The 57,901-nt window shown below is 37.6% G+C and overlaps 2 protein-coding genes and 1 long non-coding RNA gene across 10 annotated transcripts; 1 reads left to right on the forward strand and 2 right to left on the reverse strand.

Moving 5' to 3' along the window:
- The first annotated feature begins 352 nt into the window (after positions 1–352).
- On the forward strand, positions 353–43,230 carry LOC113965324 (neurabin-1-like). Of its 7 annotated transcripts, XR_003533515.1 has the most exons (20): positions 353–459; positions 980–2,828; positions 14,460–14,592; positions 14,982–15,102; positions 15,618–15,722; positions 15,901–16,021; positions 16,482–16,628; positions 18,392–18,445; positions 20,419–20,648; positions 22,299–22,395; positions 22,476–22,665; positions 23,473–23,624; positions 24,418–24,751; positions 27,363–27,450; positions 28,519–28,590; positions 29,101–29,296; positions 34,887–35,003; positions 39,799–39,987; positions 41,324–41,599; positions 42,948–43,230. XR_003533515.1 is itself a non-coding variant. In XM_027678545.1 (19 exons), exons 2-19 carry the CDS (start codon positions 1,224–1,226, stop codon positions 41,489–41,491), a joined length of 4,119 nt encoding a protein of 1,372 aa, XP_027534346.1. In that variant the 5' UTR covers positions 353–459; positions 980–1,223; the 3' UTR covers positions 41,492–42,867. The 7 variants fall into 7 exon arrangements, 5 of the variants coding, with proteins under 5 accessions (XP_027534346.1, XP_027534348.1, XP_027534349.1 ...); XM_027678545.1 differs by lacking the exon at positions 42,948–43,230 and having other exon boundaries at positions 41,324–42,867; XM_027678547.1 differs by lacking the exon at positions 42,948–43,230 and having other exon boundaries at positions 27,366–27,450; positions 41,324–41,709.
- Positions 8,787–14,586, reverse strand: LOC113965329. Of its 2 annotated transcripts, none has more exons than XR_003533520.1 (3): positions 14,475–14,586; positions 13,603–13,773; positions 8,787–9,568 (listed from the first exon to the last, which is right to left on the reverse strand). It is a non-coding gene; the product is annotated as an uncharacterized LOC113965329 (long non-coding RNA). The 2 variants fall into 2 exon arrangements; XR_003533519.1 differs by having other exon boundaries at positions 13,589–13,773.
- Positions 43,231–43,397: 167 nt separating the features above from the next.
- On the reverse strand, positions 43,398–56,496 carry PDK1 (pyruvate dehydrogenase kinase 1). Its single transcript, XM_027678555.1, has 11 exons — positions 56,255–56,496; positions 52,996–53,137; positions 51,447–51,518; positions 50,735–50,919; positions 50,352–50,441; positions 49,978–50,055; positions 49,273–49,349; positions 48,484–48,582; positions 47,437–47,547; positions 46,193–46,306; positions 43,398–46,067 (listed from the first exon to the last, which is right to left on the reverse strand). The coding sequence occupies exons 1-11, from the start codon at positions 56,385–56,387 to the stop codon at positions 45,927–45,929; spliced, it is 1,242 nt and encodes a 413-aa protein (XP_027534356.1). The 5' UTR covers positions 56,388–56,496; the 3' UTR covers positions 43,398–45,926.
- Between the last annotated feature and the right edge of the window lie 1,405 nt (positions 56,497–57,901).

The following is a 57,901-nucleotide window of genomic DNA, read 5'->3' on the forward strand; positions in this document are numbered from 1 at the left end:
CTCGCCTCGCCGACATGGTATCATCCGAAACCCGTAGCCCGCTACGGCGTGGTATATCCCGGCGCGGGAGGTGCTTCCCCTGGGCCGGACGCGCCCGCCGCCCCCCAGCCCCTCTTCCCTGGCGCTGCCAGAGGAACAAGGGCGCGCCCGCCGCTCCCTCTCTTTGTGTGCGAGCGAGGGAGCGCGCGCGCGGGCGGGCCCGAGACACGGCGCGGAGGAGGGCGCGGGGCAGCGCGGCCGGGGAGCGGCGCGGGCGGGCGGCGGAGCGGAGAGGAGCGCGCCGCGGGGGCGGGGGAAGGTGGAGTGAGGAGCGCGGGGTGGTGGCGGCGGTAGGGCGGGGGGGTGGGAGGGAGGAAAGGCGGGCGGCTGCTGGCGGCGGATAATGATGGCGTGGTGCGCGCGGCCGCTGGGCGGCCGGGAGCGCTGAGGGGAAGGAGGCGGCGGGACCCCCGCCCCCAGGTAGGCTGGCTCGGAAAGTTTGGGGCGAAGTACCGGGGCGGCTCCGCTGCGCGCCCCGCAGGCCCCGCGGCGCACAGGCGCCGCCACGGGGAAGCCCCAGCTTGGGGCCGAAACTTGCGGCTTTCCCGTTCCGGGCGGCACAGGGCGCCCGGGCCCCTCCGTCCCGCGGTGCGGGCAGCGGGGTCCGGCCGGGCCCGGCTTCCCCCGGGCGCCAGGAAGGGAAGGGAAGGGCCGGCGCTGCCCCCTCCCCCGCCGCCCGGCCCGGCCCGGCCTGGCCCAGGACGGCCCTTGGCGGAGGGGCGGCAGCCGGAGAGGGCGGGGGGGCCGCCTGCCGCCGCCGCATCCCCTGCCGGAGCTGCCAGGTCGGTGCCCGGGAGCAGCTGGGTCCGCGCGTCCCGGCGGACACAATGGGGTTTATCCCGCGGGGAGGTCTCGGGCGACGTTTCCCACCCCGAGTTTCGAATTCGTGTCACACGCCGGCGAGGCCCCGAGTTAATGGAAACTCTCTGTCTCTCTGCAGATGGCTCTCCGGATACCGCGATCCGCGCTAGGGATAACACCCGATGTAGCCATTCACGCGCTTTGATTTCTTTCTCTCCCCTGCACTCCATTTCACTGCAAGCGGGGAAGCTGGCTGAGTGAAAGGCTGCTTTTGGGATCTTCTGTAGGATCTGCTCTGCCTGCTGTTGGAGGGTGGAAGCTTTGTGCTAAGGAGCCGTTCTTCCCATTCTTCTTCAGGAGTCGAGGGAGCCTTCTCTTTGACAATGATGAAAACTGAAGGCAAGGGAGAAAGGACTTTAAGAAGTGCATCACCACACCGAAATGCCTATAAATCTGATTTCCATGCTATCAAATGCTCTTTTGATGGTGTGAACAATCCTGATAACACTTCCAGCAAAACAGGCTTGCAGAAGCTGAACACCTCTTCCAATGGAGGGGGAAATGACCCACACAGTAGAGGCAGAGCTGCCACTTATGGCAATAGAGTACACAAGATCAAAAATATGTTTCTGCAAATGGGAAGCTCTTCTTCCACAGCCTCTGAAAGCAGTCCACCTGCTGAGACCAAATTAATCAGCCGGGCCACGGCAGCAGAGTATGGACCTTCTCCAGGTAGCCCATCTTTTCTCATTGTCCAAAAAAATAATCTTCTTAATACAAGCACCAGCCCCTGCAGCAGTCCTGTGGATTCATTATCTGTGCCTTCTGCTGCCGACAAGGTTGTCCGTAGCAGTGATGAGGCAGACTTGGACAAAGTTGCCCTGGCAGAAAAATTTTCGGAGACTAGGAAGCTTTTTGAGAGGAATATAAAACAGCGGAGCTCAGTGGACAGATACTCCCCCAGCAAATGTGAAAGAAGTGAAGATAAGAGGAGACGTGGCTCAGCTTCTGATTGCAGCAATGTGGTGGACAGCTTCAGTTTTAATACAGAAGCGAGTCCTCCAGTTGCACTGGAGAAAGTTGAAAATCAAGGCAGTGAGGAGTTGAAACAGCAACATGCTAATAGTGGTTCTAAATCCTCCTTCCTGAATGCAGGGCCCATTTCTAGGAGGCTGGAAAGCTTTTTGGGTGACAGCGATACTGAAGAATCCAAAGAAATTTCCAAAAATTATAGTCCTCCGAATCAGGATCCTTTGAGAGGCCAGCAGAGTTTGAATTTGCCTGCTGTTGCTGAAGGATGTCCAGAGAAGGGTGTGTTCTCCAAAGTGCTTGGGATCCACAGAGATGAGCCAAGTGAGGCTCTTCGAAAAGACAAAAGGGAGCAACTGGTACTTGAGAGAAGCCTGTGGGATATGGGCAGTGTGCCCGGTCAGGAGGCTCAGCACAGATCAGATAGTGTTTCCTCCTCAGTTTCCCCCACAGAGGGGACTTGCACAGAGCTCGTTGGACAAAATGAAACCTCAGGGCATGAAAATGAAGGTTTGGAGAAAGATCACGTTGTTCAAGAGGATCAGATGCTCATATGTCAAGTACAGGAAGGGAAGAGGAGTGACTATGCCTTGGAAGTGATAGAAGAGTCTATGGATGACAGCAAGACCAGTTGGGAAGAAGAAAGAAATGGGTTGTCTGTAAGAGATGGTCCAGTTACACATGTTCAGGACGTTCTAGAGCAGGAAGAGGATACTGAAGAAGAGGAGCAAGTGTTGGAAAAGCAAAGTGAGGACTTCAGTGCTTTTGGAATAGAGAATGCAGCTTTTGATGGTGACAGGGATACAGAGACAGAAAACCAAGAACCTGAAGGCAAAGAAATTTTGGAGGGAGAGGATGTGTATATGTATGACAGTGAATATGAGGAGTTTCCTGGGCTTTCTGAAGAGGAGGATCCCGATCCAGACCGAAAAGTCAAGTTCTCGACAGCTCCTATCAAAGTAAGTACATTTGAATTGTCTTTATTTTTTAATTGTTTTGGAGTCAAAAATATCCAGGAAATACATTTTGTGGGGTTTTTTTCAAAGTTCTAGAAACCCTTTAAAAAGTGTTAAGTTTACAGCTTTTATTCAACACTAAATAAGAGAAAAGTTCCAAGTTCAGAAAATTTATAAATTAGTCACAAATTATATCTTAATTACAACAGCTTCATAAACATAACAAATGTTTTAGGCATAGATATGAACACATGACCTTTAATACTTGCCCTCATTTGTTTAAAATTGAGTCATTGCATTAGGAAGAATTTTTTCAGTTTTGCTTTTTGTAGAAAAGTTTTTAAAAAACCCAAACAAAATAACAAAAAACCCCATAGCAAACTTTCAGAGTCAACTTCGGACTTGGTTATAGAATTAACTATAAGAAAACATCAAATGCCTGATTTGTGTTATTTAAGATTCTAGAATTCTCTCTAATAATAACCATATATGTGTTATTTGGTTTTAATACTGGATTGGTGAATAAGCCATAGGAGTGTTAACATGAGTATTTTGGAATCACGAAGTTGAAGGAGTAGAAGTTACAAGACAGGCTGGGTAATGAGGAGTAGTGTAAGTTACAACTCTAACAAATGAAAAAGATTTGTATGTCTGATCTTCCCTCACTAAAATACCCACAAAATAAGTCATTCTACAACTTGAACTGTGTTTACCTGGAGTCTCTTGCAGATTTGAATTATTCTAGTCCCTCTTACACTTTGGGAGGAGAATTGGGAGATGCATACCAGGATGGAATGGGAAATAGTCTAGGCTTTCTTTAGCATACTTCAGTTCTACTGTTACATGTATGAAAAATGTCATCTTTAATAAACAGCTTTTACACCTTCTTCATGCAGTCAGGACTTGCTTTTACTGATCAGAGGGATGTAAAAATTTTATTGACTCTTGAATTTCCCGCAGCAGAGAGCTGTAATTTCCCAGTTTGCTAAACACACACCAGTGCTGTACCCCAGAAAATGTTCTGGGTGTGGCAAAATGTGAATTTTGTTGCACGTGGGGGTTTTTTGTAGTCTCTCCATGGACAGGCTGACTTTATATGGCTTTCTTGTAGATGATGCTGCTTTAGTGGTGACCTGGAGCAGTGAAGGGGAGAGTGCTGGTATTGAAAACTGCATAATGAATATGATGAGGGCTGGGAGAGAGCCGGAGGGGCATCAGTCCATTTCCCCTTGCATTCGTGCACTGAATGTCTGAGGAAAGTGCCGTATAGAGTCTGCTGTAAATGTGTGTTGAGTGACTCCCTGCTGTAGACAGGGTTTTACTGATCATTGCTGAAATCCTACTGAAGCAGGGGCTTTCTCTGCGATGTCTGTGCCAGACATAGTTGAAAGCATTAGTAGAAATCTCAGTGCCAGCCGTGATGGAAGGTCTCATGTAGACAAAACTCAGTTTTTGGTAACAAGCACAGTTCAAATATAGCTGCTTCTCTGAAAGCCACAGAAACCAACCTGCACCTGATTATCATTTACACAACCAAAAGATGAATGTTTAGTAGCAATTGTTAGCAGTTTTCCAGGAAAAATAACATAGTTCTTGCCATAATGCCCCACTTAGATTTGCAGAATGTAGTGTCCTTAATAGCAATATGATCATTGAAGATACTTTTTAGGGCCCTTAATATAAGCTTGTGATCCTTGCCTTCCTTTATCCCCTTTCCATGATACTTGGCTATGTCTTCCCTATTTTGGGTATAGGGATGTCTTTCTGTATGTCATTTTCAATAGGTTTTCCCCCTTTGTTCCTCATGCCTAAGCAATGATTTCTTTTCCTATGTCTGCCTTTTTGCTTCATGTTTTCTATGATACTTAGTGGGACTAAGTCCTGGTATATGGTTTTTGAGGTTTATACTCTGTAAAATAAAGAATTCCAACTTTTTTTTGCTTACCCAAAATTTTCTTTAGTTGTGTACCTTTAATATCTCATTAACCTTTTAGAAAATCCCAGTTTTACCTCACAGAAGGAAATTTCTCTGTCTGACTTTCTGTGTAGATTTTAGCGCATCTTAAATTGGAAGAGAAAAAAATCTGAGTGGTAGCTAGATTATTCCTGGTCCCCACCACAGCTTAGAGCATTGCCATAGTGAGAAATGCATCCTAGTAACTTCCTTTTTTCAACTTTATTTATACTAATAAGTTTGACTAAAATGTGAGTGCCATTTTCACACCTTCATAGCCACTAGAGGAGAAGGTCTGTGTTCCTCCTCATGGATGCTACTGAGAGAGGCCAGCCTGGCCTTGCATTCTTGCTGTTTTCCTTCTGCACCTCTCTAGTGTTTACAAAAAAAATCTATGTCTCTTGCAGTTGCTGTTTAGCAGATGTGTGATAGAGTTGAAGAATTCAAAACATTCAGAAGGTATTGGGCATAAAAAAGCACATTCTCAGATCTTCAAGGTTCTGCAGTGATGGAGCTCTGACCATTGTACTCGATATACACAAAAGAGAAGTTGGATATGTGTGTAGCTAATGCGTATAACTTAAACACAGGCACCTTAGAAACAATATTTATGCTGCAGGAACAAAGAGAACTTGATTAATATTTCTGCTTCAAAGTTGCTGGTCAGTTGTTAAAATTGGCAAGGCCTTTGAGTAAAAGGAGAAGACTATGCAGCTCCCAGGGGATGTGTTAAGGGAGCTAACACTGTTAGCACTGCATCTGACCCATGACAGAGATCCATGATTGTTGACATCTGTAGCAGGGCTTAAGAACATAATTTGATCTGATAATTTCAGGAAAGATGGAACATAATTACAGAAATACTCCCATTATTTTGTGTTGCCCTGTGCCTGTGAAAGCAAGCACAGATGAGACTTTTTAAAATAAATGTTTCAATTCCATAGAAACTGGTGATAAATGACGTGTGGGAAGATTTCTTATGTGCTGTGGGTGACCCAACTCTCTTTAGTCCTGCTGCTGTTTGATCTTTGCAGACCTTAAGGCACGTTATGTCCCGTTTGCTTATTTTATCTACAGTAGTTGAGAGAGTGATACTGTGCAGTTATTAGCAGAACTTTACAGAGTGGGTTTGTATTATGGTACCTGAGCAGTTTTTAGTCTCTTGTTGCCACATATGAAGCCAATAAGGAATGTAAAGCACACTCAACTGCCCAAGGTATTTGCAAGGGAACTGAATTTGTCTTTGTCTTGAAGTTTTCTGAATAAACTCTGTAAACAAACAGCATTGCACAGTGCAAATCAGGTAACTCTGCTGTCATCCCTTTATATTTCATTTTGCCTTTGTAATGTAGACTCTACCTTGAAAGGCTCTAATTAACATTAATGTAATGACTGAGTGCTCTTTGACATTTGTAATTTTGAAATATTTAGTTGGGAAAACAAATACCTGTTTTCAAATTGGCTTCTTGAGATGTTCTTACCTCTGACTATGTCAAACTTTGTCCTCAAAACCTTTAATAGTACAGTGACTAACTTCTGCAATGATTTATGATCCTTAGAAATTCTATAGCTCAGGTAAACTGAAAAGATAGTACAGCTACTGTTTGCTTCCGTAAGTCTGTTTAAATATCAGTGTTATCTAGTTCATGTTTCGTGGGAGTGGCTGTTCCCAGCTTTTTGTGAATAATAATATATTTTAAGATTTAGTCAAGGACACAGTTTAAAAAAACCCAAACCTTCATAAAGGCGTTACTTTTGTATTGTCACAGTTGAGCAGGAGCTTAAATTTATTTCTTAAGGAAACTGAAAGCAGTTTCATAGTTTGTGTGTTGTCCTGACCAGTCAAGTATCAGCTGCTTCTGAGAGAATATGGAAATCCTTTATAATATTGCCGTTTGTCTTGCACATCAGAAAAGATCTGTTTTATGTGTAGCTGGGCACAAATGATAAAATTGTTCAGGCTGGCCTACTCTTCAGTCTTTTTATTACAAAATTGCTTACTGTGGAAGTTAATGAAGCACTAAATGAAGATAACCTTGAATTAGATTTCCTGTATGACAGCATATTTGTAAATGCTTACCACTTTTAGGAGATGCACAAATTTTCTAGGTCAATGCGTAGATTCTTGAATACTCATTGAATAACAATTTTTTTGTAGAGTATTGCTTCAGCTTCATACAGCCTCTGATTTTTGAGCCGTTAACTTCTGTACTTATGATGTCATACACAGAAAGGGATACAAAATACACTAAGTAGTAGAAGATACCCAAACCCCGGAGTTTCTCCAGTAATTAGAGAATTGATGACTGGTCAATTGTTTGTCAGCCATTGCTCAAGTACTTCAGTAAAATACTTCAGTGGCATTAAGAAACAAATATGTGATGTGGATGTAGGTTGATGTAGAGATTTGATCTGAAAGTAGATTTAAACAGAATTGACTAATATGTGGGAAGTCATCTGCTCTTTTTTCTTGACACAAATAACGTGAGTGTATTTCCATTGTGCTTTGTTTGGGAGCTTTTGCAATGACAATTTTCTTGTTGTAACTCATAGATTTTATTTATTTTGAAGCTCTGTTTATCAACATTACAACATTAGTAACTTAACATTGTAACACCTTTTCTTCATGTTTTTATTACAAACTGTTCATGGTACTTTTCAGTGACATTTTGCAAAAAGTGACCCTGTTTTGTTCTGCCTGCATCTGACAGTGTGGCATTCCTGCTGGTGAACAGTATGGGATGTTAAAAACATAGATATTACCTGGAGGAAGAAGGTACATATTTTCATACTTGTGAAATTTTTTTGTGGGCAGGAGTTTTGAGAAAAGATAACTGAAATTTCAGTAAAAGTTTAAAGATTTTCTTGTAAGTTAAAAGTTTATTAGGCCTAAATGCATTTACTTCTGTGTATAGGTTTACCTGGATTAAAAAGTCCAGTATTTCTGATGCCTTTATGGTCCTTATGCTGTTTTGATTCCATGATGGTTGTTCAACTCTCCAGAAAGAAGCCCTTTCAACTCAAGCTGTTGTCTTTTTTTTTTTTTTAATATCATACATCCTCTGTTTAGATTTTTAGGAAATATTTGATATGTAAGTTTTACAATAGTAGATTGATTTGGCATTTCAAGAGTCTTTGGATGAGAGTCCAGAAAGTGCCAGGACATGGGACTGTAGAGCAGAAATCTAAACTGGAACAGAAAAAGTAAAGAATTTCTTTTTATGTCATGGCTCACTGCTGTAGCAGCTTGACTCTTTACATTAATATGTCGGTGTATTTCTAACTGAATTATTCCACAGATGCAGTTAGATAACATACTGGCTGACCTGTTTGATGTATTTGATTATGCTGTAAAACTATAGAAAAATGAGAGAATGCTGAGGTTATGGAGGTCAGGTGAGGTTATCACCTGCCCATCCTCACTCCTTTTTCAGTTCCTCCAGCTTCTAACTAGCAGTGCTAGCAGTTTCACTTGGATTTGATAGGGAGGAGAAAAGGGTTTTTAAAGGTATTTTTAAGGTACTTCTTGGTTTGCAGAAAATTAGCATTTGTATTAGAGTTGCAGATTCATGCCTTCGCTGAGGGCATGCAGCTTTAGTTTAAATTGCTTGTTCTTTTTGACTTAATGTTAGCTGATCACTATGTATGCCCAGCCTGTGCTGTGTTTTCCTCTGAATAGCTGTGGGGAACAGGAGGGAGGAAAGGTGGTGAATAGGAGGCACTTGAGGGTTTCATGGGTGATACAGTCAGGGGAAACACTGAGGAGGTGTTGAAGGTCAGCAAGGATAAGCAAATTTATGGGAGACAAGTTCATTAGCTCAACAGCTAAGCTACTGAAAGATTCAATGTCTTTTTGATGATGATTTCTGTTATTAGCATCTGAGAATACATGACCTAGGCTGGTAAAGAATGAACAGGCAGTAGCTGAAACTTGTTTCTAGTTTACCTTTGGAGAGATGGAAAACTTAATTATCCCTTTCCATATAATTCTAACATAGAAGGTGAACACTAAGAGGGACATCAGTAAAAAGATGTATGCCTCTATTATCTGAGTACACATTTTGTAACCTTTAGGTAAAGGTGCAGTGTTGCAGAATTTTTACAGGGTTCTTATATTTTTATTGAGCAGGAAAGTATTATGCAACATGGCAAATTCTTTAGATTTATTTCTCCATCGTTTTCTTCCATCACCCTCTGAAGTGACTTGGCATAGTGAGATGACCCTCCTTTTCGAATCTGGGGTATTGATCATTGCTAATGACAATATTAATGCAGATTAGTTAATTGAGTTGATTTGGTATAACAGGGTTATTTTGTTGTTGTTTCTTCTTATGGTCTTTAGAAAACAGTCAGACGGACTATTTTTGTGTTAGTTGTTATTCTTTTGAAGTTCCCCATACCAATTTGCTTGCTATTTAAATTTGGTCAGGTCAAGATTTCTGTTTTGGTGAATACTAGATAAATACACATATCTATGTGGATTACAAGTGTAAACTGGTGGGTACCAAGACACCTGTGAAGCTTATGGATGTTCGTAATTGAATCACTCTCTTTATATGCAAAGTCAAAGAGCCAAGATTTTTTTGGGGTGCCCCCTTTTATGTGGTATTGTGAGTAGTTTTTTGATTGTGAGTAGTATTTTGATCATATCCTATTTATTTTGGAGTCTTTCAGTCTCTTTGTCAGTCAGAGAGCAATGCCACCTCAACTGGTGGAGGAGATGGTGGAGGAGTATAACCAAGTCACAGATGGAGATCATGGATCTTCTCTCAGCTTCTTCTTTGAATGTCTGAAATGAAAGAAAATCAGTGCTCTGCATCTCAATGGATGCTGTTCTCTGGTTTCAATATTTCTTCCACTGGGATTTAAAAATTAAATACCTGAAAGTGAGAGAATTTCTCCTTCTCAAGTAGGTAGCATAACCTGACTGAAATAGATGCTATATTGTCTGTCTTATTCTCTAGCTGGCTCCAGTGATTTTGCTACTGCAATGAAATACAGAACTAGAGAATTAATTAGGCAGAGAATAATGAACCTGGCTGAAAACCTGTTTTTTTTATGATTAAATTGTCTATATGAAATTGTCTATACTGTAGATCCAAAGCAAGGTTTCACTTACGTCTTTTAGGTAAATTGACTTCGTTGGGGCTTTTAAGTATACAGAGCTGCAAGATCAAAGACATAAATGTGTCCAGCCTACCTGTATATCAACCTGTTCAACAGTTGCTAACCATTCTGAAAACTTTTTGAAGAAGAGTAAAGGTGTGCCAGATATTTCTCTGTACTGATTCTGTGATTTTATAGCATCAATTGACTTGAATTAAGTATAGACACTTTTCACTTAAAATATAAAAAGTAGCAGTAATAAAATACTAACCATGTAGCTTTTGGAAATAGAGGGAAGAATGGGTAGTGGTAACGAGATGTCTACTTGAACTGAAGAGGGAGATTGTAAGAGTAAACTGTAGAGTGTACATTATGCTTCAGGTCTACTTCAGTGCTACTATTTCAAATGATTATTCATGTTTGCCTGGGCACTTCACATTTTGCCAGGCATCACAAAGGCCATCAATTTGGAAAGCCGAAATTGTTCACTATTAAATAATTTTCCCTGAGCTGTAACTTGTGTTTCGAATGTTTGGCTTTATTGAGTGTCAGTAAACTTACCCGTTCAAAGTGAGCCCCATGTTTCAGAAGTGAGGTGAACCAAGGGGTGTGGAGTCCAGCCAGGTAACACTCCAGGGCCTCTCTCACCTGTCAGGTGTTACTGTAACTGCCTGTGCGGGTGCTGTGAGGCTTTACAGCAAATACTACAGTACATGAGAATTTTAAAGTGATGCTGATATTGCTTCTGTTCCAAATAGTTGAAAGCCCTTCTGGGCAGTTACTGATTTCTTAATCTTACTTTTGTAATGTTCTGCTCTTCATCGGGCACAAACAAATCTACATACTAGAAATGAATGTGGCAGTGGAAGTCTTTGGACAGTGGTTTATCACTCTGTAGCACTTTCATGCAAGCACATGGTAAGTTAGTGTTTGCCCTTTAACAAAATTATTATTCTTCTAAAACTAACATAATACTTAAGTCGCCCTTTTTATGGTCTGTCAAGAGTTTGAAGTAAGTGAGGTTGTCGTTTTTCTGTGATAATGCTGTTTTCTGTGGTAGCACTAACATGATAAAATGGAGATTTTTAGTTCTCTGTAGTTACAGGAACTCAACAGTAGGATCTCCTAGATAGTAGGCTGCACTGGTGTTCTTTGAGTGCTGACCTTGATGATGTTGATATTAACATCTTCACAGAAGGTGCAAAACTGAGTTGTTCGTGTTCAAAAATTTGTTCATTTTCCTGGTGCAAAGAATGCAGCTTGTTCTGTCTCCAAATAAATATGTATGTTCAAGCACTAAGTATATTTGAAAATTTACAGTTATGTATCTTAACAATTTAATTAAAGTAATTCTTAAAAATTCAGCCCTCTAACAGAACTTTTTTGATTTAAATTAATTTTATTTATTCTGAAGGAAAAAGGTCTTGAGTGTTAAAAGAAATTATTTTTTCAGATAGTTTGACAGGATTCAAAAGTTATTAATGTTAGGGCAACCTGGATATATAACAAGCTATGATAAAAGGCTTGTAAAATTCACATGGTTTCCACAGTAAAATTAATCTCTTTTCTCCTATGTTGTGACAATCACTTGTGTTTGCTAAATAATATCTTTTAAAAATACTACTTGCACACTAATAATTTTATGATCTCTGGCTAGCGGTGGCTTCTGAATAGTAAGATTAGAATTTCTTTTGTCTGTAATGCATTTGATTCAGTGACTAAACCCTGCCAGACACAGGGCAGGGATGAACATGTTTAGCTTTCTCATCAGTCTTCTAAACTGTGAACTTATATTACTTATTATCCACATTTTAACTGTGTATAAATGTTACTTTTGCTACTTTGCGAGGACAACTGCTGACCTACATTTTCTGTATTAGTAACAACATTTTTACCATTTCTGTCTTATAAAAGATGAATACCATGTTATGATTCCACATGTACACAATAAAAATTTCTGTCTTTTTCCCTTGACTCTTTGGTCATAGGTTTTGTAGTGTGCTTTTGCTTTTCTTTCTGTTATTGCAGTGTTTGGCTCCTGGTTATAAGTTTTGGTTTTCCTCTGTTCTTTGTAAACTGATGTTTTTCTTAAAAGTCTGAAGTTAGGAGGGGGCTATATTGTTCTTACCATTTTGAAATGGGGCTGCCTTTTTTTAGTTGTGAGGTTGTGGTTCACACACTTTCATCTGTTACTTAAAAGTATGAATTGTTTCTCTTAGTGAATTATTCAGAATTGATTTCAGCTAGGCTTTACTTAAAAAGCTGCAAAAAGTATGCATAAATATTAGTAGTCTTCATTTGCATATATATGTTTGTGCTATTATTTTATTAATAATAAACATCACTGGAACCTAAGAGACCACTAGTTTTAAATTCTATTATCCACTCGCAGTAGATGATCAATTCCTATGATCAATTTTGTATCAAAATTAGCAAATTCCATGAGACTCCCAAGTACAGTTCTATTACTTTTAAGTTGGAAAAATAATAAATAATTTTTAGAAGTTCCAGAAATGTTCTAGTGCTGGTAGCCCAAGACTTGCAGCATATGTAATGCTGTTGTTATGGTGCAACTTTGCTCTATAAATTGTTGTGCAAGGAATTAGTCATCCCTGTGGTAATGTAATTCTTCAGTAGATAGTGGCTACTTGCATCATCTTCTGCTTTGTGAGTTAGACCACTGAGTTATAAAGAATAAGGAAAATATAGTTGTCACTGTCTCCCGAATGAACTCCTGCCATTCTCCACATTTTACTCATTCAGCCATTTGACAGTTAGTGACCTTTGACATTTTAGTCATACTATTAAGACTAGGTTATATGTATAGTAATTTATAAGCAAACTTGATATTTTTCATGCCCTGGTATTTGATTTGTTCTCAAGAACTCAAATATTCTCACTAAGAAATTATCACTTGTCCACTCATGAACTTCCTTTTTATTATCAGTTTAAAATTCATCTTATTATAACTTGACTGTATTTTTAGAGAGATTGCTTTTTCTATTGGGATGGAAAGGAAGCAAACTAGACTGGTTTTGTTCCAAAGGGAGAATAATGCTTCATGAAATGTCCTATTTACTGATTTGGGGACTAAGAAGGGTGATTAAAGAACTTGGGAATTTGGCCACCTTTTTCTGATGATAATAATAGAGTAAGGGTACTTTAGACCATTTAGATGGTTTTCTTTGTCTGTTTTGCAGATTTATTCTGTAAAGTTCATGGAAGACATACTGTAAGTGTGTCCCTTGTTGTCCAGTTGTGTCTAGTTGTTTCCTACTGATGTCTGTAAATAGTCAAAAGGTGTTTATTAACCTTTATACAAGGTTTAGGAAGAACAACTTCTGTGTTAAAGTTCCTTTATTGGGGGAAACATAAGACTTCTGAAAGTGGGTTTCTTCCTTCCCTTTCAGCCAAGTGGATGTAATCTTGCTTACTTACTGGACCGACTATATGGCCATGCCACGTTTCTGGAGTAGATGTTTTGCAGGGTTTGGGAAGAGTCTGTGAAACTGATCTCCAGCTGGAGTCTGAAGGGAAAGCAGTAACTCCCCATGGGAAATACTGTAACTATTAGTTGCTTTTTGATAATCTGTTTCAATAACTGCTTTTCTGTGTCTGAGGCTACTGCCATGCAGAGCTAACACATATACCAGTGAATGTAAATTCACAGGGAAAATGTTAATTACAGTTAATGTTGTCTTACATGATTGCAGTTACCTGTCTAGGTAGGTCTTAGTGGCAAAATACAAAAATTGCAGAAATTTAGTAGGCTGGTGTAAATGAACTTTGTGTCAGCACTGCATGTTCTTGATTAGGGAGATGGCTGCTGCAGCTGCAATCCGTAACTGTTTTTTGTCTTACAGTGATGTTGAATAAAACACTCGGTGCCTGCAAAACATTTAGCAGAGAAACCTTGTTTTTAAAGATAAGCGGGGTGGTATATTATTTTTCCTTTTTTCCTCTAAGTTATTAATTTAAATACAGTCAATGAACATGCTGATGTTTAAAATTAACCCTGCTACATGTACCTCATTCTTCCTTTGTAGATTTCTGCCTTAATTTGTGTTGTTTGTTTCTCTCTTTATTTTTAACAATCCAGATATTCAGTTGGAGTGATTACTAAAAATAGTAATGTATGTAGCAAGGCATTTCCTTTTCCTGGGAAACTGCATGATTCCCTTGCAAAATCAGAAAACTACATCTGTTTGAAACACTGCAATTGGCAGATGGTGTGGGGGGAGGGAAGAAGAGAGGAAGGATTTGGTGGAATGTAGTCCTAAAAAAAAAGTCACACTGTATCAAAGAGGAGATAACTGATTTCTTTTAACTGTTTTTGTACATTTACAACACAAAATGTGTTTATGAAATTGTTTTGAAACTTTTAAAATGTTACTTCTGTGCAAGTTGAAAACTATCTGACAGCAGCAGTATTTACTAAACCAATAGTTGTTTAGAAAATGAGATCTCTGAAAGTACCACTTTAATTTCCTTACTGATTGTGATTGTCTTTCAATTATATGATGTTTGAAAGGAGGTGAGAAAACATTTAAAAAGTTTTCTGTTACCTTTCTTAGGTTTTCAGTACTTACTCGAATGAAGACTATGATAGACGTAATGAAGAAGTTGACCCTGTGGCAGCCTCAGCTGAGTATGAACTTGAGAAAAGGGTGGAAAAGATGGAAGTGTTTCCTGTGGAAATTGAAAAAGGTGCAAATCAAACCTTGAACATTTGCAATAGATACTATGTGAACAAAAGATAAAACCATTTATAACTATATTCCCAGAATTTAGCTCTTGAATTTTTGAATGTGTGTCTAGGCTTTAATTGTGTGACTAGTTCTGTTGAATTTGGTGAATGTTAACTGGACAGGCCTCTGCTAAGTGCAGATTGTTGTACTCAATTGAAGTTAGGAAGGCTACAGAACAAAATATATAAATATATTTTTATATATATCTAAATATAAAATATATTGTGTTTTTCAGATTTTTGGGGTTTTTTTTGTGTGGAAGGACTTGGAATGCTTTGAAACAACTCAGTACTGCTAATTGTTACATTATGTGTCATGAAACTAATGTTAGATTTTTGAATCCCTTAGGTGACAGGGGGCTGGGCATCAGTATCATTGGAATGGGAGTTGGTGCTGATCAGGGACTGGAAAAACTAGGTATTTTTGTAAAAACAATAACAGATGGTGGAGCTGCTCAGAGGGATGGACGGTGAGTTTGTTTTATTGAATTGATTATGGTTTTTACAAATTTGTAACTGATCCCAATTGCTTTTATTAGATATGCCGAATACTGTGAATAAAAGTACAAAAGCTGAATGCAGCTGATTGATTATTACATTCCTGCTTTATCTTAATTTTTAAAAAAATGGGGAATTATTTATTATAGGACATTTTTGATAAGTAAGTGTAGATCTGCTTACAGCATATATAAGAAAAGGTTGGCATGAGCCCTTGTGTAGAAGTACCACAAAATCATGTTAATACTCCAGGACACCAATCACTGTGTAAATAGTATAAAAGATATCAAGTCTAGTACTGTGTAAATTTTAATTTGTGATTTGCATAGTAACTGAGGATCAGGAGACTGTTTTTAAGCAACGAATTTCAATGGACTCAGAATTTGTCATTGTAAATACTAGTGAGTTTTAAGTGATATTTGTCAAAAATACTTCAAGCCAAAATATTATTATTTAACTGATAGCTAAGCATTTATTTATTTTGCAGAATTCAAGTAAATGATCAGATTGTTGAGGTTGATGGCATAAGTCTGGTGGGAGTTACTCAGTTCTTTGCAGCCACTGTATTAAAGAACACCAAAGGCACAGTGAGGTACGTACATTTTTTATGAAATAACACTTTGGTTTTGTCATTTTTCATTCATGGAAAATACAAAACCATAATATGAAGAATTTACAAGGATTCTGTGGAAGGCAACAGTATGGCAAACTCATTTCTTAAGCATATCTAATGATTTTTTGCTGGAAGATAATTTGTTTTTCTCCTATAGGTTTCTGATTGGGAGAGAGAAGCCAGGGGCTGAGAGTGAAGTAGCCCGTCTGATTAGTGAGACCTTAGAGCAGGAGAGATGTCTGTACGAGCAGCACTACGCTCATGATGATACAGAGCAGGTAAAACATCCTACAGACTTACATGTTTTTAAAAGTACGTGATTTCCACTACGCACAGTAACTTCTGCTAATGGAATAAATGTGTTTTTTAAATGACACTCAAGCAGAAAAGGGTAAAACAGACAACTTGTTAAAAACAGGAAAATACAAACTTAATATATTACTGTTCTTCAGGCACATGATTTTGACTTTATCAGTAATCCAAAATATATATTTTAACTATCAGCTGTGTGTAATTGTTTTGTGCATGTTTTACTTTACTCTCTTTTGTGGAACTTTAATGAAAATGTTTGCAATTCATCTTTAATATTATCATAGGTACAAGAAACTAAAAAGGAATAGTAATTAGTCAAGAAAAGTTTTGCAGCTGTTTGGATTCTTTGATTGTGTGCTTTGGTTGTTGCTGCCATAATGCAAAAGTGTGTGTGTGTTACAGAATGTCATTTTTTGATTTTGTCAGGATGATGACTATGATGATGATGAGGAGGATACATATGAGTCACATTTACATGGGAAATCTGTAGAAGTTTTTGATCTTCCTGAAAATGAAGACATTGGTTTACTACTGGATATGGATTCAGCAGAGTCTCTTCTTAAATTTAAAGAGGTGTTGTAGCAGTTTCTTGAATATTCTTTGCACTGGGGAGCATCTGAACCTTGTAGGACTTGGATATAATGTGCTTCATGTCCCTCTCATGGTTTTGGGTTTGTTTTTTCCCAACTTCACCAGCAAATCTTTCTGTTTTGTCCATTGAAATGTAGATCTTCTGTTATTTTTTTATCCCAATTTCCCTATGCATATGTATATTAAATCGTCTGTTGATTTAAATTAAATTTAAAAAAACCTTTGGAAACAGACATTAGAACCCAGCAGCGCTCTGTGCTTGTTATGTCTGAACATTGCATGAGACAGATAGGATGCTTCTCTTAGTTCTTCTTTGGCCCATTGGCCTTTGCATGTATTTGCTGCACAGCAGAATGGCTTTAGCTGCAGAGGAGAGCATGGGGGGCAATTATGCCCATTCTGAATGGTCTCAAGTGTTGTTGTGAGATGTCCTTCAGGAAGACAAGATATACATATCTCTCGTCTTAGTCCCTGCAGTCTTCTAGGAAATCTCTGTGTACGTGAAAGCACTTGATTCTGTAGGTAGGCACGTTTTTGGCTTGGAGGGTGTTTTTATGGTGTATTTTTTGGAAGTAATGGGTTTGCAAACCCAATAGGGCATTCCAGACTGTGAATTGCAACTTAATATAATTGGAAATAGTATAGTTCCCTTTTCCCAAGGTTTTTATAAAGGAGCATATTTGCTTTATTCAGGGCTGTGGGATTTAGTCAGGGATTTAAGTGGTACAGTCGTTTGGCATTTAGGGGTCCAGGCTTCTTGGCAGAATTAAGTGCCTGTCATTTTCACTCTGCAAGGAGAAAAATATACTGCAGAGAAACTGTTTTGTCAAATGCCTTTTGGTGCTTCATCAGCTTATTTTTGTGAAGGATTGGTGTTTTGCAGATCTCTTTAAGTTTGTTCTCTTGATAATGTTGATGATGTCATTGAGGAAGTAGAAATTGCAGGCTATTGATCTCTAGAGAACATCTACAATTTTTCTAGGTTAGGAAGCATAATAGTAGGCTGCAGTGTCTTTTCCTAAGTGCTATATTTACTTGGGATACAATTATATTCTCATCTAGAATCATTACTGTGTTGTTACTAACATAATCTAAATGAAGAATAGTCATGGATTCCCTAGTTTTAATTGTGTTTGGTACAATGTGCCTTGCCAAAAAAAAAACCCCACAGGGTTACAGATGGAAAGTGAGATTCAAGAAATAATTAATACTTGTTAAAAAAATCTTTACATTTGGCTTACATGTAGCTTTTCCATTTCTAATAATCCTATAAAGATTTGTGGTATAAAAATACATGGCTTAATTTTAAAACAAAACCAGCACATTTATTTATAAGTGCTGAATGTAAAAATATTTAGTACTGTTAAATTTTTACTTGAGTCTGTGTACCAGTTGTCATCATAAGTGCATTGCTGCCTTGTCATTTTCCTGGCACATTGAAACATTATTTTAATCTCCTCGGTTTTCTCAATATATAGACAACAATGTGGGATTTTTAACAATCGGAGGTTATGTATTGATTACCATGGAACTTTTTGGGGGTTTAATTTGAGCTAGTTTTAGTTTGGGTGTTTTTTTTAATAAAAGCTCATGATTACTTCTATAACTGACAAATAATTAAGTTGACTTGATACCACTATAAAAATGGTTTGTGGAAAAAGGGAATCATGGAGAAATTCTTAATACTAACTAGCATTTCAGATGTAATTTTTTTGTACTCATACAATTTCTTTCATTTGTTTCAGCTGCAATTAAAACATGCAGTAACAGTAGCTGAAGTGAATCAACTGAAGGAGAAAGTAAGTTTTCAAAGAATCTTATTATTTGGTGGTGGGTTTTTTTGTTGGGTGGCTTGCTTTGGGATTTTTCTTATTTCTGTGGCTACTGATTTTACCAGGAATAAGCTGAATGCAGAAGGCAGAATCCATTTAGGCTTCAGGAGCCTTCAGTGTTGTGCTAGACAGACTAAGCTGAAGAGCTATGCTCAAATTAAAAATAAAGAAAAAATACAACAAAACCTACACAAAACAGTAAAAAAATCCCAGCCCCCAAATCCCCTCTGTGCCTTTATAAAATGAATGATTCAGTATTACTACTTAGAGTAACTGAATATAGTGGAGTACTGCATGAAACAAGCTCCTAAACAAATATGAGAACATTATCACTGGATAAAACTTGGCTTATTTGAGTTTAGATTTGGTTCTTGCAGACAATGGTTTGTGGCTGTCTTTCTGTTACCATAAAGTTATTTCTCTTATCCTGTTTCCCCTCTTTCCCTCCTCAAATTTCTGACCTGCTCTGGGCAGAGAGTTTGTTCCAGCTTTTTTTTTGGTGAGGATTCATTCAATGCTTCTGCTTATTCTGAGAAAGGGTTTCTCGTTCTTTTTTGCCACTTTTTCCACTGATGCAGATTTGTGTGTGGCCTTTTTCTGGAAATATTACTTGTGGGAGAGCAGCTTCTTTTATTCCATTTTCCTTCTGTGTTGCCTTGCTCGGAAATGCGTACCTTAGGACAAGCTGCAGCACATTGCTGGGAGCAGGTAACAAGTGGGGAGGGGATAGTGCTTCAGATTGCAATAATTTCCAATAGCAGTATCTATCAATAGCAGGGTCTTTCGTGCACTCTGCAGTTGTTGAGAGCTCCAAGTGTAGAGAGGCAAGGCAGACAAAACTACTTGGTGATATGATAGTTCCAGTTTTAATTTCCAACAGTGCTCCTTGTCTTTGCAGTATTATTGATATTTGGCCCCACTGGGTTGCCAAAAAGCTATTAGAAATGTCAGTGTTAGTACAACTTACAGCCCCACTTTTAATTCAAGAAATTCTTGGTCCTTTCAACATCTCTGTTCCATCAGCAAGTGATCTTAGCTGGCTTCGAAAGCAGCAGATCAAGGAGGGCATCTTTCCGAGTCGGCTCCCTTAGGACTGTTCCATAAAGTTGTCATCCAGGTTTTTAGGAGTCTTCTGGCTCGGGTTGTACCAGTTGTGTGATGCTCCCAGTTAATTTCTGGCAAGCTGAAGTCCCCCATAAGGGCAAGGGCAGGTTGATTTGACAGTGTCCCTCAGTTCCTCAGAGAATAATTTGTTGGCATCATTGTCCTGGACAGGAGGTTTATAGCAGACTCCCACAATGACATCTGCATTTTTTGTTTGTCCCTTGATTCTTACCCAGAGGCTCCCAACTGTGCATTGCCAACTGTGAGCTCCATACCTTCTAACCCTTCATTACATACAGTGCCATGCCTCTGCCTCTTCTGCCCTGCCTATCCCTCCTGAAGAGCCTGTAACCATCCAACAGGGCACTCCAGTCACATATAAAATACCAGGTTAGATCATCTGGTCTCATTAGCTTTATTCAAAAAGTGGTTGGTAACAACGTAGTAGGACAGGGAGCTTGTCTTACACAGGTTATTATTCTTTATCTCCGGTTGCCTTTGAAGGTATTCAAAATAGGACTCTCCGGAGCTAAACATATAGTGAGATCTGGAACAACATAAACTAACAATAATGGTGCTGCTCATTTTATCTCTGTAGGAAAAAAGTGATACCAATGAGGAAGCAGTGAAAAGCTCTTGGGTTTCAGTGCTAAACTTGCTTGGCTTAGCAAGGGTTGGAAGAGTCGACATGATTACTTTAACAGTTGTGTCTTGTTTTAATATTACTGATAAGTATGTAATTTTTATTAGCTATTCTCTACTTAAACATGTATGAGCAACTGATTTTTATTTCATCTTTTAGTTTAGATTAATTCCTTAAGTATTAATCTTTTCAGTTAAAAATTGTTGAAGCTGAAAAAAATGAATGGAAATTTAATCGAGCCCAGCTACAGCAAAACTTGGATGAAAGCAAAGAGAAAATTAAAAAGTTAGAGACCTACTGGTTAGAGGCACAAAATTTATGCAAAACGGTGAATGAGCATCTTAAAGAGACTCAAGAACAATGTGATGCCCTTGAAAAGAAATACAGCAAGGCCAAGAAATTGCTTAAAGATTACCAACAAAAGTAAGTACCCCAAAATACTAGGTCTCTATTTATTGCTTGTATGTTTTGTACATTATAGGGAAAGCTGTCAACAATACCCAGGGGTAGGATTCCCTTAATGCACTTTGTTTTCATTTATCAGAGTTTAGGGAAGCAGTGGGCTATAAATGCTGAATTCTTCCATAACTTAAGTCACCAACTTCTGGAAAGGTTCTCCAGAAATTTTGGTGTTGCTTTTGATTTATACCTTAGGAACAATTATTTAATATTTCAGTAACAAGTTTTTTAAAACAACTTAGTTGAGAAGCTGTAATGCATCTATACTTTTGGAAGGACTACTTGAAATTTGACATGAGGTGTTTGGGAATACCTTTTGCTGTTTGTGGAAAACCCTTTGACTGATTTAAATGTTCCAGATAGAGTAGACATCAGAGGATATTTAATAAGAGTCAGATACATGTGATTCAGTCTGAGTTAGAAGTTATATTTTGTAGGGGGAGTAACAGGAATTATGAGAAAAATTGAGTTTGGGATATGTATCTAGCCCAATAAAATGGCAGCATGAAAACAGTGTCTTCAATCTGTTAATGGGTTTGGAGTAGGAGTAATATTGCTTATTAGATACACCTGTATAAGACTTGAACGCTGTTGTCCTGCAGTTGTGTCTAATTGTTCTACCTTCTTTCCTCTTAGCTAAACAACAGCTAATTGCAAAATATTTGTAGATGTGTCTTGATAATACAGAACACAACTGTTGCTTTTGATAGTTACTGTAAGCATATAATTCTTTTGTCCCCAATTTCTCTACTTGCTATTTATTTTTAAAGGCAGTTTATGTGGTCTTTTGCTCTGTAGTCCACATCCAGAAATGTTATTTTTAACAGTACATTTTTGTGCTGGTTGGTGAGCTTTTTAAAGGTCTCCTTTCCCCTCTCCCCCCAAGCTTATCCGCATGGAAGTTCAAAAGTACGTTAAGACGACTGCTAACATGCTAGTTTCCATTTCTTCACTGTTAAGCGAATTCCCATTATTCATTTGACTGTCCCTGAAGCTTTTGCATATTTTGTAGATGCTTTATGCTTATTTCCTGGTTTTATATGTCATTCCATGTGATGCAGCCAAAACCAACTTTTATTTTTGTATACTTTTCATAGTCATTGTTTCTTTTCGTAAAACTCAGCCATCGCAATTTCTATAGGATGAACCAAGTAGAAACTTGAAATGCAATTTATTTTCCTACAAAGAATTTTACCATTGCTTTTGGATGGAAAATACTGTGTGTGCATGTATCTTTGTGGAAGAGAGTAAGATGTAATGATTGGAGTTGTGCATGTATTTCAGGCTTAAATGTGTATACAACTTGCCACTTTTAAAAGTTGAGAGATGGTTGTAACTTTGCAGAAAAAGTGTTGCCACACATCCTTTTTCTGCCCAGAGTAAATGATAGTCATATGTATTTTCTTTTGAAGACAGTAGAAGCATACAAATACATAGGTCATTTTATGACATTACAAGATTAATGAATCATTTATACCTTACAGGCTGATTTTTGTCTCCATTTACTAATGGAATGCTTTTTAGTAAATGCAGTTGTGCATATTTCTATTTTATGTATTTTTCTACATTTCTGTGTATTACTGTTTCATAGATATGTATATATTTTTTCACTAGAGAAATAGAATTTATGAAGAAAGAAGAAGAGCATTCAAGACTACTTGAAGAGAGAGACCAGAAATATGCCGAACAACTGAAAATATATCAGGAAAAAGTAAAGCAATATTATATTTTGAAATAAACTTCTGAATTTTTGGAGAGTTGTATCTCACTTCTGAATTTTAATTCTTGCAGATTTCGGAACTTGAAACTAAATTAAAAGCATATGAGAAAATGCCTTATGTTTTTGAACGTGGCAGTTTATTGGAAGATGGCTGTCAAAGTCCAGGCCAACCTAACGAACAGTCAAAGATAAAAGAAGAAAATGAAAAAGAAACCAAATCAATAGAAGAAAGAATAAATTCTTTAGATATGCTCGTTTCTGGTAAGTAGGTTGTAGGATTTTTGATTTGCATATAACAAAAATTAGGAGGATTTATATGTGTATTGGTCTTTTTGTTCTTACAAGAAGTGAAGTGTTTGCTGTTTCATAGTGACTGGGTAAATGTTTGACCTGAGCCAGTGTGGACAGCTGAGTGTAGGTTCCCCCAACATTTTCAGTATTGTTGTAATGTATTTCTTAAATGTTATGGGAAAGAGGAGACAGACAGAGAGACAAGCATTTTAACTGTTCCTCAGTTTCTCTCTCAGTGAAATCAATAATGTTAGTGGGACTAAAACACTGAGATATGTCAGTTAAAATCCCATTAATTTTAAGCTATGATTTACAGCAAAACTTGCTATGTTTTTTTTCGTTTAATTTTGTGCCCAGAAAGTTATAAAATAACAGATGGAGGCTCAAGTAAGAATCATATTTTTTAAATATGTGGTAAATGCTTATGTGAGTTTCTATCTTAAAGAATGAGGATAGGAAAACACAGGGCACAAATTTTCATCTATTTGAAAAAATTCAGTTTTCAAGCCATAATACAATTATATTCTGTTGGATTTTATTTTTTTAATTGAAGAAGTTGAGTAGAAGTATATTTCAAATGAACTAGAAATTGCTATCAGAATGTGTTAAAACAGTGTAGTATAATATAAAGAGTGTTTTCGTATAGTAATGGTTAACAGGTAAAATAATTCTGATCTAAATTCTCAATATTTTCTGGACAGTGGGTTGGTGAACTTGCCTACCAGTTTGTGCTGTTTTATTTGTTTGACTTTTTAAAGAAGTTCCTATTTGTTGCAGATTTTGATGCTTTTGTTGGGGATACTCCCAGATTAGACACCAGTGCCCATAAAGCAAAAGCTCAGCTTGCTTTGAAAGTAAAACGCCAACCACCTTCTCGATCAAAGCTGAAAGAATCTCTTGGGGCTGGACAACAGACTGCAAATCTACAGGTACTGATATTGGTAGATAATTATGCATTCAGGAACCTGAATATGTATTGAGTTTTATCGGTATTTGCAATTTTAAGTGTTGTCCGTGCTTCATTCAGGCTGTGCCAAAGCATCATATTTTTATGCTGTATCAAGTGAAAAAACCCTTTTTGGGTTCATACCATATATGTGAACTCTGGCATGTTTTTGTGGCACAGTTAATTTGAAGTTAGCAAAGAACTATGCAAGCTTGTTGTATTCTGCTTACTGAGATTTTGATACAGTGAAATATCCTCATTTATCTTATTATTATTTCATCTGAAACAAGTTAGTTACCAAATTTCTTCAAAAACTAAATACTTTTGAAATGCTTCCTTACTCCATAAGTCATCATTTAAGTTCACAAGAAGTATACCAGTAAAACATTTTATCATGTTTCTGGAAAACAGTGGAAGAATTGAGGTGTATATAGTCGGGATGTGAGAGAGCCTGTCATAGAAGGAGAACGTTGAACTAATTCAGTTAGACTGAAAAGTGGTTACATTGAATTGGAATGGCCAAGGTGAAGCAGAACATTTCTGACTTGACTAGAAAAACATGATTTTTGATGTGCAAAAAGATCTGTGTAAAGGTGGATAACAGAAAGCCTATAAAATGAGTTTCAAGATGGTCTCCACAAGCGAGTACATTCAGAAAATTTTCAGAACTGATCAACTTTGTGTAACATAGCATATCCTTCCATCCTGGTAAAAGATCATACAGTAAATGAGTATATGTCACGTTTATTATAAAATTACTTTTGACTTTGTTGAAGGATGAGGATTCAGAAGATACTGTTCTCAACAGAGAACCTTCCACTACGTACCTAACCAAGACCTTAGAAACAAGTGAAAAATTACCTCTCCCACACCTGGATGACTCAGATCGAAAGAGCGAAAAGCTGGAAAAAAGAGAAAGCACAGAAAGTCCTCTAGAGTCAAGTCCTTCTGCTTCCACACACTCTTCTCCAGTACACAAACCAAGCAATGAAAATAGCACCGCCGCTCCTCGTTCACCTCCTCCTGAAGAGATGACTCCAAGTTCTCCTCAAGGATATCTCAAGAATGTTAAACAAAGAGAGGCAAAAGGGAAAGGGAAAGAGGCCAAGGGTAAGACTTAAGGGCTTATAATCAACCTAGTCACTATTAAGCATTATTTGATGGAAATACTTGGTTTTTTTCTCATGAATAATTGGAAAAGGGATCTAATATAATCTTTTAAAAGAGTGATATTTTCTATAATCAGCTAGCACAAGTGTATAAAGGCAGATGATACTTGCTGTCTTTTCTGTATAGCTCAGAAAAACCCTTCTTTTGATACCCTGAAACGGGATTTATTTTATGCTCTCCTCAATTTGTGTTTCTGTAAAGTCTTAAAAATAGTTCTAACCCAGCAATACAAAAAAGACAATAAGCTATTAGAGAGTGTCCAAGAGAGGGCAACGAAGGTGGTGAAGGGCCTTGGGGGGAAGCCATGTGAGGAGCGGCTGAGGGCACTTGGTCTGTTCAGCGTGAAGAGGAGACTGAGGGGAGACCTCACTGCAGTTACAACTTCCTTGTGAGGGGAAGAGGAGGGGCAGACACTGATCTCTTCTCTGTGGTGACCAGTTTCAGGACCCCAGGGAATGGCCTGAAGTTGTGTCAGGGGAGGTTTGGGTTGGATATTAGAAAAAAGATTCTTCACCCAGAGGGTGGCTGGGCACTGAAACAGCCTCCCCAGGGAAGTGGTTACAGCACCAAGACTGCCAGAGTTCAAAAGAAGCATTTGGACAATGCTCTTGGGCACATGGTGTGACTCTTGGGGATGGTTCTGTGTAGGGCCAGGAGTTAGACTCGATGATCCTTGTGGGTCCTTTCCAACTCAGCATATTCTGTGATTCTGTTAGTTTTAAAAAAAAATCAAACCATTTATCAAAACAAGTACCTAATATATAAATATGTTGATTTTGCTTTCTTTTCTACATTTTTTTGTGGTGGCAGAAGCATTGCAAACACCTTTTTTTTTTTTTTAAATTGGCCCCTGGAGGAGCTAATTAATGGAGTACATCAAAGATGAGGATTACTATAAAGAGCTTGCTCTTTTTGGGCAAATGCTACTTTCTGCTAGATTGTTGCTCTCTAACCATATTAAATGTCTACCTATTATTTCATTGAAATAATCCTTTCTATTACCTTCCCATGCATTCATGTATCAGTCTGTATTTTAACCTATTGTGTTGCGTTTAAGAAATTACCTCTTTTCTTAAATATTACCTCTGGAAATAGAGGTGGAAACAAATGTCAATATTAAAAGTAATTCTATTGCTTTTGTATTTAAGTTGACAGAAAAAATAACCAGTTTAACTGTAGTTAATAATTTATTAGTTGTTACATGTTTAGAAAGAGTGGTTAAATAATCAGCTTAAGTTCTGATGTTGATCAGAAACTACTGATCAGATATGCCAAAAAAACCAAAAAGGGATAAACTCTTGACTATCCTGATAATTCAGTATGTCAGCTTTGAGATAATCATTACATGTTTCTGGAAGTATTATTAGCTGATGAAGTGGCAGGGATTTGTCTTTAGTTTTGTGTAATAAACACGATTTTTGGGGTTTATGGTCCTTGAAGGCATCTGTGTACATTACTTCATGTCAGGAGTTGTCTTGAAGGCAGAGCTTAAAGTCTGCTTTGTCTCACAAAAAGCAGATAGCATCTCTCTCACAGGCAGCTTAGTTATGAAACACCTGATTTGCAATACAAAACGTATTTCAGTTATTTAAAGAACATCTAGTAGCCTGAGAACTTAAAAGTAAGTACATTTAGGACTTGCAGTAATCTGTTACAATCCACTGAGAAGTGGTAGTGTGATGCTTAAGTTCATCACCTAATTTTATGTTTTATTTAGTGAAAAATTGGATCCTAAGGGGCGTTGTGTGCAGTTTTGAAAATATGAGTCTTGGAGGAACTTCGAAGTCCCAGTTGTTTCTTTAGAATTGCCACAATTAGTATACCATTTCCAAGAAACTCAGCTTGTTAGGATCTGTCTGCTCTTCAGGTACTGACTGTCATGTTGGTTAGGCACACTTTCTGGAGCTGGCAGCTTACATACACAGCCCACGTTTAAAGTAACTGACCTAGACTACTGAACCAGAAAAAATTACAAAAGGAACATCTATAATACTTCAAGTGTAATAAAGGATGATTAAATGCTCTACTTGCTCAACTGTTGCTTTAAAAATTAGTTTCTTTCGTGCATCTTATACCGGTTATCTAGTTTTAATTATCTGTTTTGTGTATTTTGAAGTTGACATTTTGCAAAAGGAGGAGATACTTTTTTCTAAACCTATCTTAAACTGTCTTTTGTTTGTAATTCATTGAAGCAAAATACTGTGGCAAGTTTTATCTTTCTGTAGGCAGTATAGAATTCTGTAATATAATGATTCTGTTTATCAAAAGCAGTATTTTTGAACAGTCCTAAGTAACTGTTGTGTTGCCGTTTTTCAATGTCACAGCACAACCAGAATGATGGGAAGATGTCATAGAGAATAACTAGATGTCATAGAGAATAACTTAGGTTGATATGGCAGTGGTATTTTCAGCTAGTGTCTGCATGTGAGAACGTGAATTTTAACATGGTCACTCAGGTTTTAGTATCTGACTTACAAGCATTGTCATTAGTACTTGAAACTTGCAGGTATTTTTAGAATAATGTTTTTATTTTTCACCCCTCTGTGGAAAGCAGAAGAAAAGAAAAATGAAGACAGAACAGTAGAAACAAATGAAGGAACATCGTCAGGGAAGTCCAAAAGGAGATTTCCAGATTTTGGGTAAGATTTTACTCTTGTTCCTTCAGACAAAAATGGTGCTCTGTGTCACTTTTGAGAATATCGTGTTCTCTAAATAATAAAATGTTGAGGAAATCCAGTAATGCTACTTCATAGCAACATCACTGGACAGAGTCTTGATCATCTTGATTTTGTATTGCTCCTTTCATGTTTCTACCACATTTTGACTTTATTTATCTATACTTTTTTCCTGTCAAAGAATTCCTCGGGGTTCTTCAGTTTTTATATGAATACACCACTGAATACACTAAATTGCAAATACGTGCGTAGTTTTATGCCAAAATATTGTTGGTGCCTAGACTCTAATGTTATGTCCTGCTGATGTTATACTATGAATTAGATACCTCTCTTGCCTTAATTCCTTCTACAGTAGAGGTGTCATTACATAGCTTTGGCTATAGTCTGTGCTTGCTGAACTGTTCCTTGGAGGCAGGCATTTCTGAGTTTCATTTCAAAAATGAGGTTGCCCACAGGGGTAAAACAGAAGTGCAAGCTGCATATTGTCTGGAAATAATGTGGTAACTGAACTCTGGGGATTTGCGAGAAGAGGTGCTACATTTTGCAGTAAGCCTTGCTCCTTTGGAGACAGGTATAAAGCTTGTTGAAGCCATCTAACATTGAAGACTTAAACTGGTACTGCCACAAATGCATCATAATATATAACATAAAAATGATAACTTATTTCACACACAGATAATGTAGTTAGTGACTTGGCTCAAGTCACTGTGCACTGCATAGGAATATTTATATAGGAATAAAACTGTGTTCTTCCTCTTGGTTGTATCTGCTATATGCTATGTTTCTTCGGGCATTTTCTGGTTTTATTTTGGTTATATGTGGTCTTTGAAAGGATACTGTCATTGTTCTTAAAACATGAATGACAGAACTTTTTAAATTGCATCTATAATCTGCAAAATCATGCTTTGTGTAACAAGATAAATGTTGCTTTTTGTAACTATTGAAATCAATGTAAAAACTAGTTTGCTGATTTAAAAAATGTTGCAACTGTAAATGTAAATGCTGTATGAAATTTGTGTTTTTTCACTTCAGGGGATTACGGAAATCTGGGGGCAAGGGTAAGAAGCAAGAAAAAGAAAATCTAAGAGGTTCTCTGGATAGCAGGTAGTTATTTTGTTAGTTCAGTACATATGTGTTGCATTCATAAAATTTGTAACCTAAGAATGTCTTTAAAACTATCATTACTGTGATCTGAAGTACACTCAAGTTTAACAGTGACAAAATTATATGAAGATGAAGGATGTAGAGAGGAGCTTCTAATCTCATTAAATAAGAAAAAATGCACAGAAAACTGTACAGTTTTTATATATAAAAACTGTATTTTGCTTAGAAAGATGCACGTCAAGTAAATTAGTATATTGAAATTTTTTAATTGTATGAAATACTGCAAAAGTTCTTAAATTTGTGTTGTTAAATAAGTCACATTAGTTTACATGGATCTTTAAAGGTAAGTATCAGTTCACTTCAAGTATCAGTTGTGCTGTGAAACTGGTGAAAATAAGTATTGAGTGTTTTGAGTTTGTTCTTGTTTTAAAGGCGGGGGTTGTGTGTTTGAGGGATGGGATGGAGGTTTTTCTGTTGTTGTTTAAACACAATTTAATCTGCTTATCTCAGAGGTTCCCGAGAACTTTTGGATGACTCTGGCAACAATCTGTCTGCATCAGATTCAGATTCCCCTGCTCCTACTTGCATGCCTTTCTCTTGGTTTGGAGACAGCCACAAAGAGCCTCCAGTTTCTAGTAGCAGCCTGCACGTTACCCAGAGCGGGCAGGATGGTTGTGAGCATGGTCAAGAGAAGAACAGAACCAAGGTAAAGATGACTGATTTGTGCTTTGAATATTTAAATGTTGCATCTTGATAAAGAAAAAACATCAGTGGTTAGTATGTGGAAGCCTAATGACTTAGTCCATGACCACATCACCTCTTACAAATGTTGCTGCAGAAGTTTGAGAATTTACAGCCCTCACAAGCAGACACTGTGTGAGTGTTCCTGTTCCGTCCTCTGTAGTTGAAACATCAGTAGTGGCTATTCAGGCTGAAGTAACACATAAGGAAAAATCACAGGGTATGTTTTTTCACTGGTTTATAACGCTAAAAGTAACACTAGCTTTAGGAAAGCATAACTTTAAAAGCCAAATCTGTTTCCCAGCCTAGTACTTGGAGGAAGTGTACATAAATAGAGGTCAGCCTTCCAAGCAGTTGGCCAACCAGTTCTTACCATACTGGAATGTAGGGCTGGAATACCAGACTGTTGGAGAAAGGATAGCATCCTGGTTTTCATTAATAAATTTAGTATTGAAAGCCAAGAAACATGTCCATAGAACACTGTCTCTTCCAAGAAACTACTTCTGATAATGTTCTAGTAATTTAAAACCTTTTAACCAGGTCCTAAAAGTGACACTACAGAGTTCAGTCTGTAGCCATAAAGTTGCCATCTTTATAGTTTAAAACCATTTGAAGGAAATAGCTTTAAAAAGTAAAAAGTTTAATGTGTACACTATCTAAATGTTTGGTAAAACTAAGTCTAAATGTAAGACTGTTCCCAACAAACTTATTAAGTTCATTCTTGTTTCCTTTGGATTTTGTTAAATTGAAAATTATAGTTATTTGAGTAACCTCATAAACTAAGTTTATTCTCAAGTTTCACACTTTTTCTTCACTTTGTATGGGCAAAATACCTTTTCATGTTTTCCTTTTCTTCTGTTATTAGAGAGAAATTGCATATCTGGAAGAGAAACTTGCCAGGTTGTAGTCCATGGAGTCACTGATGTTTTGCAGAGATGGCAGATAATAAGTTTGCTTTCCATGTTTCCAGATGCTGATTGCATTAAAATGCTAACACATTTTTTTAAATTACTTTCTGTTTTCTCATTGTAAATTTACAGTCCCTGTGATAGGAGTAAGTTATCAGCATATGTAGTTTTTAAAAATTACAGAAAGTGGGTTTAGAACCATCCAGTACTTTACTATAACACAGTAGGAATATGAGTAGGAACTTTTTGATCTCTGAAGTAGAACAGAACTTTATAGAATATTGCCCGGTGTGCGTCAGCTCCTGCATTGTTCGCTTCTGTTGACGCATGCAGTGGCCAAAAGGTGTTTCTGTACATAACCAAGGATCTTGCAGGGTATATGCATATATTTTGATAAAATTTTTGATTAAATAGGAGTGCATGGTTGATCTCTTAATAGGCTGCAGCAAAGCTGTCAAGAGATGTTTTCTGTCTAGATAAACCTTCAGAGGTTTATCTTCCAAAGTCATTGATTCTGAAGAACCCATTTGTCCCCTCTTCATTCCTCCTTTGTGATTCAAATAATTTTTCTAAGTCCCACTGCTGCATTTCTACTATAAGCACCTGTAATGTGCTTAAGCACCTTTTAAGGTTTTTATATATACATGTTCTTTTTGGCCATCAAAAATATATAGATCTTACCAGATTGGGTGCTCTCTTCCTTTCGTTGCCCTGAAATAATAGCCTTTTCTTCTTATTGTTGTCTACTTTATCCAAGTTGATTATCACTTAAACCTTCCAGCTGGTTTCTTGCTACTGGTTTGAGGGGTTTTTTGTTGTTTCCTTCTCATGCTGCAGCATGTAATTGCTGCTTGCTGCTCTTTTCCTTAGTGCCAGTTGCAAAACAGCAGCTGGAAGATTATGCAAGTCTCCAGCTATATTCCTGCTTTGTAAAATGGCAGAAAGCTGATCCCATTGAAGAACAGATTCTCATACATTCATTAATCATAAAATCATACTTGTCCTCTCCAAAGTCAGGCCATTTTCACTTTGCAGTGATTGAGGTCTCTTATAAAGATGGTAACGTGACAGTGGCTGCTCCTTGGAATGAATGACTAATTGTTCTAGATCTTAACCTGGAGTTGGTAATTACATTTGCACTACAAGCTTTGGCTTGTTTTGCTATGAAAAGACATTAAAACTGACAAAGAAATGTGCTTGACCACTCAGCAGTGAGTCTTGTTACTAAAACAATATAAAAGCAGGAACTAAGTCATCTTCCCAGAATTTAAGGAAAGAATACTTCTTTTTGTTGGTGTTAACTCCAAATGTGTAAATAAAGCAATATATAGCAAGTGTAGCAATAGTATTTGCTGCTTTTATGTCTGCAGTATCCCATATGATCATGTGAAAGCATTTCTTAAAGAGCAGGTAAAAGTAGAAAACCTAAAATAAGGACTTTGTCATATAAAAAAATCTCTAACTGTTGTAATGAGTATTTTGCATTGTGTATAATTTTTGTAGTTGTGTTTTAGCATTGATGATGTAAGAAATGTAATTATATTTTAACTAGTTTCCGTTTCTGCACAATTTGCCTCTAAGAGTTATTGCACCTAGAAGATTTTTGTTTTCTTAAAATGATACTGAAGTTAGTTTTAAAATTACAGTTTGACAAAGTAATGAGTCAACTTCTTGCTGCTTGTGAAATCTAGAAACACAGGAATTAAAATCCTATGATGAGTGCTTGCAGACTCTTTAGCCTTATGGAACTTCTGAACTACACTGTCCTTAAATTAGTCCCTTTGCATAATCTGCCCCTTCATTTAGTGCCATTCTCTGATACACACACATAAATATTGTTCATATTCACTGTTTTTCCAGAGCTCTATTTAGCTTCTGTAAGCTTGTACACAGCATTTCAGTTCTGATGCAAGGAAGAGCAGTGTGGTATAAAGTATTTATATTCTAGTATCTAAAATCATAGAAAGCATACCTATAAAACCTCTTCTGTTGAAATTTTATGTTCTTCAAGGATCAAAAATCTTTGTAATTGGCTCTAAATCCTTAAAAGGAAATTACTCCTTCTAAAAACTGAATAGGAACAGGAAGTGGAGAAAACATTACAACTGATGCTCAAATGCTTTTACTTTTGGCTATGTTTTCTTCGTGTTTTTTCTAAGCTTTTTGGTTAAATATCATAATGCTGGGTTTGGTTTTTTTAACTGGTTTCTTTCTTAATTGTTCTTGATTTTCTCTGTAAAGGTAGAAAGAGTGAACAGAGGGTGGCTAAAAGAAAAGCTCTTAAATAGATTTTCAGTTTGGGTTGAAGTTAATTTGAGAATAGGTTGATGAATAAAGTATTCTATTATTTCTGGTAATAATTTTTCCATCTAAAAGACTAAAGAAGTCCCTAAAATATAATGTAATTAATAAAATAATCTACATGGTAAATAGAACACCATTTTTCAGTCAAGGACAGTACCACACAAAGGTAGCAGGAAAACTCAAGTTGTGATTCGGGGTTTTTTTGATGGTTGCATTATGGTGGTGATGGGGTTTTTTCTTGGGTTTTGGGGTGTGTTTATTTGAGGCTGGAAATGTGTATCATTAATTTAGAGTATAAGGGAGTGCAAAGATCAAGTGTATGCTCCCATAACAAAAATAGAATAATCTAGAAAATTCAGAGTTCAGGTTAAATTGCAATCAGAACACAAATACAGAAGTGCTCAATAAATATAATGGCAAAAATGTAGTTCTCTTATGGGAGCATAATTTACTGAAGAAAAATGTCTTTAAGATCAGCTTAATTTAGGATCTCAGATTATTTATGCATATAAATGCATATGGCATCCTTAAAAGTGTAGTTACTTGATTAGAGACTTAAAGAAAACTAGAGAAAATAATGGTAAGTAATTTCTTACTGTTTGTAGACAACAAAGAATAGTGCCGAGAAATAAATTTTAGAAAGGCAAAAGTAGGATGCATGTTTTTGGCAGCATTATTTTGCACTCACTAAAGAAAAATATGGTACAGGTCACAATCTGAGTTGCAAATGGAGGTAATCAAATTAGAGAATATTCTGGAAAAGAGATACATTACTATTCTTCAGAAGGATTTTTTACCAAATTGCTGTGAAGTATTCAGGTGTAGCATCAGGTTTTTTCAGAGTCTTCAGCTTGAGTCCCAGGCTGCTCAGGTAACCTGCCTGAGGTTGTACCAGTACTGGCTGGCTGAATTTCAGATCCTGCTGCTTTTAGATGCTAAGCCAGGCATAAGGATCCAAAAACTTCCTTTAAACACAGACTAAGTGTAATAACTGAATGTAAACAGTAATGCTATGAAGATTTTACATTCTTTCAGTATGATTTTACATTCTTTCAATGTGATAGTCACATGATAGTATCTTAGTCATATTTCTAACCTGAATTTTGCTTTGACAAATTTATTATTTTAGTGAAGTAATAAAATACTAATTTTTTTTTTTAAATAACAATCTTTTATTTCAGAAGAATGTTCTGTTTTGCAAATAATATATTCAGGTGGTCAAACTGCATAATTAATGTTTATTTAAAGACATCTGAATAATTATTTAACATCTGAAATGTTCGGTTTTGTTGTAGTATTTTTACACTATTTGGTACTTTAAAGAAATTTTACATAGCTTGATATAGTCCATATACTATAAAAATGCTTCTAAAGATATTTTGCATTTATGTGGTATTTTTCATATACGGTAATTTTCAGATTACATGATTCTGTGCCTCAAATGCAGCCACCTCAAAACTGAATTACAGAATCACAGAGTAGTTTGGGTTGCAAGGGACCTTTAAAAAGGTCACCTAGTCCAACCCCCCTAGATCAGGTTGCTCAGAGGTCTGTTCAGCCTGACCTTGAATGTTCCCAGGGATGGGGCATCTACCACCTCTCTGGGCAACCTGTTACAGTGTTTTACCACCCTCGTTGAAGCTGTTAAAGGAACTGCAGTACAGTACAGTATCTTAAGTCAAAATTTTAAGTTTTTGGAAAGCTTGTCCTTGGGCAAGCTCTATATTCTCTATTAATAAAATAATTTGAATCCTGTTTGCTTTACTGTTGACTACAGTGGTTCAACAGTGGGCAGCTGTGATGTCTAGTCTAAACCTAGTTCTCGTTTTCACGAATCTTGTAAGATATGTGCCATGGGAATCCTGATGACCATAAACAATTAGGATGGATTTTTATCTCTCCAACAGGAGATAAAAACCACCACCTTCTGAAGCACATTCATAGTGCTTGTGTAGGCTTCAGTTTAATACAAATTCAGCATGAATAATTCCAACAAATGCATTTTAAATTGCTTCTCTCGAAGCATGGGGTGCCTGCTGAAAAAGTAACCACATGTATTTCCTTATGTACTTTAACACTATTTCAGGTTATGACCAATTCTGCACACAAGGTGCTCTTATTGGGGATATTGATTTAAATTTGTTACTGTGTTTTTTGAATTCAGAAGTTTAACAAAAACAAGTCAGATGCTTTATGTAGTTAGTGCATTTCATGTGTGTTCTAAAGGTAACTGAGTTGTACTGCTTTTTTTTTTAACCAAAAATCAAAATTACTAGAATGTCACCTTATGACCTGCTTTTCCAAGGAGTGAGTTAATAAAACGTTATTTCCACTTGTTTGCAGAGTAGAATTGTCATAGATGATACATACCATAGCAAGCCAAGTTGTGAACTTTCAGGGTTAGTGACAGAACCAAATCTGTCAGGTCGTTCACACACTTTAACCTTCTCTTCAAATGAGGTGAGTTTCAAAGTGTGTATATGTGTCTTGTTGATGTTGTTGTTCACACTACAGCATGTTTAATAGAAACAGATGTGTGTAATGTGAAACTAGATGGCTATTCCATATTTGAATGTTGAAGAGCACTATAGAGAATCGTAAGCTGTTAATGAACTAAAGGACACGGACTAGTGGGTGACACATCAGCCTGTGTGATCTGTATATCATAAAAATTGGAGTAAACTCTCTGATCAAATTGCAGTTTTTAATTTTAAATATAACGTTGTTCTATTCCACTAATTTAAAGCAACTTCCTGGGTGAATAAAAACTGCAGCATTTTTGACCTTGCCTTCACTTCTGCAGAGGTTTGTTTTACTGTAAAATTTCATCTCAATAAAAACAAAAAAAAAAAAGAAAAGAAAAAAGAAACAACCAAAAAAAGGCAGAATATGATAGTTTTGATATATAGGTAGAAATTAGGTATCTGAAAATCAGTGTTCATTCCCCCTGGAGAACTAACTCCATTGGCTACAGCTGAAACCTAAAGTCTACATGTGGGTGACATTCTGAGATATTGTCTCATTTGGTGATTGACTGATGGGCATCTTTTCCTAAACTAAAGGATTTAATTTATAGACTCATTAAAAGCTGAACACAGTTATTTTACAGAAATGAGTTAGAGGACTTGCCAAACTGGTGATTCATGAATGTCAGGGGGGTTTTATTAGCTGTCTTAAATCAGGCTCTGGTGAAAACCTTAATATTCCAGTAATATGTAGAAAGTCAGAACAGTCTTACAAACAGTGTTATAAATTCACTAAGTTAAAAATCTGAAGTGTCAAAAATCATATAACTTGTTTAGAGGTTGCAGCAGTGGATTACTTTGTAGAGAGTCATTAGGTCACCCCTGAGCCTCCTCTTCTCCAGGCCGAACAACCCTAGCTCCCTCTGCTCTTCAGACCCTTCACTAACTTCAGACTTCTGTGGACTTGCTCCAGCACCTCAGTGTCCTTCCTGAATTGACGGCCCAGAACTGGACACAGGACTCAAAGTGTGTCCTCACCAGTGCTGAGTACAGGGGGACAAGTGCTGCCCTGGTCCTGCTGGCCACACTATTCCTGATACAGGCCAGGATGCCCTTGGCCCTCTTGGCCACCTGGGCACAGGCTGGCTCATGTTCAGGTGGCAGCTGAGCAGCACCCACAGGTCCTTTTCCACTGGGCTGCCTTCCAGCTACTCTGCCCCCAACCTGTAGCACTGCATGGCGTTATTGTGGCCAAAGTGTAGGACCTGTCACTTGGTCTTGTTGAAACTCATGCTGTTGGTCTCAGTCCATAGATCCAACCTGTCCAGGTCCCTCTCCAAGGCCTTCCTACCCTCCGGTAGATCAACACTTCAACCTAACTTGGTGTTGTCTGCAAATTTACTGAGGGTACACTCAGTCCCCTCATCCAGATTATCAGTAAAGATATTGGACAGGATCCTTAACTTAAGCTCTTCACAAGTAGAATTTCTACATGATGGTTGTTGTTTGAATGGGTTCATAATTATCCATCAGGAATCATGCTATCCAGTGTAACAACCCCTGCTTACAGAGGGGTGCACTGCTGCATGCTGCCTTACAAATCACAGAATTGTTAGGAGACAGGAGATGGAAGCACCTCTTAGAGATGTAGACAAGGGCAGCACTGAACAGTCTGCATCTGCTGGCCAGGTGCTCACAGGCAGTTTGGGGAAGTGACTGCCTGCTGAGAGTTATGTTGTTAGCAGCCAGCTAGTTACAGCAGAGGCACTTCCCTCACAGATGGCTAGCAAGCTAGCTGGTAATCCTTCTAAAGTTCTTAAAATGGTGTGGCAGCAGTGGTGTTTTCTTGTGCTTTGTATTATCTTCAGAGCTTCAGTATTTCTGTACTTGTTTTCTGAATCACCTCTGTTTTTATGTGGGACCACATGGCTTTCTCATGCTTCCTTACCTTATAAGTAGTTTTAGTTCTGCTTTTGAATTTGCAGCTGATCTCTTCTGTGCGTGCTGGCTGGTTTGGGGACCGTAACTTTGATGTACAAACAGCTTGGCATGTTCCTTGTGCCTCTGAATGAACATTTGGGATAAAATGATGTAGAGGTGTTATTTAATGACCAATGAGCATTACTCGGAAGTGTGTGTTCTTCATCTTACCCTTCTACAGTTTTCACTTTCCTGTTTGTATTCTGAAAAGTAGTTAGGTGTGCTTTTCCCTTGTGCAGTAATGAAAAATTCAAATTATACAGGATTAAATATCTTTCTGTGAGGAGATGATGTCTAGGTGTTTTAACACAGATTCAGATATTGCTACAACTTCTGGTTTTAGGGGTCTGTCTTTACCAATATGAAGTAGAAGGAGTTTGTTAGCAACTGCTGATGCTGAAACCCTATATTGCAATTAGTAGCTCAGCCTGGAGGACTCCAGTCTGTTACCTGCTCTAATCCGCACTGCTTGGAGGAACTGATGTAGACACCTCCCAGGATTCTGTCAGGGGACTGTGTTCCTTCAGTGAAATGAATGAATCTGTGCCTTTTTTTTTTGACAGGAGTATACCTTCCTCAAGTACTTACACTCTGAAATTACAGAAGCGAAGTTTTTGCATGGCTTGCACAGATTCAATAAAACTAGAGAGTGAGTTCCAACTGGAATATAACATTTTACTCATTTCTCCATGGAAAGGAGAGATATAGATACATGCACATTCCCCTCCAAGGAATAGAAGTAGATATATATAAAAAAAATATGTATGGCAATATATATGTTTTAGTAGTTCTTGCAGCTGATAGACCACACGTGACTCTGAGATACAGGTCAAACTTCAAATGTAAAGTATTTCCCCCTTTTAATGTATTATTCATGAACATGTGCTAGTGTAAGACAAAGTTACCAATATATTTTGTATTACATTATCAGGTTAAGGAGCACTATTATCTGAAATTATTTAAAATAAATTGGCATTTTGAAATTCCCTTGGTAATTTATCAAAATAATCTTCTCTGTATGAAGTATCTCAAGCTTGATACCTTGGATAGGAAACTACAGTGCCCCAGTTGTTTTGATACAGATGCTGTACTGAGCACTTCAAGCAAAACCTCTTCTAGAGCCATTTGCTGTTATTTTATGTACAGCACTTCAAGCAAAACCTCTCCTAGAGCCATTTGCTGTTATTTTATGTAAATTGTTATTTTTCTTTCGCACATCAGGAAGGTGGATGTGTTCACACTTGTTATATCTACATAAGGATTTTGATTTGGATAAGGAGTTCATTTTTTAAAAATAAATCTCCTGATTTTTCCCACTTGCCTTACTTTGATTTACCTTGGAAATGAAATCAGATGTGCTCCAGCAGTGGTACATTCCAGCTGCTAATGACTATTAAGTTGGTGTGACCAGACTATAGCTGTTTGGAAGTGAAAATCCTTTTAAATGCTTGTAGTACAGATTTTAGAACCTTAGCACAAAATGTGCTCTACAGATTTGTTCCTATTTATCTGCACTGTCTCCTCATGTAACCACTGTCACTTGTTTCACAGACCAGGGGAAGCAGAACCATTTCTGATTACATGTGGTTCTTCAATACATAAGAAATTTTAAAATTTTGTTTCACCTCAGACTCCCGGTGCCTGCCATGCTGAGCGCTCAGATCCAGTGTACTCTATGATCAGGTCACATCACAGGCCTGCATCTCACCATCTTTGACTTGCAGTCACCTGAATTATTTTGTTACATTCAATCATGTCCCCCAAATATTCCATTAAATAAGCTGGATTTTGTGAGATCCTTGTGGCTAGGAGCTGTAGTTGTTCACCTGAGACTTACAGGGTCACATCTCAAATCCATGACTAGAAAAATGCTTATTTCCAGGTTTTCTGTTTACAAATGATGTGTAAGGCTTCCTGGGAAAGGGGGAGTACTTTCTGCTGTTTTGCAAGTATCTTTGATCAATCATGGAAGCTGCCTAGTGGAGCAATATGCAAGTCTAATGCAGCCTGTACTCAATCACAAGCTAGTGAGGGATCATTTTGGATAGTTAATAAAACTTTAGGTAACTGATGTTACTGATTGAAGTACCGCATTCAAATTTCTTCTGTAAAGACATTGAGCTCTGTTTTATGTAGATTTTCTTTTGTGATGTAGTAGTGCTTCAGGACAAACAGCAGTACCTTTTCCCCTCAGAAGCAAACTGAAGCAGTATGCTTCAAAAGCTCTGTGAGCTGGCAAAGTGTATTTTCAGTGGAAGGATACAAGCGCTTATGTTTCTGAAATGGTCATTTTCTACTAGGCCCTTTAAAATGTTGATGTGATAGCATTAGTTGAAAGAATGAACAGTCCTCTCTTTTAGAAATGTAGTAAAACTATGCCTGGAACAGATTTACTGACTACTGGACTTTGTCACTTAACAATAACGCATAATAGAGTTGAAGTGCTACTTGATGATTCTTCATGCTGTGCAAGGTACCATCTAACATTAAGATTGAGCTCCCTTAACCAAGTGAGCAGTGTGTTCACTGTTAGGATACATCCAACTTAAGCTAATGTTTTGCTATATAATTTCTTTAAGAAAAACATTTATGTTGTCTATTTCTGACTGACTTTGTGTTGAATGCTGTAGTCTTTTTGTTTATAGTAAACTCCTAGGCAAACTGACTGTAAACTGATCTCAAGAACTTAAGTCCTTCTGGAATAGAGTATGTTTAAAGATGCATTTTGTTAATCAAACTCAACTAGCAACTGGAATTCAACATATAGTCAAGTAAAACATTGCTTATGGTGACTTTTCTCAATTGCTTAGGCATTAGATGATGAATTTGCAACAACAGGAAAGCAAAATCAATGGCACAGTAGACCTATTTCTGAATGGACCACCCAGCAAGTATGCCACTGGTTAATGGGAATGAACATGGAGCAGTATATTACAGAGTTCACAGCTATGAATGTAGATGGACAGCAATTAATGCAGCTTGACAGCGAGAAGTTAAAGGTAAGTGAATATACCAGGATATATTTGTAACCACGTAAGTTTCACTGCTTATTCAGACATATTTTTAAAGGCAAAGTATTTTCTTGTTTTCATGGCTTTTTAAGGGAGTTAGACTTACTTGCTCTTGTTATTTATTTGGAGTTACTTGCTTTTGAAATACTTGGACTATACAAGACTATACAGTTAGATGGTAATTAGTAATTGTAGAATTAAAGACAAGCTGTTTATAATCAGAAAAATAACAAATATTGTTTCCTTGTTTGCATCTTGAGGAAATGAAATTAAGCATAACTGTCCAAAGGGTCTTGATACATCTGTCATCAATCTCAACATAAGGTCATATCAAAACAAGATCTGGCCAATTCAAATGCATAGAATTGCAGGATCCTGTTTTAGAAATCTGTTTCTTCCACATCTCCTCTTCAAATGGAAAGGCTAAAATCCTATCCAGTGATCTTTTAAATTTTTCAGGTTTTTACTCCTGCTGGAAATATGTATTCTAAATCTTTTGAGCCTTTTCTTGCCATTTCACATCTGAAAGCTGCATGGTAATGTGTACTCCTTATAGTGCTAGTAAACACTTCAGTTTTTCTCTCTTGTTAGATTATCAGACTGCATTTTGGACAAGCAAGATGTGTGACTAAGAGAGGTTCATTGGTCTATTCTGGCATGAGGGACATTATTATTAATAATCAAGAGTAGAATTTGAGGGGTTTAGGGGGAAAAAAGCATCTAACTTAGTCTCCAAAACATACCTGCACTTTAAATAGATGTGCAACACTAAATGTCCCGTATTTTGTAAAATTTCCTGGACTCAGAAGAAATACCAGTGACTGGCCTGTTAAGTGACTGTCTTTATTTGGGGAACTTTTGATGTTGAAGCCTAAAGCTCAATGTGCACCGAATGCCATTCGGGTTGAGAGAGTGTGAGTGCATTCAGGAACGTGGAATCAGCTGCTGCCACCTCCTGATCGAACACTGAAGTGTACTGGCTGCTTACTGAATCACTTCCTAATAACACACTTTAAAATCCTTAATATTGAAATTAAAGAGTAGTTACTGAATATAAATTCCTCTTGTATTTTGAGACTACTACTAACTATGCTATTTTGCAAAACTGTTATTTCACAACTGAAGAGCTGGCCCTAGTCTCTTTATTTACCTTGTTACCCAGATGATTATTTACAGTGCTTTTGAAGCCTGAGTCATTATTTTCAAATAAACAGACTATCTTGCAGCAATTACACTTTCTTAAATTGTTCATGCACAAGCACTGTGGACAGTACCACTGGAAAAAATTACTGATGAGGTTTTGTTTTGTTTTCCCCCTCCAAAGGCTTTGGGAGTTTCCAGTCAAAATGACAGATCAACAATAAAGAAAAAAATTAAGGATATTAGAAAAACACAGGAAAAACTGGAAAAGCAGAAGGAAAAGGTTCAAAAGAAGGAGAAAGAAGTTCGCAAGACTGGCAGAGTGGTGGCCACTCTTGAATCAAGCTGCTAAAATGACCATTTTGTTTTAGTGCAGACTTGCCTAATCTTGACGTAGTTCAGCAGATTTGTATATAATTGTACAATTGAGGGAGGAGGGAAAGTGCAACAGTTTAATATGGTAGGTGGATTTTTACTTTTTAATTGTGGTCCCTCCCCATTACAGCCCAATAAAATGAAATAATGTTTTCAGCATTTTTATTCCTAGTTGACTCTGCCTGTACTAATAGACAATAATTTAACTTTCTGCCTTAAGTAACATTTCTGCTTCTAAGACCTCTTATGCCCTTTTCATTGAAATTGATGTTTGTGGAAAGTAGAATACTGTATTAAAATCATTCCAATAGTAGTCAACTAGCATTTGATAGAGTTGAATCTGATAGAGGGACAATAGAAAAATCCTGCCAACAAATTCAGTCTGTGACAGTCTGTTATCTGTTGCCACTAAAGATGTATAGTAAAAATTAAGTTTAAGAAAATGGTAATGTCATATTAATTTAAAAGAAAGCATGTATTTCAAATTTATGGATTATTTTGTTTAAATTCCTGTATTTCTGGGACTTCATTCAAAGTTCACTTTAGTAGCACGTTGGTTTTGAATTGTGTTGCAATTTACTGAGAAAATAACAAGAAATACTAAGTAGTTTTCACAAACTACATATCCTAAGCATAATATTAAGTTTTCTGTACACTACCCCTATGCTGTTGGGACAAGGTTTAAACCTATAAATAAGATCTTTTTAACCTATTTTTCCTAAATAATACATAGTTTTATAGATTTATGCTATGAATAAGATCAATTTGCAATACATGTATTTCTCTTTTCTACCTGCTACAAGATTTTTGCGGACCAAATTTATATATTTGCTAATTTTAAACAATACTGTTTTTCAAACTTAAAATACTGAGGGAAGAATTGTAGGAAAAATTATCACTGACACACTGGGGTTTTGCCTTGTATTTAAATGTTCAATTGTAGACTACAGATTTTTTCTCTTTAAAGGAGGATTTGATTCTCAAAATAGCTTAGAACATGAATTGGTGTTTTGTATATTTACATACTATTTTCTAGAGATACTACAAAGAGCACTTCCTTAAATTAGATTATTCCAGAAACATAGACTAGTTTAAATATCAGTTCCACCCTAGAAGGGACTAGAACAAAACTTACATAGTTTGTTTCTGTGGACCAAGTTCTCCTTTAAATCTGTGGACTGTTTTTCATTTTAATTAAATGAATGAACTTCATTATTGGTGTTTCACATTCTTTTTTTTTTTGTATAAATGTCTAAGAATTTCAGCAAAATGACTGTATGGAAATGCTTCTGCACACTAGGCATTTCCAAAATAAAGTTTGAAAATCTCGGTAATAATTACTTTTTCAAAGAGGTTATATTTCAGTTTGATGCATTAAGAAACTACTCTTTGGTCATTTAACTTATTTACTTTGTTTTACTTTGTTTTCATAGCTTTGAGTTGTATGGCAGACTTACAGACCTTGAGCCAGAGAGGAATGCTGCCCTACTGGTAAAAGAGAAAGGAATTAGAAGTACAGAATTGTCAAATGCTCGGGATCACACACGTAAAACCACCCTTAAATTAAATCAGTCAAGAAGGTTGAGTGCTTTCAGATAGAACACAGAATATTGATACAACCATGTATTACCTTTTTTCCCTGGAGCCTACTGTTGCACCCTGTGAAGAGTTGTCCCATGAAGGAGACTAATGGAAATAATGGTTTCAGAGCTGTTGTAGTTAAACAGGGGCCATGGCAGGGATGATAAACTCACGTGGCACCTGAGCATAAGGACAGTGGTTATCACAGACCACCGCATTTAACAGAATCTGTCAGATGTGGAACAAGAAGGCTGGCTGCATGGAACGAGCTTAGTACCAAGCTACATAATCACCCAACAGAGTTTAATTTTTACAACAGTTTTAATGAATAAATGTAGTGATTCTTTCAAAAAAATTAACACAAACCAAGATTAATTTTACAGTGCAAGACCGAGTCCATTTGCATACAAAACTATTAATCTCAGCATTTTGATAGCTGAGCTAGTAAACTAATTTTCTACAGTGATTCAGTTCAACCTAACCAATGTGCTAGCAATTACTTCAGTATAGTAATGGAAATACTAAACATGGAAGTTGTCTTCTGAACTTCTGTTTAAACCAAAAGTTGTCAAAGACCATGCTTGTAAGTAGGGTAAAACATCATAAACCAAAGTGCTACACATTTGTGTTTTCACCACAGTCATTTGGGGTGTCAGGTGAAGAGATAAATACAAATATAATTACACAGCAAGTTTCTAATAATCAGAATACAGTTGGTAGTTAGTTGAGAGCTAACTCAGAGACTTTATTTCAATAATATCTGAAATATTTAATAGACTTCGTAGAAAACAGCTTTTCTTCAGAAACATCTCTTGCAGTTCTCAGCTATTACTAAAATCAGTTCAACTGAATTAATTAAAAGATGTAAAACTTAGCATAAAAGCAAGAATACTCAGCTTCAAACCTGAGTTTTTAAAAGCCCTTGCTGTAACTTTCAGCTTTAGTTTAGCAAAAGCAGTAGCTGCAAGTGTCCCCTCCAGGCTCCATTTTACCATGTGTGGCATTTCTCACGTACATCTCTTGCAGGGCCAAAGAAGAGAACAGCTCTAGATTCTCCTCACTTGTAGCCAAGCAGATTAAAAGGTGTGCCAGTCACCACCTCACATCCTTGTAAGAAAGGAAAGCAGGGGCCTCAAGATGCCCACAAGCTTGAGTGGAGCAGGTAACTCTAGTGTTGTGGTGTCAATTAAGCTAGAATAGCCCTCCTTCAGACTGTGTATATAGACCAGTCTGTAATTCACTCTAGATAAAGTGTTCTACATTAGCTTGACCAGGGTATAAAACCATTTCCTTGTTTTGCAGAACTCAGCTAGGGAGATAGCAGGTGGTAAATCTCCAATCTGGCTCAGCTACAACTAGAACAATTTCTAATGTACCAGCCATGCCCTTTGTTTGCAGTATCTCACCTTCTGCTCTGCACAGAGATAGTAAACTTGCAAAATTTAGGCTTATTCTTTCTGAGGGATTATGCATGTCTACTGCAGAATGAAAATCACAGAATTACATGCAGTTAATTAACTGAGAAAAGGATTAGTTCTCAGTGGCATTAACTGCATCACTCTTAAAACATTCAGGAATTACAGGGATCGAGGTGCAACATTCATGTGTATGATTTGAACAAAGTTGGCACAGTAGGCATTAAAAAAGTTGAATCCTTTCTTAAAAGGAGTTTTTACCTGAAATGTAATATTCAGTCCCCTCTCTATCTTCCCCAGTATGTTTTGACAGTTTGTCTTTGACTGATACACATTCTGCTCACCATGTTTAAGTTACAGTGGGACTTCCAGTTACTACAAAAATGAGACCAGAAGCACATCACAAATACAAAGGTATTTTCAAAAACTGTTAATTCCACTTTTTTTAAATACTCCTGAGAAGGTAGCTTATATTGTCAAAGTAATAGAGATGCCCTATGAAGGGCAAATTTAAAAAAAAATCTGTTTATTAAAATAGTTTCCTTTTACAGCTGTAACCTGACAATTCCAAGTCTGAGAACTTACGAGGGCTAGAACGTTGAAGCTGCATTTTGGTAGGACCTACAGAAATACAGGCAAATGCAAGACAACATTGTACTGTACACAAGCCAGCATTAGTTGTTAATTCACCATAATCAGGGAAAGATAAGTTTTTCACATGTATTATATATTCACATTACAAAAAAAAGAAATTCGACCGATGCCCCATACCTGAGATACATTATACCAGTAGTTGCTGCTAACATTTTTTTTTTTATTTATTTTTTATCCCTACAGAGATAAGCGTGATTTCTATGGGTGAAAAAACCCTTGATGTAGGCAAGGTGTGCTGGCAACATACCTAACTTCGCAAAATTAGGCTTCAGCATGCTGAAGGTAAAAGAATAGCAAATGCCATACGGGTGCAAAGGTATAGCAATAAGCTCCTCAATATTTCTTACACGAGTTTCTCATTAATCTGTAATACTGTATAATGGAAAAATGCTCCAGTGAGCTTTTTCAATAGTTTTTCCATTAAAACAATTTTGTAATTATATGAATTAATACCAGATGTGATAGAGATTGCACTGATCCCTATAAAACCCAAAATATTGCTCCCTTGACTTAGCTCTTAAAGTAGCCAAAAACAGAAAATGAAACAAATTGTGACGTTCTTAAAATTTAAAAGTATGTACAGGTTTGGGAGTTCTGGTGGTTGTTGGTTTTTTAATTTCAGAAAAGACTATTACACACCTTCTGTTACTCCACTTAAAATTACTTTCACATATCCAACTTGGTCACCATCTTGGTATAAATCAGGTCTTTTAAATTGCCTTTACAGACAAACCTACTTCTTATGAGCTGCCGACGAAAAAGCTACATACTGCGAAAAGTGGTCATGTCCTTTGGCTCACTGCTTGGCACACACCAATCATCTGCTTCATGGTTTGCTTTATAGTGCTTCCAGGCTGCTTTGTTATACACAGGGAGTCTTTCAATTGATTCTGTTGATAAGGCCTGTAAAGAGAGAAGACTGTAACTGATGATTCTTTTTAACTAAAGTTATAGTAACAGAACAAGTTCCATTAGCAGTTTAGATTACAGTTGCTGATAAATGTAAATGGTCAAGTGTTACATCATACCTTGATGTAAATAACTGCATCTGTACCATAGCCCTCTAAGGAATAGAGTTTCAGGTCTCCTTGGAAGTACTGTGCATACAGACGTGATATGGGTAAGCCATAACCAAATCCAGCCTGATCCAGGAAAAAAAGGCATATTTCCATTAATTGCATCAATCAGTAGTGTTTTCTGCTTTAACTTAACAGGTAAACAGACAAACTAAGCATGATGTTTGACAGTAAGAGAAGTTTAAATGTTAATTATTATGGCCCCTCAGAACTATTGTACACCCCAAAACCAGAAGAATGCATGGATGATTGTGATTATGAGAAAACTGTTTTATTCCTTTGTCAGGCAGGGTTGGTAGTTAACATTTCCTGTGGGAGCTTTTTGAAGAAGAGATACCATTAGAGAAAACTGTACTGTGTCTGTCATATGTCTCCTGGAGCTACTAATCTTAAGAACACCGAGGACTTAAGTCAGATACATTTCATCAGCAGTATCTATAAAAAAGGTTCAAGACAAAATGTCTCTGAATTTGTAGCTTATACTAAAATTCTATCAAGCCCTGACTGCAGTAGCAGGACATAGCCCTGAAGTGTTGGGCATAATTTTTTTTCACTTACTAAATTTTAGAGGTGATCTCTCAATGAGCATACACAACACTTCTCTGTAAAGATCTAGTGTTTAATGAGTTGCAGACTCATCTATGTGCAGAACACTGATCACTGATGCAATGTGGGAGAATAAATACAGGAAAGCTGTTCAGAGATTCTAACTGGGAGCTTAGGCTTTATTTCTTGTGCATCTATTACATTCACATGAGACCAAACTAAATTCTTCATATGGCCTGTCACATCTATGCTCCTTCATCCTTGCTGGGGGATGGTACAATTGACCTCACAATACAAATGAACTATGGCCTTGACCCAAAGTCATTGTTATAATTATTTTTCCATTCATTCAGTGGCTACAAAAAGAATTCAGTGTTCTGTCCTCATTACAGTATGTGCAGCATAGCTAAGTGTTCTGCTTGAGGTAGCTGATCTTTAGATGTAGTAGAGAAAAACAGAATCTTGAATAATTTTTAGTATTTTATGCAATTTTCCAGTTATTTTCAGAAAAATACTCGAATTAAGCTGTAACATTCAAACGGCAATACTCATTGTATCTATAAAATCAGTACTTCATAGCTTTGGCTAAATGGTTTCTTTTGTGACCATTAAACATAGCCAAGATGCCAAGATATGAAAGATTTGCATACCAAAGGTGTAGCTCGTGAAGTCTCAACACGAGGACGGGGTGCTGTTGAATACATGTAGTTGAACAGTCTGTCAATTTTCCTCATAGGAACACCACCACCACGATCACTCATCTGGAACAAGAAGGAGCATGTAGTGTTATGTCCCTGAATACAATTTTATAAAAGACAGCTTTTCTCAAACAATAAGAAACCTGAGAAAGTTCAGGTAAAACATAATATGAAGTTGTCCCTGTTAAGTTACAGGTCTTCTTTAATTCTCATCTCCAACAATGACCAGAGAGAGATTAATCCCTCCCTTTCATCCCTTGTCCAAACCACTAAATAAAATACTACTGTAAGCATCATTCATATTCTCTTGGAAGCAACAATATTCTACTTAAATTGTGCATGGCTTTTATCTCTTGTCTGAGGTCTGTATCTATACCTTTTACAAAATACCAGGTTTTCTGTATTTTTAATCTTTATTCCTCAGGAATACTGCCAGTTAAATATAGTTTACTAAAACCTGTTACTGAAGGAGGAAATCAAAGGAGTTGTTTTACTGCAGTTTAGTCAAAGACCTATGAAAAATCCAATGCTTGCAGTTGAAATCCAACATGGATGTTGTACAGAAAAAGAAGAAACTGCAAACTGTACTTAAGGAGGTTTGATTTGTGTGGAATATACAATATTTTTTTTGTTTGTTTTTCAGTTGTTTCACACCTGTATAGCTCTGTCATTGTCACTTAAAAAATGCTTATGTTAAAATTGTATAAAGATGCTCCTTCATTTTTAGTCATGGTTGCTTACAAGCTAGGCAAAACATGGCATGACAAAAGCACAGGATGCTATTGCTGAGCCTTCAGTGTGACTGCGCAACCTCTTCATGAATTTCCTACTGATACAGTATGTGAAATGCCATAATGGTCTTTTTACTTACATACATAATCACGTTCCATCTATTGACGGAACCAGATCACCCGCTAAAGTTAGTAATATGCTGCCTATGGCAGGGAAAAAAACCCTGATCAAAATAACCTTCAAAGTAATAAAAAAAAAAGTGGGTACCTTCACAGTTAAATCCTCATTTCCCAACGTGACGTGTACATGAATTGCAGGATAAATGCATCGATCAGCATTATGTTCCATGGTGGCTCTCATTGCATTCTGCAATTTTCAAGTACAACTTAAATCCTAATTCACTTTGCATATTATCTTAAAACATCAATTTAGGAGTTATTTTTATCACCTATTTTCAGAAGCAGAACAAATGTATATTTGTTTAGAATCGTTTTTTTAATATTTCTAGTTTATTCAGTATCAGTATTTATATAGTTTATTAGAATACACAGACTTCAAATATTTACTTTTTTTAAAGGAAACATCTGAATAGTTTACATACAGAGTTTTTGTTGTAGAATTCTTTATAATGCACAGTACATGCAATATGACACAAAGATCAAGAAAAGTCTAGGACTGAACTGCTTGAGGAAAGCTCTGTAGGACCTATTACACATTTTATCAGATTCGAAGTTATCCCCAAAATTGTGTATCTTATTCTCACTTGCTTTATTAAGTAATATCTTCATATATTTTAAGATTTTAAGAACTGTCTGTTCAGAAGGTGTCAGATATATTCAGTGGCTAGGCAAAGGAGATACATCTTCCAAAGCTGTTCATTTTCTATTCAATTGCTGTTTGTCTAAATAATACAATTTAGTAATGTTCCTGCAAGTAGCACGAGGTTTGCACTTGCAAAAACACACTGCTATCTAGAATTGGTTCAAAAGGTAAAACCAATACAATCTCAGTAAACAAAGATGTACAAAAGACTTGCGTAACGATAAGTGTACAGACCTTGAAAAGTTCAAAAACCATGTGATAGAGGTGTGATGGCACATACACCACCTGCATGGGCTGTCCTGGTGATTTAGCTGGAGAAAAGAGAGTCTAAGTAATTAAATAGCAAATGAGGTATCTTTTATTCATTCTCTCAGTAATTCAAAATGTGAATCTGTATTGTTGAATTTTCAAAAGAAAGAAAATTTTAACAGAAATCTTTTGAAAAGTTGATGTTAATCAAAAGTCACACTCGAGATTTTCAAATGTTCTTTGCTGCTTTAGAAATTAATGTTAAAACCACTTTGGCATCACTGCTCAGGGCACATCATAGTTGCTTTCTATAACCCTTGAGGCTATAATGAAGATGGAATGGAATGCTTAGTATAAATCTTTAAAGTGTCACAAGAAATGCAGAGAGGGTGAGATGCAGTAGTACAGGTGAAGACATACAAGAAATCTTAGAGAGGGAAGGAGGCTGCTAAAATTTGTTACATCAACAGCTGTAGTGTCAAAAACTTTTCTACTGATTTCAATTTTCCAGTTAAAGGGAGAAATGGGGAAAGCCTTCTGCCAGATTTTTAAAAACCCAAACTGTTTACACAGTAGATACAAGAGAACACATTAACTATATGAAAGGCAGAAGGAGGACATTCCACCACCAGCTACTTTAGAAGAAGCCATCATGATGTTCAGGAGGGTGCCTTGTCCACATTCACTTACCATTCAGCTCTTCAAGGATAAGTTCTGGAGAGCTCATGTAATATAAATCACAAAGTCTCTTGGCACTTTCATAGCCATCTATAATAAAAACAGAGGAAGTTACATTTCCCCCTCCCACTTTTTTATTTCCTTTACAGTTTGCCAAAAAGAAAAACAAAAATTGCAAGTACTGTGCACTGTCAGAGAGATTTTGTATTTTCTCACAGAAGTTGGGTTTATAGGAAAAAGATACAAATTGTATTACACTTTAAATAAAATTTCTACTCCAGGTAGAAAAGAACTAAGCAGTATATGAGTATCAGGATGTGTATTTGCTCTTAGTACAGAGATTCATGGAAGTTTTCAGGATTCTAGTTCTTATCTGCTGAATTTACCTCTAATAACTTCAACAACATTGCAGTTAGGATCGATGCTTCCAATGTGTTTTGGATGAGCTGGATTAATTTTCCCACCAAACAGTAAAGCTGCCAAAAAAGAAAATATTATTTAATACTCTGTATAATTTTATAATTTTAGTTTACATCTTCAGCTATGCTAAATAAAAATTTTATAGGCAATCTATATTTCCAGTCTTCACCATACTTGAAAGATTAGTATTAATAAATATTTTAGGAATTGAATTGAGTTTATAAATAGCAGGGCAAATAGTGTACTCATAAGTAGCATTTAAGTACATACTAAGCATTTAAAAATTAAAGGAAGATACACTTGACATAGTACAGGTATCATTTCCCCTCCTTTCAGCACTGGCACTTACAGTGCTGGTTAAGGAGCATTCTGATTGAAATGCGACTCATGTAGAAACGGTCTAAAAAATACTGCACGTTCTGTGAGGTCACTGGATCAATGCCAAAGCTTTCCTTGTATTCTATTACTCCTTGAGCCATCGTAGGAATTACATCATTGTGCCGATTCCGGATTTTTATCACGGTATCTGTAAAACTAAAATTAATACATTGTTAGTATTTCACTTTCAAGGGTATTTAATACTCTGGCAAACAGAGTACCTGCCTACAAAAATGAAGACTTTACATACAGAAATATCACAGGTCTGCCTATTGCAGTAAGAAGACAGGTCACACTTTACAGCATATTTCAGGGGACTAGCATTGAAACAATTCAACTATTTTGACTATTTATAAAATTACTATTTATTTATTTATTATCTTGATTACTGCCACAAGAAAGAGAAAACCGTGCCACCGTTTTCATGCAGAACATCCCATGTCTGTCAAATGGCAGTAATGGTCAGCCAACACTGACCAAAGCCTCTCTACAGAACGACATGATGTTAAAGTGTTTTGTTTCCTGTTTTCCTGTACCCTCCTTTTAGAGACAGGGGGTAACATTACTGCAATTCTTACGTAAAGATTTGAGATACATGAATTTTTTCCTAACCTATTGTTTTCTTGCCAGTTCTTCCATATAATATTAACAAAATATTAACATACGTGACAGCAAATCCTTACCTGTGAATAGCCCCTGAATCTTCTGAGCTTTTGTCCTTAAAGTCAAGGATCTCTTGAAGACTTTGGACATACCTTTCAATGAAAGAAAAAGGACAAAGACCAATTCTAATGTGCCTCCCCAGATCTCTTTGGTTAGCAATTTGTGGTCTTCCAAGGTTGCTTGTTTCCATGTCATAGTACCTGTCCCCTATGAATTTTGTTAGATTCTTTTGAATCTGTTCATGACATTTCTTCCAAAATTTCCAGAGCAATGAACTCCACAATTTAATTAGAATGCATAAAGGATCATCTTTGTATTTTAAACCCAGTGGGTGATCACTTATTTGCAGCCCCAGCAAGTTCCTGTTATTAGAAAAATCTTTCCAGCTTATTCATGAATTAAGTATTTCTGCCATCTCTTTCCTTAGATGCATATTTTTCAAGCTGAAGAATTCTATTTGGTTTCTCCTCACGTAAAAATTGTTCCAACCCTCTGATTATCCCTCTTGGTCTTTTCTGTTTAGGATAGTGACTAAAACAGCATACAATTCAGAGGAATAAAGGGCTAACACAGTCGTACAATTGTATTCCTCCCCATTTGTTACTTAGTTCCTAACACAATTTTCCTTCTTGCCCATCAACTGACATATTCAGAAAAATATTCCCAGTAGCATAAAAATTTCTTTTTCCATTGTAAGCAAGCAATTATACAGGGAGAGGAGAGTCCTCCCTGGGTTCTACCTTGCATTTGTCCAAGTAGAATTCATTTCCCATTTGATCAATGTCATTTACTATCATGAGAACGTAAGCATTTGTGTTTCATTAAGAGCCTTCCTCTTCATTGATAGCTCTTTTTATATTCAGTCATCTAATCAATCCTGCTTATGCATTGGCAGGTTTTCTGTTCTCTTAACTGTAAAAGCCTTTCCAGATGTCTTTGTGCCTTTAGCTGTTGCCAAGCAATCTCTTTGTTTTGCTTTCATCTTAACAAGTTTTTATTTATGTGTAAGTTCCTTATCTGAAAGTGTTACTTTTCAAAGAATATCTTTTTTACTTTAATAGTTTCATATTCTTTCTGTTGTTTTATATTTTGGCTTTGGGAGCTTCCTATTGCTTTCTTCATATTTTCTGCATCTTTACTATCAATATGCAATAACCTGTCTTGTAAATGGTTTCTAGTATGTATTTGTAAGCATGCTTTGCAGGCCTTAGCCTGCTTCTGTTGGTTTCTTCAACTAGCCTTTTCATTTTTATGTAAGTCTCCTATTAAACACTGTTCTGGTGGATTTTTGGTTTTTTTAAAAAAATTAAAATGGTTTGAATTCTCATACATGAATGTCTGCAATACTCAATGATTTTTAATTCCCTCATGAGTTCTCTAATTGCTGCTAAAGAGTTTTTTCCAAGTCTGTAAATTTAGTTTCTGATCTATATCACATTGGATATTTAGTATCTCACTTTACATAAGGGATGTTCATGTAACAAGCCCATGAAATGTTCTTTCAGTAGAAAAGAATGAGTTCCTCCAACCTGTGTATATGCAGAAGGTATGAAATGCCACTGTTCTTACCAGCTCTGAACCAGCTGAACTGAAGGTGTTCTCAGGAGGTTGTCTGGAAGCAGACTTATTTCCTTCATTATGTTTGCCAATCTCACAGGCAGCTCTTGTCGCAGAAACATAAATGAAGTCTTTTCACAAGCATTTTCAGATCCTAAGACCAAAATAAATATATGACATCAGAATAAAGTCAACACTTATGGCAGAAAACTACACAAAGTCTTACTTTCTTGCATAAGAGGCCTGTGGCTTGGTTTCAAACTTGACTCGGCCAGGCTGGTAAGGCAATGTTTCTTTCATGGCAGCAGCCCATTTGTATTTCAAAATGTACCTCATACTGTAACTTACCAGCCCTGTCCGCGTAAGGAGAATCTTCAGTATACAAAGCAATACTTGCAGACCCACACTATTCAGCTTTAAATGCAGTTTCTATCCATGTATATTGTTCATTTTTTTTGCAGCAAGCATTGACTCTAACCACCACTGATCAAATAGTATGTCATTCTGAGCGTGTCAGAGAGGCAAATGAAACCAGCAGTGGAAACTATTTATGGGAAGGGTGCTTGAGAAAGTATCATGGTCCCACATACACTGCTTTTGATCACTGATCTTACTGAATTACCATAACACATATTGGAACACTTTCAGAAAATAAATTCTGTAATACTGATCTCATTTTCAACTAAATCTGTTGTAGTTTAAGTTCATTGTCTTACAGGAACAGAAGACAGATGAATGAATTCACATGAATACCGAGAAAGAAATGAAAGTAGGACAGCTACTGTGCTTATCTATTGGCATAGTAGTTTTCCCATACATTTGCTTTTAAATTTTTTTACATTTTTAAAAGCTAGAAGCAAAAATACTGCACCTGTTGATAAGAGACCTGTCCTTCGTTAAAGACAGATGTCATCTGTGTGGGTGGCAATTAAACGTGGTTATTAAAATCAAGACCTGAATTTACTCCCACAAAGCTTGTTTTCCTAGGTGAGACAGGAGAGTGCAGCATGGGGAAGAGGCTAAGAAATGCTGTATATCACTCTCAGCCAGACTTCTGTCTGGACTTCTCGAGTGTCATGTAAACAGCACCTGAACTTACTAAACTGCTCATCTTCTGCACTGAAGTACATACCTCACTCTGGTGTTTTACAAGTGTCTCCTAAAAATTAACTCTGGTGTACTGCTCAGTTCACTCTTTCCATCTGGCAAGGAGGAGTTGGGGAAGAAGATTAAAGGAAGGGATGTGGGAAAAAAAAGGAAGCTGGGAGTGTCTTAAACAGGAAGAATCTTCACCAAATTGAAATGGAGTACCTTACTTTAAAGCATCCAGACACTCAGATACATCATAAACTACACTGATGAAAGAACATCAGTTAACTTAATGAAAAAGAAATTCCTCCCCAGTGGCACTCACCAGTATTATTTGTTGTCTACATATGACCTCTGCCCAGAAACCTTTCATTCTCCCTAGTCAGATTGCATTTCAGGCATGACTGTTACTGGCCTTTCCCTTTTCTTGGATAAAATTCCACAAACAAGTCAGACTGAAGGTATTAGAACATAAATATAATCTTTAAATGCCTCATATACTCAGCAAATTACATTCCACAAAATAGTTTTTGTACCTGGAGGTTGCATTTTTGCAATCCTGGGTCAAATATGGAAGGCAATTTAGGGCAGGACTTTGTTGAATGGGCAAATGAGTCTTTCCCTGTGCAGCTACAGTCTAGGCAAAGAATGGATAAGACTCCCACAGAAAATACTGTGGGCTTTTAAGTCAAGATACGACTGGTGTATATGAGCCAGACCTAAATTTGCTTATGGAATATTTCATTTTAAGTTAGCATTACCAGATTTATTTCCTCTTTGAATGCTCTCCCTAGAACGAAAGGAGACCAAAAAATCCCTAATGAAAACATCATCAGATTATAATGGCTACAGAATGTCTTAAAGACAAATACTGTCTGTCTTGCACTCTTTTTTTTTCCTTTGTTATTAATTTTTCACTATCTGTGATTAAATCCTTAAGCAAAACAGAGAAAAAAACATTTTCAAAATTATTTTTACCTTATGTTCAGGTAACTAACAGTAAAAAAGTAGTCTATCCTTTGACACAAGGGAATAGTGTGCCTTGAAAATAAACACTGATTTTAAGGTAAGCATTACTTTATCAGTATTTAGTGGTAAAATAATACAGGTCAGAGCAAACTCTGAATTACAAGATTCTTTGCTTAAAAGTATGGTAGCAACAGAATATAGGGTGGGGTTCCTGTATGAATCCAGAGTTTACATGTTGGATACATTTCATTGCCACAAATGAAACGTTGAATAGACGGATGAAGTGACAGCGGACAGTTAAGAGAAAGTTTTCTTTGTAAGTCTTCCTACTTACACAAAGTCTGGGGCTCTATGACTAGTTCTCAGTTATGTTTTACTTACAAAAATGTAAAAAGCAATGCAACTATTAACTAGTTAAATGCTTATCTGCAACACTTATGTGCACCAGAGTACCTTGGATACAGAAAGAATGTATTATAGAATAGCTCCAACCTCAGGCTTTGAAAACGGTTCTCAGTGAGACTTACACAACCTTTCCCTGTGTGGTCTTTGCTTTGAAGCAGAACAGAACAATTGCTGTGATCCATTTTGTTTCCAAGCACACAGTCACACCTGGAAGCATTATGAGTGGTTTTAGTGAAGAATATAAGACCGAGCATCCTGTTACTGACTTGCTCATTTTCAGCGCTAGATTCCGAATCCTCCAGGATGGCTCTTGGTCTCTGCATCCTGCTCCTTCTAAACCAGCAAATTTTGGGTAAGGTGTTTCTGTAGGGCACAGACATGTGACTCAGAAGTGATTCCTGTGTTTGGAATATACCTTAAAAGGTCACACGCTGCCAGCTTGCAAAAGGCTTAACCAGTCTCACCTGAGTCACTGCTCTAACACTACCAGCTGTCACAGCTGTCCCCACCCTCTGCCCTGCAGGTTCTGCAGGAAAACGCCCAACTACTCTGGTGGTGCCAAAAACTGGAGTTTTCAGCTGAATTTCCACCTTGTCACACTTCCACTCTACGGGAAGGCGCCAACTGGGCTCCTTTGTCCCAGAAGGAAGCAGGGCCTTTTTCTGCCAGAGAGCACAGCACTAACATGAGACAAGCAACAGCGGGCAGCGCTGACAGGGTGGGGGGTCGCGGCCGGAGCCGCCCCGCTCCTCGCAGGCAACTGCGGTAGCAGGGGCAGCGGTGGGAGTGCGGCCCGGCAGGGACTCACCGAAGTCCAGAAACTGCTTCATGGAGAGCGGCGAGGGGGAGAAGCGGGAATAGAAATCCACCTGCTGCGGGATGGTGCCCGGGGCGGCGCTGCCCGGGGCGGCCCCGCGCAGCAGAGCGCGCAGCAGCCTCATGGCGCGGGTCCGTCCGCTCGCTCAGCTCAGCTCAGACCGGCCCAGCACAGCCGCCATTTCCCGCCACGCCGCTCCCCCGGCCCCTGTCCCTGCCCAGGCCGCCTCCGCCGCGCCGCCAGGAGGAGGTGCCCGAGGGGAAGGTGGGCGGAGGAGAGGGCGGCTCTGAGGGAGCGGGGCGGGGGCGCCCGGAGCAGCCCGGCAGCCCCTGAGGTACCTTGACGGCCCGCCGGGAGAAGGCGACGCTCGCTTCCCGGAGGGGCCCCGCCACGGACAGGTACAGGGGCGCTGCGGGGCGGGTGCCGCCGCCTGCCCGGCTCAGGGCTGCGGGGTGCTCGCTGGCGCCGGGGCGGGGGCGGTGGGTGCGGGGGCCCAGGCTCAGGCTCAGCGCTGCCGGCGGGCTCGGCCGTGCGCTGCTCAGCGCGGGACGGGACGGGGACGGAGCCCCCGGGGGTCGGCGGGAGGGCAGAGCCTCACCTGGGGGAGTCGGTCTTCTTAACAGCGCACCCTTTGCCCAGCTGTGGGATGGGCTGGGATTTGTTTCAGTTATTAGGAAAAAAAAGAATTAAAAAAAAATACAGAGAAAAAATAGGGCTTCTGCCTTTACAGGTAGACTCCCGATCTGTCAACAATGAGCACCATATGCATCTCTATTGGTTAAAAATCGCTTTGACCATAGATCACATTAAATCACTTTAGTGGCTGTTAGGATGCTAATGCAACATGTGAGGTACCAAACAGTGTATTTAATAGTTTATTGTCCTGCTCTGGTAGAAATATCTAGAATATGAACCAAAAAAAGCAGTTAAGAGTGATTATAAGCATTTCTGATAAACTTAGATGTTAAGGAAGTTTTGACATTAGGCTCTCATCTCCAACAGATAGATTTATTGGCACAGATCAATTTTGATATTTGGTAGCTTGGTACCTCAGAAGAGGGACCCCAACAAAGAAATTCCTGGGAGTGATGCACTTCTCAGCTCTGTACTGTTAACTGCTGAAGTCCTCCACTTCAAGAAACGAAGCAATATCTTGCAAACATTTCTGTTAATCAACTTATTTCCAAAGTATTTGACTCTTCTGTCCCTTCTTCCCCTATTCCCTGATGACACTGGGATTGAGAGGTGAAATACTGTTTATTAGTGCCAAGGGGATATATGTTGGTGTGCAGTACTTAGGTAAGCAGAAGCAAGGACACCTGTTCTCTCTGCCTGTTTTCTATGATGAGGGAGGTATGGCCCTGGAAAGGTGCAGCTTGCAGACAACCATTCTGGAGAGCAAGAAAAGGAGGAAAGAGGTCTATCTTGCAGTGTGGAAAATGCAAACTGCAGGTCCCCAGTCCGTGTACAGTGACCGTGTCACACCTTGGCTGTGTCTTGGGCTAAGGAGTTTCTGTGTTTTTCTCACAAGGATCATGGTTAGGACTCAGCAAGGCTTATGAGGCTGTAAAAGGTGTATAGTGTCTATGACTCCATAGCCTGGGAAGAGAAACAAACATTTAACGGCATCTGAGGACC

Source organism: Neopelma chrysocephalum, unplaced genomic scaffold (assembly GCF_003984885.1).
Source record: "Neopelma chrysocephalum unplaced genomic scaffold, ASM398488v2 Primary Assembly neopelma1_44, whole genome shotgun sequence".
Classification (NCBI taxonomy): Eukaryota; Metazoa; Chordata; class Aves; order Passeriformes; family Pipridae; genus Neopelma; species Neopelma chrysocephalum.

Coding starts and splice junctions, on each gene's coding strand:
- LOC113965324 (XM_027678545.1), top strand. CDS start 1,224: ATGATGAAAACTGAAGGCAAGGGAGAAAGGACTTTAAGAAGTGCATCA. Junction 16,629..18,391: donor CTCTTCTTAAATTTAAAGAG/GTGTTGTAGCAG, acceptor CATTTGTTTCAG/CTGCAATTAAAACATGCAGT. Junction 28,591..29,100: donor AGAGGTTCTCTGGATAGCAG/GTAGTTATTTTG, acceptor TGCTTATCTCAG/AGGTTCCCGAGAACTTTTGG.
- PDK1 (XM_027678555.1), bottom strand. CDS start 56,387: ATGAGGCTGCTGCGCGCTCTGCTGCGCGGGGCCGCCCCGGGCAGCGCC. Junction 51,519..52,995: donor GTTCAGCTGGTTCAGAGCTG/GTAAGAACAGTG, acceptor TTTCATTGAAAG/GTATGTCCAAAGTCTTCAAG. Junction 46,307..47,436: donor CTTCACGAGCTACACCTTTG/GTATGCAAATCT, acceptor TTCCTGGATCAG/GCTGGATTTGGTTATGGCTT.